This window comes from Dendrobium catenatum, unplaced genomic scaffold (genome assembly GCF_001605985.2).
Source record: "Dendrobium catenatum unplaced genomic scaffold, ASM160598v2 fragScaff_scaffold_698, whole genome shotgun sequence".
NCBI lineage: Eukaryota > Viridiplantae > Streptophyta > Magnoliopsida > Asparagales > Orchidaceae > Dendrobium > Dendrobium catenatum.
In genome coordinates, this window is record NW_021319160.1 from 939,751 (window position 1) to 1,001,292 (window position 61,542).

Genomic DNA, 61,542 nt, shown 5'->3' on the forward strand with positions numbered 1-61,542 from the left:
CCAAATCTTGATTTAGATAATTTCTTTCATGTGGCTTCAACTATCGAGATACATATGCAATCACTCTTTTATTCTGTATTAGAACACATCCCAAACCTTTTAAACATGCATCACTGTAAATCTGAAATCCTTCTGTTCCTGAGGGAAGTGTCAATACTGGTGTTGTAGTTAGATGCTTTTTTAATGGCGGAAAGCTTTTCTTACATTCAGTTGTTCATTCAAATTTTAACTCCTTCCTCAATAGTTTAGACAAAGGCATAGCAATCTGTGAAAATTCTTTAACAAACCTTTTATAATATCCTGCTAGTCCAAAAAAACTACGAACCTCTGTAACATTCTTTGGTGTAGGCCATTCCATAATTGCTTTCACTTTCTGTGGCTTTACTGAAATTTCTTCACCACTAATAATATGCCCCAATAAGAAAATATTTCTTAACCAAAATTCACATTTTAAATATTTTGCATACAATCAATTTTTCCTCAATGTCTCTAAAATTATCTTTAAATGTTTAGCATGCTCATCATTCATCCCCGAGTATATCAGAATGTCATCAATAAAAATAATCACAAACTTATCTATGTATTCTTTGAAAATCCGATTCATCATATCCATAGAGATAGTAGGAGCATTTGTCAACCCAAAAGGCATAACTCTAAACTCAAAGTCGCCATACCTGGTCCCAAAAGCTATCTTACTGACATCTGCTTCTTTAACTCTCACTTGATGATATCCTAATCTTAAATCAATTCTGGAAAATATCGTGGCACCGGCTATCTGATCAAACAAGTCATCTATACGGGGTAGTGGATATTTGTTCTTGATTGTTACTTTGTTCAGCTCTCTATAATCAATGCACATTCTCATGGATCCATCTTTCTTCTTAATAAAAAGTACAGCTGCACTCCAAGGTGAATAGCTAGTTCGGATGAATCCCTTATCCATCAATTCTTTTAACTGCATTTTTTACTCCTGCAATTCCTTTAGGGCCATCCTATAAGGAGATTTGAAATTGCTGATGTTCCTGGTTGTAATTCTATACCAAATTCGACTTCTCTTTCAGGTGGTAATCCAGGTAATTCTTCAGGAAATACATCTAAAAATTCAAAGACAACTGAAACATTCTGCAATGCCTGAACATCTTTATTTAAGACCTCCATTTTGGCTAAGAATACTATATTTACCCATCTTCAATGCACTCACAAGAGAGGAAGTTGTATTCTTCTCACCGGGGAAATTAAATGTCTTCACATTTGGTAAATTAAATTTTATTCTTTTCTTCCAGCATTCAATTGTAGCGAAATGTTTAACTAACCAATTCATTCCCAAGATGATGTCAAACATTTTAATAGGCATTATAATCAATTATGTTGGAAATTTGTAACCCTGAATATTCAAATTTATAAGGCACATCCTATTAGCAGGCAAACTACCCCCCGTTGGCATCTTAATATATAAGGTAGGCATAAAACATGCAGTCTCAAAAGATAAATCGGAATATAATTCTTCAGAAATAAACGAATGGGATGCACCAGAATAAAAAAGAACTCTGCCAAACTTGTTAGAAATCAAAAGTATACCTGTCACCACCTCCTCTGAATCTTTAGCCTCTTGGGGTGTAATAACAAACACTCTAGTCTTCACATGTTGATTGCCTTTAACATATGATGCTTCTCCTTTAAGCTGAACTAGTGGTCTTCCTTGTACTGTTGGCCTTCCTTGAAATTGAGTTTTTCCTGTCTGATTGCCTTCCATATATCTCTTATGTTATGTTTGTTCCTGATACCCCTGATATCCCTGTGGCCTAGCATTGAGTCTTCTCTCTAGAGGGCAGTCTACCTTGCGATGACCTAACTCACCACATTGAAACATCCGCCAGATCCCACCAAATACTGACAAAAATGTCGCTTCCCATACTGCTCACACAGGTTTTTCAAGCTTACTCTGTTTTTGCTTATCTTCCAACTTTGACTTCTTATTTCTGAATCGATCATCCTTTTCAAATATCTTCCTTTTTCTTATTTGTTGTTGCTCCAAACCGTACTTAGAAAAATTCAACTCATTTTCAATCCTCCTGACTCTCTCCACTAAAATTGAAACTTCACTGATATCAAAAGGCGCCAATGCCAGTCGTAGTTGATCCCTCAGGCATCTCAAAAATCTGTAACACTTTTCCTCCTGGTGCTGACATAGTGTGGCGCATAACGGGACAAAGAAGTGAACTCAGCTTCATATTGCATAACTGTCTTGGAACCCTGAGTAAGATTGAAGAATTTGTCTTGCAGAGCTAGTCTGGCTAAAGGAGGAATAAACCAGTCTATGAATACCCTTACAAAATCGTCCCAATGTATACTAGTGATAGGCATTTGTCCAAATTTTTCCTTATGTTGTGCTTGCCACCACCTTTCTGCTTCTCCTTCTAGCACAAATATAACTAATGATACATTTCTGTTTTCAGGACATATCATACCATCTAAAATCTTTCAAATCTTCAACAACCAGTCATCAGCCACTGGTGGATCACTTGTAGCTTTAAATGCTGGCGGTTTAAAAATCTGAAATAATTTTAAATGTCGATCCACTTCACTGTCACCTTCAGATCTAGGTCTACTGCTGGTAGAAGATTTCTCCATAGATGCTATTTTATCTACCACTTGTGAGATCAATTGCACAATATCTTGAAACTCCTTAGACTTATTTCCTTCATGTATTCCTCTTTCCGTATCTAGCCTGGAAGACTGACCAGTCATTCTTTCTGGCAACTCAGACATAATTATTTGTATGCATGTATATAATTCATATAATACATATACTCATATTAATAAACATAAACATTTTAAAGCATTAAAAAAAAGCCTGTTATGCATATGTGCTATTGTACTATAATATTATGCATAATTCCATTAAACCTTGATTCAACCTATAGCTTTGTATATATCATTTTCGTAATATCTCATCCTACTTCATAGTCTAAATCCGATTATGCTTCCATTTGATTTTAATTAGGCTTTGATATCAATTTCTGTCACACCCCAGTTTGGCTCACCCTCTAACATTCAAACTGAAGTATAACAGAGAAGAACTTCAACAGATCAAACTCTACTCTTAATAATAGGAAGCATGTAATATACCTTACCTAACATCAACATAATTAAAACAAAGACATAGCTCTACTAAAACTTTTGAACTTTAGTTACATATCAAAAGGTTTATACAACTATTCTTTAGATCTCCTCTAAGATCTCTTTGTACACCAAAACATATTTACACCAAAAACGGATGGTCACCTCTTTCTCGCCTAGTGCCCTACGAACTCCTTTCCCTTACCTGTAGTATAACAACTGCTGATGAGCTAGGGCTCAATGAAATACACCAGCAATGTAAAATAAATAATAATAACATTGTTTAACAATTTAGAATTTCATAACATAGGTAAAACATATTGAAATTCTATAATGATAGTAAGAAATGCGTAGCATTTCTTTCCCTTTTTGCTGTCTAATTAACAACTTCAAACTAGTCATATGATGTCTATAAGTTTGTGCACCCTTTTTGGTCTTTCAATTCAAGATTGGGTCTAGATTCTCAACTTTTAGAATTGAAGTTGCTCTCTCATTCAAGGTTGGGTTCAAATTCTCAACTTTTAGAATAAGAGAGTATAGGCTTACATCGTTAGGTTTTTTGCCCTTACTGGTGCAGGCTTATCCCCCAACATATGACTTAAAAGCACTTATACTCTCCTTCATTTCAGGTACCTTTTCATAATCATTTCCAACAATTATATAAATTGGAATCAACTACATGTAATTCACATATGAAGCAATTGAACTATTTGAAACACATGCTATCATGGGAAAAAATGCTATTATAAACAAGATAAATATCAATTTGTAATTATATAAACTTTTTATTATTTCTATGTATTATTGAGTACCTCACCTTGTTTGCAATTTGCGCTCTTACAATTCCCTGTCTTCTTTTTCTTCTATATACAACCTCCGTCAAACTTTTTGTCATCCTTTCAAATTCCTTTCTTAACTCTTTTTTTTTCCCTAAATTGGATTCAATAACAACCCATTGAATTTGTCTTCTTACTGCATTCAAAGCTTTTGAGAGTAAGATTTTAGATCTTAAGATTTTATCTGTGCATGAGGATGCTAATATTATATGTGATAAAGTGGTTAGTGATATTAAGAATATTGCAAAAAATGTACTTGGAGTATCAAAGAGAAAAGCTCCTAATAGTAAAAATAGTTGGTAGTAGAATCCAAATGTGCAAGAAAATATTAATAATAAGAAGATTTGTTATAAAATTAGTTTAATTTTAAAAATTCTGATAATTGAGAAAGATATAAAGGTGCTCGTAAGGAATATAAGAAAGCAATATGCGATGCGAAGACCTTAACTTTTAGTGATTTATATAATAGATCAGATACTAAGGAGGGAGAAAGATATATGTATAAGTTAGCCAAACAAAGAGATAGGAGTAGTAAGGATTTAGTTCAAATGAAGTATATAAAGGATGAAGATAAAAAAATACTTTTCTTAGAAGATGATATTCAACAAAGGTGGATGAGATATTTTGCTAGACTTTTTAATGAAAATTGTGAAAAATAAGATTGACTATAGTGCCTTAGCACCCTAAATGAAAATAAAGGTTTATGTTTTTATCGGCGTATTAGTAAAATCGAGGTTAGAGAGGCTTTAAAAAAATGAAGGGTGGAAAAGCTGTTGGACCTGATGATATTCTAATAGAGGTGTGGAAATGCTTAGGAGATGAAGGTATTTCTTGGCTTACTAAACTTTTAATATTATTTTGAAGACTAAAAAGATGCCAGATGAGTGGAGAATGAGTGTGTTAATTCCTATTTTTAAGAATAAAGGTGATGCACGAGATTGTGCGAATTATAGAGGAATTAAGTTAATGTGTCATACTTTAAAACTATGGGAGCGAGTTATGGAGCATAGGTTGCGGCGTGATGCTAATGTTTCTCAAAATCAATTTGGATTCATGCAGGTAGGTTCAAACACAAGGTGGTTTGACCAAAAAAGTTCTTGAAAAGAAAGGAGTTAATAATGCTTATATTCAAATCATTAAAGATATGTATGCAGGAGCGATTACTTGTGTTCAAACACAAGGTGGTTTGACCAAGTATTTCCCTATTTCGGTTGGGTTATATCAAGGATCCGCCTTAAGCCCATATCTTTTTGCTTTAGTCATGGATGTTCCCACTAGACATTTGCAAGAGGATGTACCTTGGTGTATGCTTTTTGCTGATGATATTCTTCTTGTTGATAAGACTAGGGAGGGAGTTGAAAGTAAAGTTGAATTATGGAGGTCAACATTAGAGACTAAAGGTTTCCCCTGAGTAGATCTAAAACAGAATATATGGAGTGTAATTTTAGTAGTAATAGACCTAGTGAGGGGATTGTGACTTTGGGCGATCAAGTCATTAATAAGATTACACGTTTTAGATATCTTGGATCTATTATTCAGAGTGATGGTGAAATAGATGGGGATATTATCAGCAGAATTCAAGTTAGATGGTTGAAGTGGAGGAATACATCCGGCTTGTTGTGTGATAAAAAAGTACCTCTCAAACTTAAGGGAAAATTCTATAAAATGGTAGTGAGGCCTGCAATGCTTTATGGTGCTGAATGTTGGTCATTAAAAGAGAAGCATAATATTAAGTTAATTGTGGCAGAGATGAGGATGCTCAGGTGGATGAGTGGCTTTACCCTTAGAGATAGGACACAAAATGAGTATATACGTGAAAAGGTTGGAGTAGCTCCAGTAGAAGATAAGATTAGAGAGAGTCGCCTTAGATGGTTTGGTCACATAAAACGGCGGCCTTCCAATGACTTGATTAGGAGAGTAGAGGTATTAGATTTGACTTATGTTAAGTAAGGTAGATGCAGACCTAAAAAGACCTGGTTAGAAAATATTAGGAATGACTTTTCTTTATTAGATTTAAACGAGAATTTGACCTTTAATAGGACACAATGAAGAAAAAGGATTCATGTAGCCGACCCCACGTAGTGGGATAAAGGCTTGATGTTGTTGTTATACTACATTCAAAGCTTGTTTTCAGTAATTATGGTCACATTCTAGCAAAATTTAGCAAAGCATTGTGGTCGCATTCTAGCAAAATTTAACAAACTTTGCAACAACTTATCAATTTCAGCAACATTATATCAGCTCTTACTCTTTGTTTTTCCATTGGGTCAGCACAAAACCATAAATAACAACCCTTATCTTGATTGTTTAAGCAAACAACTGCAGTTTAAACAGCAAAAAACACTGATTTTAGTACTTAAATTCAACAACTAACTTGAATTTTCAAAATTTAAGCTAGTAAAATCAATAACCACTGATTTCCTCACGTTTATGTTCTAACTACAACACTTTATAACAGCAGGAAAGCAGCAATTTCTTAATTTCAGAAGTCAGCCGCAACAGCTAGCAACCCAGCAATCCTCCCAGATTTTCCCTCAGCTTGAACTCGAAGAGAACCAGTGACGGGTGAGATAGAATGAGGGAAATGCTTTAGTGCTTAAGTCAAGTTGATATATATAATATTGCTATATTCCACTAGCAATATAATTATATACTATAACTCCACTAATTCCTCTTGCTAGCCGTATGATCGCACTCCCAAACATCAGACCATTGCATGTGGGTTATAGTGGAAATGCTGCAGTGTTTACAAAATATAATAATTGATTTAATTTCTTTGTTATACATTTCATTAAATGATATCAAATTATTAATTAACTATTTTTAAGCTATTAATGAATATACAAATTATATATTGAAATGTTCAGACTTTATAATAGAATTTAATGAAATCAAATTCGGCATTTTCATATGTGGGGGAAAAATAGAGTACGTTTTGGGGCAAATCGTATACTTATTTTGGGGCAAATGGTCCTACTCTTGGAAGTAATTTGGACCTTCTTTGATTTGAATTTTTTTTTTCCTTTATGTAACCTTATGTTGCACCGATACAACTATTTATGAAGGCGTGTTGTATTTGATACATAGATACACGGATACGCCTCCGATACGGCGCCGATACATGTCGGATATGACTTTGCTTTATCCAACTAAATTACTATTTAATTTTTAAAGGACACACGTATTCGATAAGCGTGTTCGTTGAAAAATAAAAAAAGCCAAAAAAAAGACGCGTCGTATTTACTTCCATGGCTGTGAGCGAGGTTCTCTCATTTCCGAGATGGATTTGAGTCTCTTGATGATATGAGAATATTAGAAATTGCTAATCTTTCACTTGATGAAAGACAAACCACTGAAGAAGCTAATCTTATCATTCCTTTTATTGAAAAGTTGAAACTTCATTATGTTATGCTTTTGTTGTTTTACTATACATTTATTACTTACTTTTATTTTGATATTATAAGCTACAATGCTAGAAATGATGTTGCTTTTTTTTTTGTAATTTTAATTATTATGCTTTGATTGCTTTCTTAATTTTTATGCATGATTTATAAATTATAATGCTGTGACCGCGCTGTACCCGTATCCTGTATTTTTAAGAATTGACGTGTCCCGTATCCGTATCGTGTCGTATATGTGCCGCCGTATCCATATCGGTGCAACATAGATGTAACCAAATCTAATCTCCCGGCTGCAAGGGTTATGTGGTACGATATTTGTTGGCTTGCTTAGCACATTTTTCAGTTCATTGCTCAACATTAATTCTCGCCTTCGCATGAATATGCTTTACAAAGTTTGCTTTCTTTTTACCATTTAAATTAAAATCTCCCGTTACAGGAAAAGGAGATAAATCTAATGGAGTTAAGGGATTAAAATCATACACAATTTCAAAAGATGAAAGCTTAGTAGCAGAATGAACAATATGATTATAAGCAAACTCAACATGTGGCAACCATTCTTCCGAAGTTTTAATATTCTTTATAATAATAGCTCCCTACAAAGTAGACAAGACTCTATTTACAATTTCAGTCTGACCATCCATTTGTGTATGACAATTGATAGAGAATGATAGTTTAGTATCTAATTTGCACCATAAAGTTTTTCAAAAATAATTTAAAAATTTGACATTTCTATTCAACACAATAGTCCTAGGCATTTCATATAATCTCACAATTTCACTGAAGAATAAATTAGCAATTTTTGAAGCATTACCAGGTTTATGATAGGGAATAAAATGTATCATTTTAGAAAATCTATCAACTATTACAAATATTGAATCTTTCCCATTTTTAATTCGGGGTGGTCACATAGCACGACGACCTTCCGATGACTCGGTTAAAAAGTAGATGTATTATATTTGACTTATGTTAAGAAAGGTAGAGGTAGACCTAAATAAACTTGGTTATAAATTATTATAAATGTCATTTCTTTATTAGATTTAGATGTGAATTTCACTCTTAACAGACCACAATGGTGAAAAAGGATTCATGTAGCTGACCCCATAGTGGGCTAAAGGCTTGTTGTTATTGTTATAAACCTAATAGAAAATTCATTGATATAACTACCCATGCTTCATGAGGAATAGGTAATGGCATATATAAGCCATGGTTTTGCATTCTAGATTTGGCTTGTTTGCAAGTAACACACTCACTACAAATTTGTGACAAAAAAAGTGTTTGTATAATAGTTGTAGTATTGGTTACCCCAAAGCATGGTTTAAAATTGCGCAATATGAGGCTCGCCTTGAGGCCTGCATTTGCGCAATTCTAGTAAAAAATGCCTCGATGCTTACGCCTCAAAATTTTTTATGAGGCTTGCATCTCAACTTGGTCGAGGCCCGCCTCGCCTCACTGGCATGAGGCTTACGCCTCACGCTATATATATTAAAATTTACATAAATCTTGAAGAAATGCCCGACATTGGACTCTATAGGGGAGGTGGAAAGGGAGAGAGCAGTTCATCATAATGATGATTCAAATGAAGAAACCCTTAGTGATAACAGTGCTGATGATTTATGAGTTCTTATGTGATATGTCATTGCTATTTATTTTTGGAAATTGAAATTATATTTTAATGAAAAGAATACTGAGATTTGGGAAAGATAGAATTTTGAGTTGAACTATATTTCATGTTGTCTTATTATTGAGATATTTTGATTTCACTCCATATCTTATGCTTTTTTATGTTTTTTTTTATGTTTATATTATTCACTCATTAGTATATAAAAAATTTATCATCTTATGTTTACGCAATCTTTTGATTTTGAAGCTTACGCCTCAAAACGCCTTGAGGCTTACGCCTCGCCTCACGAATGAAAAACGCCTCAATACCAGAATACGCAATTTTAAACATTGCCACAAAGTGCCCCATTAACCCCCAATATGTGATTCTCTAATCAGTAATTCTCTTAGAGAACCATTTGGAACACAACTTATTTTCTCAAAACAAAAATACATTAAGTATGCAAAATTTACCACTTACAAGATTGAAATTCTTCACAAAAGTCTAGGTCTTTAGAATATAATTCCTTGACGTATTTAAATCCAAGTAATTTAGAGTCAAGAGGAGAGTATACATGCGTGAGAAAGCGTCGGCTATCACCTTTGTCTCCTTTTATTTGTATAAGATGATATATGGAAAAGGTCTCAATGAATTCCATCCATCGAGTGTCTTTTGTTCAATTTCTACTGTCCCTTGAGTTGCTTGAGCATCTCATGATTATCGTGTATCACTAAATCCTTGGGCTATAAATCTTTTGTTCAATTTCTACTGCCCCTTGAGATGCTTTAGCGACTCATGATTAGCGTGTTTCACAAACTCCGTGGACGATAGATGGTGTTGCCATATCTTTAAGGATCTAACCAAGACATATAATCCCTTGTCATATGTGGAATAATTTAGGGCAGTACCATTTAGCTTTTCACTAAAGTAAGCAATCAGTCACCATTCTTGCATAAGTACAACACCAATACCTATTCTTGAAGCATCACATTCAATTTCAAAATTCTTGTCAAAGTTAGGCAGAAATAATAAAGGAGTACTGAGTTAGTTTTTGTTTAATAAGTGAAAATGATTTTTCTTGTTCTTCACCCCATTTAAATTCAATATTTTTATTGATAACTTTAGTGAGTGGGGAGGCCAAGGTCCTAAAATCTTTCAAAAATATTCTATAAAAACTAGCAAGCCCCTGAAAGCTCCATACCTCATTTACGTTCGTCTGTCTTGACCTCTCGTGGATGGCTGGCATGTTTTCCTCATCCACCTGTATGCCTTGTGAACTAACAACATATCCAAGGAACACAATTCTATTGGTACAAAATGAACATTTTATTAAACTAACATATAGTTCTTTCCTAAGCACTTCCAACGCTAATTTTAAGTGTGTAATATGTTCATCCAATTTTTTACTATATATGAGTATTTCATTAACACTACCGTTGCCAGGTCCCAAGTCCTGGATGAGAAAAGTGGAGGGTTACGTTAGGTAGTCGACAACCAACGTAAAACTTGTCGAATAATAATGACATGAATCATTTAAGAAATTTTGTTAATGCTAGGGTGTCCCCTAGAAGCGACGCACTGTATGACCTGAATACAGTGACGAGTGTGCAAGGGCCGCTGCACCGGCGCCCGGGTGCAGTGTTAAATAGGCAAGGGTTCCCACATCAAGAACGGATGTGGGTAAAGAAACTAGTCAATGATCCTAAAATTAGGATAGGAACTTGGAATATAGGTTCCCTTACAGGAAAATTAATGGAATTAATAGATATTATGATTCATAGGAAGATAAATATTTTGTGCTTCCAGGAAACTAAATGGGTTGGAGAGAAGGCTAAGGAAATTGATAGTTTAATAGAATTAGAGTGAGTGGGCCCTATCCCAGTGAGGCGTACGCCTCACCAGGAATTGCGCAATTGCGCCTCTGAGGCGCGCCTCAGTCCCAGTGAGGCGTACGCCTCTTATAGAGGTGGAATTGCGTAGGTTCCGAGGCGTTTTTGGGAGGAATTGCGCAGAGGCGCGCCTCTAATTGCGCAATTTTAAACAGAGATTTAAACGAGAATTTGACCTTTAATAAAACACAATGGAGAAAAAGGATTCATGTAGCCGACCCCACGTAGTGGGATAAAGACTTGATGTTGTTGTTGTTGTTGTTGTATATGAGCATATCATCAAAGTAACAACAACAAACATTTCACTATAAGCTTGTAAAACATGATTCATTAATCTCATAAAAGTGTTGGGTGTTTTAGTTAAGCCAAAAGGCATAATTAACCATTCATATAACCATGTTTTGTTTTAAAAGCCATTTTTCACCCATCACATTCTTTCATACGAATTTGATGATACCCACTTTTTGAATTGTTTTTGAAAATTAAACACATCATATAATTCATCTAGCATATCATCTAAATGATAAATAGGGTAGAGATACTTCACCATGATGTTATTGATGGCTCGACAGTTACGCACATCATCGACGTCCCATCCTTTTTGGGCACAAGTAACACTGGACATAGGCTCATGCTCTTCTTTACTAAATATTTTTCCATTAGTTCGTTGACCTGTTGTTGAAGTTCTTTGGTTTCTTTTGGGTTGCTCCTATAAGCAGGTCGGTTGGGAAGAGTGGCTCCAGATACAAAGTCAATTTGGTGCTCAATTCCTCGAATTGGTGGTAGGCCATAAGGTGTGTTTTCAGGGAACATGTCTTCATATTCTTGCAAAAGAGAAATAATGCTGCTCGGAAGGCTTCCAGCCAATTCATTAGTGCACAAATAATTTTTTTTATGCATAAGCTATATGAGTAGTTGTCGCAGCTGTCAGGCTTGTTTGATTTCATTTTTATTGGTAATAATGTGATATGAAATAGTTGAATACTTCAAGTAAACCCTAACAAAGATAGGAAAAGTAGCAAAAGATTCACACAAAATCTGGTGGAAAACTCTCCAAATAGTAATTTTATTGCAAAAGAGAGAACTAACGAAAATGACAAAAGCAAAGATATAATTGATCCTCAATTCAAGAGGAGGATTTTTCTCTCCCAATCTCTAATCTAAAGCCCAATACACCATGAAAAAACTCCTACAAGAACACAATAATCAAAACATAACCCTAACCCTAAACTCCCCCTCATACTTATGGCATTCAATTAAAATAAAAAGACCTAATAGCCCTTGCGCCCACTCCTTTGGCCCCCAAATTTGAATTTGAACTCTAGAGGACCCCACCCAATCTCTCTCTCTCTCCCTCTTGCCGCCGCCCCTTCTCCTGTATATGTGAACCTACCCCCTAGAAGGGGTCGGATGTACCGGTCCACTCGGTATCGATCTAACAATATCTCCGTCCCAAAGAATCATCTTATCCTCAAGGTGAAAACATGAAAACTGATGTTTAACTCGCTCATATGGCTCCCATGTGGCGTCGTGATCTGGGAGGTTCTTCCACTTGATCAAAACTTCCTTAGCTCCATATTCTTCTTGGTGATTCCCCATCAGCTCCAAGGGGGTTCCAAAATCACATCTAAATCTTTAGTTACTGTCATTGGTAACTCAGTGCTTGCTGCAGAATCTGCAATGACCCTCCTCAGCTGAGATACATGGAACACCAAGTGTATAGTCGCCATTGGAGGTAGTTTCAGCCAATAAGCCACAACTCCAATCCTCTCCAATATCTTATATGGCCCAAAGTATCTTGGGGCAAGTTTATCATTTCTCCTATTGGCTACTGACCATTGCCCGTAGGGTCGGATCTTCAAGAACACCCCTTCCCCTACCTTGAATTGAATGTCCTTCCTATCATCATTTGCTTGTTTCTTTATAATCTATTGAGCTCTCAACAAATGCCTCTTCAACTCTTCCAATATTCTATCCCTCTCCTCCAAGTACTCATCCACTGAGAAACGGAGTGTTGCTATGCCCAAAGTGCACCAAGTTAGGTGGATCCCTTCCGTACAACAACCTTAAATGGGGTCATCTGAGAAGCAGAGTGAAAAATGTGTTGTACAAATACTCAGGCCATGCTAGCTATTTGGCCCATAAGTTGGGTGTCTTCGACACAAAGCATTTTAAGTAAGTTTCCAAGCTCATGTTGACCACTTCTGTTTGGCCATCCGTTTGTGTGTGGTAGGTAGTGCACCTCTTCAATACATCGTCTGTTTTCTGAACAACTCCCTCCAGAAATGGCTGAGGAATACCTTATCCCTATCAGATATTATAGCCTCTAGTACTCCATGCAATATGACTTCTTCTTTGATGAAGGCTGATGCCATTGTCACTGCGGTGTATGGATATCGTAGGGGAATGAAATGAGCATACTTGCTCAAGCGGTTCACCACCACCAGGATCATTGTGAAGCTTGCTGATCGGGGTAGTCAATCTATGAAATCCATGGACACCTCTTCCCATACCTGACCAGGTAAAGCCAGTGGTTGTAATAATCCTCCTGGATACATTGCCATGTACTTGTTCTTCTGACAGACCTCACACGTGACTACCATCTCCTCCACATCCTTATGCATCGTCTTCTAATATAGCTGTGAAGCTAGTCTCCTATAGGTCTTCTGCACCCCTCAAATGACCCCCAACAGCGCTCCCATGGAACTCTTGGAGCAAGTGTGGAATGTGAACTGATGTCTTAGGCTCACAAACTTCCCATTGTATAGAAGTCTCTCCTCCTCCAAGGAATACCCCGGATGGTTATTCCCTTCCCTCAGCAATTCAATCTTGATCTTTCCCAAACTCACCCGGGCACTCACCTCCTTGATGGCCTCCCAATCTAACATCAATGGAATTGACACTAGTGTCGCCTGTAACTCCCATATACATCTGCTTCCTTGTTCTCCACTCCTGGCCTATATTGGATTTTAAAATCATACCCCAACAATTTAGACAACCACCTCTGATGTTCCTCTATCACCATCCGCTGCTCCAACAAGTTTCAGGCTTTGCTGGTCTGTTTTGATAATGAAATGCCTACCTAGTAGGTGGGGATGCCACTTCTGGATGGCTAATACGATGGCCATCATCAGCTCCCGCTCATAGATTGATTTCAAACTGGCTCTTGTTGTCAACACCTAGCTGAAATAGGCAATAGGTCGATGATTTTGCATGAGCAGTGCCCTCAATCCATACCCTGAAGTATCTGTCTCCACTATGAATACCTGCCTCCCCCCATAAGAATCCGTCCTTCAATTGTTCTGTTAGTGGCCATGCTATGGTGCTGTACCTTTTCACGAACCTTCTGTTAGTTCTAAGAATCTTCTAAACTCTTTCAGATTCTTAGGTAATATCCATCTCAACATAGCCTTAATTTTTTACTGATCTGTTGCCACCCCCTCTTTGGACACAATATGGCCTAAATACTACACTCTAGTTTGGCCAAACAACATTTCTTTAGGTGCTCCCAATACTCTATTCTACTATTAACTAGGATATCGTCAAAGAACACCAAGACAAATTGCCTGAGGTAAGGTCTGAAGATCTTGTTCATGAGAGATTAAAATGTGGCTGGGGCGTTAGTGAGGCCAAAAAGCATCACCAAAAACTCAAAATGCCCCTCATGAGATATGAAAGCAGTCTTGGCCATATCTTCCTTATTCATTTTGATCTGATGACATCGTGATTTCATATTTGTTTTGGTGGAAATAATTGCCCCACTCAACTTATCCAACAGCTCATTTATTACTTGAATATGAAACTTGTCTGGCACTGTTTCCTTGTTTACTGTCCTGTAATCCACACAAATCTCCAACTTTCATCCTTTTTTTTAACCAGTAACACTAGACCAGAAAAAGGGCTCATGCTGGGCCTGATGATTCATGCTTCTAGCATCTTTCTGATCAGCTTCTTAATTTCATCATTTTAAAATTGAGGATAGCAGTAGAGTCTAACGCTGATGGGTGACACAGCTTCCCTCAAGGTGATAGCGTGCTCTTGCTCCCTTGTTGGTGGTGGTAACCCCTGAGGTTGCTAAAAAATCTCGTGTAATTGCTGGATCAATGGCTGTACTAAGAGGGGTGTGTCCCTTTCCTCCTCAAATCTTGCTCCCTCCAGTCTGTGCAACTCCAGAAATCCCTCCCACACCTCTTGTATACTCCTCACCATGATTTTGAGACATATCATGGTTTTGGACAGCACTGCATCTCCCCTTATCATCACCTTCCTCCCATCCAACATAAACTCCATCGTGAGTGCTCCCAAGTTGTCCTTGGTATCTCCTAAGGTCTGCAATCATTTCATTCCTAGGATGACATTAATAATTCCTAACTCCAGTAGAAGAAAATCCCCCCTCACCTGAATCTCTTAGATGATCAACACCACTCTATATAGATCCCCTTGCCCTTCTCCACCTTCCCCGTACCTATCATCACCCCATAATAACCTATGTCCACCAATTTCACTCCCAGTTGGCTGACCACTTGGGTGGAAATGAAATTGTAAGTGGCACAACTGCTAATCAGTATCACCACCTCCATGTACTTTATTTCCCCTCTCACCTTTTTATGGTATAATTCATATTGAATCCTACCACTGTTTAGGGAAATCTCTGCCAGATCCAGATGCTACTTCTCCTCCCCTTCTCCTTCTTCCCCAATCTCACCTTCTCAGTTTCCTCGTCCTCACAGACGATGAGAATCTGAAGAGTTTGGTCCCTACATTTATGCCCTTGGGTATACTTCTCGACACACGTGAAACATAATTCCTTCCCCATCTTTTCTTGCATCTCCTTCTCCGTCAACCTCTTGAAATTTCCCCTACTGCTTCCTCATACAGGCTTCTCTTTGGTGGTTTCACGAAATCCTCATACTCTTAATATCCATTTGAAACAATTTAAAACCGTTAAAACAAGCAAAGACTAATAATACCCTTCTCGCTTCAAATCTGGTTATAGGGGCAAAAGTTTCTTCAAAATCAATTTCTTTTATTTGATTATACCCCTTGGCCATCAATCTTGCCTTATTTCTAACAACAACACCTAAATCATTCATTTTATTTTTTAACATCCACTTAGTTCCAACAACACTTTGATCTTTAGGCATTTCAATCAATTTCCAAATATCATTTCTAACAAATTGATTCAATTTTTCTTGCATGGCAAAAATCCAAAATTCATCAGAAAGTACTTGATTTGTATTAGTGGGTTCAATCATCGATATAAAAGTTGAGTCGTTCACTTCTTTGTTAAGTTTATGCCTAGTTCTAACACCCTCATTTGGTTCACCTAAAATCAATTATTTAGGATGACTTTTAAAAAATTTTTATTCTCTAGGCAAAATATTTTTTGTTTCAACATTCTCTTCTAAATTTGCCTTTTTAATTCTTTGGGAGATATTCAATATGTTCTTCCTTCAACCTTGGTTCTTCCGAAATACCAGATTTATCATGAACTACAAGTGTGGTCTTCTCAATTACCAAAGTTCTTTTGTTAAAAATCCTATAGGATTTGCCAACATTAGAATATCCTAGAAAAATTTTTTCATCATATTTATGATCAAATTTTCTTAAAGGAGTTTTATCATTATTATAAATGAACACCTTACATAAAAAACATGCAAATGTGAAAGATTAGATGTTCTTCCCTTAAAAAGTTCATAGGATGTCTTGTTTAACTTGTATATAATGTTCACCCTATTCAGAACATAACAAGTCTTATTAATCGCTTCAGCCAAAAAATATTCGGGAAGTGAATATTCAGCCAACATGGCTCTAGTGGCTTCTATCAAAGTTCAGTTCTTTCTTTCAACATCCTCATTCTACTGAGGGGTCCTAGGTGCTGAAAGTTATGATCAATTTCTTGCTCTCTATAAATTTTTTAAAATTTTTCATTTTTAAACTCTCATCCATTATCACTTTGAATTGATAAAATTTGACATCCTAGCTTTCTCTAAATCTAAGTAGAAAAATTTTTAAATTCATCAAATGATTCACTCTTATGAGATAAGAATTTGACCCAAGTGAATCTTGAAAAATCATCAACGATTATATTCCCAAAAACTTTTCTCCTAGACTTATAATACTATCCGGCCCAAAAAGATCCATGTGAAAGGACTTCACTTGTTTTTCTAATTGACATGCATCACACAGGTGATCCTTAGTGAAGTCTAGTTCGGGTATCCCTCTAACCAACTCTTTTTGGGTAATCTTCCTAAAATTTTTCATGCTTGCATGAGAAAGTCTTCTATGCCATAATTATGATTCATTAGTGATTGTTTTGAGATAAAAAGTATTAGAAGATTTAACAAAGTTTAAATCAAGCATATATACATTATTTACCCTATTTTCATACAACACATTAATTTCATTTTGGCATATAATGCAGCTTGTAGGAAAAAATTTAACACTATAACCCGTATTACAAAGCTGATTAATACTCAATAAGTTATGCTTTAAGTTTTCAACTAATAACACATTCTCAATAAAGAAATTATTCTTGTTTCCAATCATACCTGTACCTGCCACTTTCCTTGTGGTATTATCTCTCAGTGACACTTTGCCTCAATTCCTGGCTTCCAGTGATATGAATTGAGTTGTATCTCCAGTCATATGCTTCTAACATCTGTTGTCCAGGTACCAAATGCTCTCACAAGGACTTGTATGAGAGCGTTTCTATAAAATTATCAAACGTTAGACTTAAGAACCGAAATGAATTTGGATTCACCTCTTGGAAATGATAATCTGGATGCATGCTTGGTATGCTGTGATTTATACATCTTAGGTCTTCACACTAGATGTGTTTTACTATGAATCATGCAAGTGTGAGAGATATAACCAATCATTCCACATGAAAAATATTTAACACCAGGAAAAGGATTTACCAATCTATGTGCATTATAATGTCTTTTCTTAGGTTTTGAAAATTTAGGCTTCTGATCGGGATTGGAATATTGTTCAAGTGTATGGGGCGTCTTGTTTTCCTCAAGAGTTTTCTATTTCTCTTTAAGATATGAGTTTACATTTTCCAAAACAACTTTGTAAACTCTTAACTCATGTTCTCTTCGATTTGTTTCATTCATAAACATCTTTTATTCATTTTCAAGATCAATATTAGATATTTTCAATAAATCATGTTTCTTGTTCAAATCATTAAATTCATTCAATAATGTCACGTGGTTGCTATCAATAGATTAATGATCATTTCTAAGGATTTCATGCTCTTTTTGTAAATTTAAATATTCTATGTTCAATTGGCATGCAATTTATTGAGTTTCTTATATGCAGTATGTATTTTCTCAGTAATTTCAAATAATTCTTCATATAATAAATCACATACATCCTCTTAATCTGACTGATCAAGCTTGTCTGCCATCAAGCACAAGTTTGCGACTTCATCTTCTACTTCTGTTTATGAGGAATCTGAAGCTGTGTCTACCTAGAAAGCTCTTTGCAGTCTTTTCTTATCCTTCCTAACATTGGTTTTCTCCTCATCTTTCTCCTTGCTAGAATTTGCTTTGAGATTCGGGCAGTCAGATTTAATATCATTAGAAACTTTTGCATTCTTGTGAAACTTACCCTTATTTCACTGCTGACGTCTCCGTTACTTTCTTCTTAGGAAACTTTTGAATTGCCTCGTCATGAGTGCAATATCTTCTTCATCCTCTGATTGTGACTGATCACTTTTTGAGTTATCCACTTTCAACGTGATATTTTTCTCCTTCTGCTTGTCACCTGCATCTGCCTTTGTGTCACTCCTTGCTCGTAAATAATTAATGATCCAAGCAGATTGTCAATAGAATAAATAGTTAAGATCTTTTGACACAATTATGACAGTTATCTTTGCATCATAAGCAGTAGGAAAATAATGTAGAATTTTATTAAGTTTTTCTGAATTCTTTAGTTCCCTACCCAAAAAAATGTTATGAGGTGACTATTTGTGTAAAATAAGTATACGTGCTAGTGAATGATTCATTCGGTTTCATGAGAAAAAATTCGTAGTCGTGTAATAAAATGTTTAATCTAGATTGTTTCATTTCATTAGTTCCTTCATACGTTATGCAAAGTCTATCACAAATTTCTTTTCTAGTTTTACAGGTTGAAACACGCATATAGTCCTCAGATTTCAAGGCACAAGAAAAGCTGTTTAAACATTTTACGTTCAACTGAGCTAGTTCTTTTTCCTCTACAGTCCAATCAGTAAAAAGTGTCTTAGTCCTAATGTCATCAATAAGTTTAGTGGGTATAGTGTAACCTTCATGTATTAAAATCCACATGCGATAGTCAAGTGATTGCAGAAAAGTAGACATACGAGTATTCCAAAAGTCGAAAGAAATGTTATCAAACAACGGTGATCTAGTGATCGAATATCTTTTAGGAGTGTTACAGTTTCTAAAAGTAGCCATGATCGTTTTCAAAAAGTTGTCTAAACCTTAATTTTTGAAATAGGTTCTGATACCACTTGAAAGTTTGAGTAGGTTGTTAGACCTAATAGAACCGTCCCAAGGCTAACCAAGAGGGGGGTGGGTGAGTGAATTGATTAATTAAAAATTCTCTTAGAAATTTAGAAAATCGATTTAAGATATTTGACACATCGATAGATTCTCTCAAAAAAATTTCAACCACTATAATTAAACATGCGAAAAATAAAAAAAGTTGTAAAAATAAAGGAACAGAAGAACACTAAATTTTGTAGTGATTCAGTCCAAATAGGCCTACGTCCACTCCCTGAAGACTTCTTCAGTTATTGCACTAAATCAAAGTGACTCTTCTTTTGCATCCACAATAAAGGCGGAGAAGTGTACCAACGTCCTTTCTCACCCTCCTGGTGATGATAGAGTATCAATGTCCTTTTTCATCCTCCTGGTGATGACAGAGTACTATGATATTTTTTGAAAATTTTCTCTCAAGAGCCTTCAAGGAAGTAAGGAGAAACTTGAAGAACAAACAGAGATCCTTACCTCTAAGTAATCTTGTGAATCCCCTCACAATTTTCTCTCAAAAGATCTCTCAATCTTCACTCCTAAAAACACTCTCCCATACTCTCCTTATCCACTCTACATAGAAATTCGCATCAAGATTCTCAAAAGATTGGATTGTCAGTTTTTAGGATCTTTATATATGAAAGCAAAGCAAAATTGTTCAGAAAATTGAAAATTCAAGTTAAACTTACTCAGATCGTACAGTATGATCACACTTCGTCTGCACGATCAGTTTAAAAATCCATGTACGGTCCTGTACGAACTTGATTTCGTTCTCTGTCAGTCGTATGTGTGAGCTGACATCGTACTGCACGAACAGTTCAAAACTAAATAAAGTTTGTCCGGTACGATTCTGTACGATCCCAATTCATACACTGTGAATCATTTGTACGAACCTTACATCGTACAATACGAACTATTTAAACAAATCATGCTTCATTTGGTACGAATGTGAACGATCCCATTTCATACTCTATGAGTCGTCTTTACGAACCTAAAATCGTACAGTACGATCAGTTAAAAAACTGAAGAGATTGTTTGGGACAAACTGGTACGCGCCCATTTTGTACTATAGGAGTCGTCTGTACGAACTCCACTTCGTACAATACGATCAGTTCAAAAAATGATGAGTTTGTTTCGGGCAAACTGGTACGTACCCATTTCGTACTCTATTAGTCGTCTATATGAAAACATTATCGTATAGTACAAACAATACAAAAAAATTTTTCGGGCATGATTTGCTTAACCCAGTTTTTGAGGAACTATTATGATAAATCATCCAGTACGATTAGAAAATGGTATAGTACATTTAGTTTTAAAATTTAAAGTTTTGACACTCCCCCAATATGTGTGTGCATGGTTATCCAATTACAATCACACTCTCTCAGACTCAAGAAAAATAAAAAAATTACAGACTCCTTACATGAAACCCTAGTCTAATCTATCTTGAAGTTTTCGACACTCTAGAGTATGATTTTCCTGAAATGTTAGTACACACAAACGAGACAAAGAAAATATATCCAATGTATGCTAGGAGAAACAGTAATCATAACAATAATATTTTGGTATCATCAAAAACTCATGATATAAAACTTAATCTTGAAATTTAAGTTGCAACACCTGCTATTGGACATTTGGTTGCTAAAAGAGTGGTCGTTTTGTATGAGCCTCTTGAATTGTTGCTATTGGCTCTCCTCTCATGATACCTTCGATTTTCCACCAATTGTGCTAACTCCATTGCCTCTCCTAAGTTACGGGGCCTTAATAATTTTATTGCAAATCTGATATCTGATTTGAGCCCTTTCAGAAAGTTCCTCTCCAATGCAGTCTTCGGGAATCACTCAACTCTACTGACCATATGCTCAAACTGCCCTCGGTAATCTGCCACTAATCCGTCCTGCACCAATGCAAAGAACTGTTCATAGAAATCTCATCCCCTATCGGTTTGGAATTGTTCTAATAAAAATTCCTTGAATTCTCTCCAACTCCGGATGGGTCTCCTCTGGTCCCTCCACTGGTACCACGACAGTGCCTTCCCCTCCAAACATAAGTCTGCTACGGTCAACTTCTCTTCCTCTATCAGCCCATTGACGATGAAGTACCCCTTCACGTTGTAAATCCACCCATGTGCGTCCTCCCCTTAAAAAATGGGTATCTTCAGCTTCCTCACCTTATGATCTCCCCCGTTTCTTCTTATTCCTCCATAATTCCCTCTCCCATGTCCCCCGTGCCCCCCCCCCCCCAAAAAAAAAAAGTCCCCTGATTTGCCCTTTTACGTTCATACACAAACCCTTCTTCACTTTCCCCCCTTTTTCCTTCAAAATCAGCACCCCTTCTCTCGTATTCCCCTTATTTTCTTTCCCAACCAGCACCCCTTAAGTCTTGCCCCCCCATACTCATGCCTTCCTCCACGCCTTCCACCTTGTTCCTCCATGATTTCCACTTCATCGTCCCAACTATGACAATCAGAATTTGTCGTTTTCCCCACCGGTTCTTTTGCCTCCGATGCCTCTGTTTGAATTTTATTCTCCAATAACTTTTTTATCATCGCATGAAGATTAGGAACTTTTTATTCGATGGATGAGATTCGATCTTCCATCGTAGCTTTTATTTGGCTCATATTTCCTTCCAAGTGTTCCTCAAATGCGTCTACCTTCTTGACCTCCATAAAAAAATTCTGGGGTTCGCTGGAAAAATCAGCAAAAGTTCCTTCCTCTGGATATAATTTTGCCGTTAAAATTTCAAAAAATCAGCCCCCGATGGTCCCATGACTTGCTCTGATACCAATTTGATAGGATAGCATATACTTGAATACTTAAAGTAAATCCTAACAAAGATAGAGAAAAACAACAAACGATTCACACAAAATCTGGTGAAAACTCTCCAAACAGTAAGTTTAAAGAGAGATCTAACAGAAACAATGAAAGAAAAAATACAATTGATCCTCAATTTGAGAGGAGGTTCATTCTCTCCCAATGTCTAGACGAATCTAGAGCCCAAGACTCCAAGAAATAACTCCCATAAGAACTCAATAATCAAAACATAATCCTAACTCTAATCTCCCCCTCATACTTAAAGCATACAATTAAAACCAAAAGACCTAATAGCCCTTGCCGCCCCCTCCTTTGGCCCCTAAGTTTGAATTTGAAACTCTAGTGGATCCCACACAATCTCTTTCTGTCCCTCTTGCCGCCGTCCCAACTCCTGTATATGTGAACCAGCCCCTTAGAAGGGGCCGACTGAACTGGTCCACTAGGGACCAATCTAACATAATGCATGATTTTTCTTTCTATTTTTGTTTTAAATCTCATGTGAATTCTCTTTTTGCTATCATGTTCTTGTTTTAATCTCAATTGGTCCTCACAAACTTGTTGGGGAGTTAATGCACGAGTAATAGGTCGTTGGTTAATCACAAATGAATATTTAATAGAGAAACCATTATATAAAATCTTCTTATCAAATTGCTAAGGATGACCTAGTAGTATATGGCTATATGCTCTGCTTGCATAGGAGTATCACATAAAACTTCATCTTCATAATTTTCAATTTTAAAAGAAATTAATAGTTGTTTATTTACCTTTACTTCTCCACTATCATTTAACCATTGTAATTTATTTGGTTTAGGATGTTCAAGTGTGGATAACCCTAATTTTCATTCATCTTCTCTTCGATTCCAAAGACAGAGTGGGAGCTCTTATGCTCGTATGTACGCCCAGGCAAGGAGAAGAGCATGAAAATTAGAGTGGAGATGAACCCGACAGATAATAAATTCACTTTCCCTATTGTCTCCCCACCCGACAGATAATAGTTCAACACAGCCTTCATTGATTATATAGTCTTCATCGTTATGCTTTGACCCCACAATGTTTGAAGCTAATTCCTCTTAAAGTTTTGACCAAATGGAGGACTCTATGGTACACCAATAGAGGAGATCTTCAAAATATGAAACCTTATTGTCTCTTAAATGAGAAAAAAATATTTAAAATTGTCTTGGTTTGTGTAGGCTTAATTGAAAGGAGAGTAAAGATGAATCATCTCGTAGTAAGACCAAAAGGAGATCCTAATTTTTGGGCATGGGATGAAGCACACTCCATATTTATATTATGGTTGTGGAATTCCACAACTCCAGAAATCATTGATAATTTTATGTTCCTCTCTATTACAAATGACATATTGGATGCCGTAAGACACATTCTCAAAAGGTCGAGATGCTGCCAAAATATTTAAAATTAAGATCAAGGTGGGAAATACAAAACAAGCAAGCAGGATTGTGATGGAATACACCACTCCTTCAATGCTTGTGGCAAGAACTTGATTACTACAGATATATAAAAACCAAGTGTCCAAATGATGTGCTATCCTAAAAAACTTAATTGAGAAAGATATCATATGACTTTTTTGCTGGATTAAGTGTGGAGTTTGATAAGGTTAAAGTTCAAATTCTTAGCAAGAGGAGTCACCTTCGTTGAATGAGATCATTTCTCTCATTTGTGTTGAGGAAAGTCGATGAGGGGTAATGATGCAGCCAATGTTTGTTGAATGTTCAAAATAACTATTGTTGAATGAGACCACCTTCGTTGAACCAAAGAGGCGCAATGGAAGAAAAAAATTAAGGATTCCTCAAAACCAAGATGCAAGAACTTCTTTTGGTGTATCTATTGCAAGAATTCAAGACACAAATGAGACATTCTGGAAGTTACATAGAAAGCTTTCAAGGAGTGGAATCAAAGAAGAGGACAAAAGGGGACATCACGCAAGGTAACGCTGCAACAAGTCAGCCCAATCTAGAAATATTGCTAACTTTAGAGAACTCAACAAAGAAGATATTAATAAGCTAAAATAATTATTGGTATCCCTTGAAGAGCTGAACAAATTCACTTTTATCAATAATGACTACTTTATGTTATCCCTATTTAATAAAAAATCTACTATTTGGCTTCATTATTTTAGATTAGGACATTTATATTTCAAAGACTTAAAAATAAGTATGCAAAATTTTTTTATAACTTGGAAAATGAATCTTTTCATTTTGTGAGTTAGCCAATCATAAACGAGTTTCTTTTTCAAACAAAAATGAGAGATGTCATACCATCTTCTACCTTATTCATAGTGATATTTATGGACCCTAAAAAATCCCTAACATCTTAGGGGGCTGATTGTTTGTATCATTTATTGATAACTGCACTCGGTCTTTTGAATCATTCTCCTCAAAAATAAATCCGAGGTTAGCACTATCCTCTATTTTTCACATCATGATCCAAAACTAATTCATGATAAAAATAAGGATATTTTGTTCCGACAATACCAAAGATTATTTTAACTAAACCTTATGTTCCTACTTTCAAAATGAAGGTATCTTATGAGTCTTTATCTATGATGCACGGACACGGACACGGCGACACGGACACGACACGACACGGACATGGCAATTTTTAAAAATATAGAACACGGGTGCGGCATGGACACAGCATAATAATTTTTTAATATAATATATAGAAATTAAGGTGATATTATAGTAAAAATGACAAGCAATAATAAATCAATTTCATGATAACTTGTTTAGCTTATAACATAAAGATGTTTAGTACGAAATGTCTAGTACACATTTTTATTCCATGACCATAAATTTTAAGTAGATGTGCCTTCACCCTATAATAAGATCTTTTGTAGGTGCCACCACAATAATTGCATTTGAATGACACATTCCTTCCTTCAAAGGTTTTTCCTAACTTTGTAACATGAATCCATAAAGGCTTGTCAGTTTTTACAGATGGCTCTTTTGAACCTTCACCTAATCTACTCCTGCCAGCAGGAGAGCTCTTTTTGCTAACAAACCAATCATACATATGAATATATCAAATTAAATTGATATGAAGTGAAATCAAAATATCCCAATAATAAGACAACATGAATACAACAATATACCGGTCTGCTGGGGGTTCTGCCACCGGAACAAAATTTTATTGTAAGAGTAATTTTGAAGTTCTGCTTGTTTTTAAAGTTCATAAGTTGTTTGTATGGGAAGATACCGAGTGGCACCGAGCATGTACCTAGTAGTACTGAGCAGGTACCTAGCGGTACTGAGCAGTACCGAGCATGTACCTAGCGGTACCGAGCATGTACTGAGCGGTACCGAGCATGTACTGAGTGGTACCGAGCATGTACTGAGCGGTATCGAGCATGTACTGAGCGGTACCGAGCATGTACCTAGCGATACCGAGCATGTACCCAGGGCTTCTCGTTCGCGGAAAAGGCTAAATAGAACGGACGATTTTATCATTTAATAACCGGACACGCGTGTCCGACTTGCATGTCTGATTTTAATTTTAATTTTTTAAATTGCGACATTCCAATGCCGTGTCGGACACGCGTCCATGTTGTGTCCGTGCCCAACGCGTGTCCGACACTGCATACCCTCTTTAAGCGGAGCGTCGGTACATCCTAGGTCGCATTCACTCCCCACAAAAAAAGTTATTGAAAGAAAAAATGACCACATTCTTGCCTCCACCCATGCACTTCAATTCCATCAGAATGTACACAAATCCTACTGTGGGGAAGCCCTTTTAACTGTCACATATCTTATAAACTGACTACATTAAAAACTTTCGATCTATAAATATCAACATTTTAAAAGGCGAAATCGGGAATCGAGGCGTTTTAGCTAAGCGAGGCGAGGCGTAAGCCTCGAGGCGGATCGAGGCGTAAGCCTAAAAAATGATAAAAATAAAGTAATTAACAGTGCCGTGCATGTACCGCTCGGGACCGAGCATGTACCGCTCGACACCATTTGGCTCGCTGGCTTTGAAGGTAACTTTCTCCCTTTCGAGGCGCTGCCTCGATGCGCCTCGGCGCCTCACGTATTGAGGCGTACGCCTCCGTGGAAAAGGCGTAAGCCTTGCCCAGACGTTCGAGGCTTAGGCCTCAGTTTGCCCGACCTCCGCCTCGATTCGAGGCGCGCCTCAAGGCGGACGCCTCGAACGCCTTTTTAATCGATTAAATATCAATGAATATTCTATCTACTTTTTACCCTGAATTTCAAACCCATAACAACCCCACACACAGATTCTTTTGGTGCACTGCCTATGCTCACATTCTTAACCAAAATAGAGGAAAATTGGATCTCCACGAGCCCTCAAATGTTGCTTTGTCATATATTCATCCAACCAAAGAGGTTAAAAGTGTTATCACCTTCCCATAATGAAAACCCTTGTATTTGTTGACGTTACTTTTGATGAACAACAATTTATTTCACCAAACATCATCTTTATGAGGAGATTAAAATTGAGAAAGATGAGGAAAGTAAGCTTGCCCCTCTTGACCATCTAGCTCCACCTAAATCTGAAATCAAAGTTTGAGAAACTGAGGACAAAGCTATTATGGATAACAAGAGATTTGAAAAACTATATGATAGGCATACAAATCGAAACTATGCTTCAGAGTAGATCCAAGAATCTGAACCGTCTCCTGAAATTGAGGTAAATAGAAGTTCACCAAAAAAAATCTGCTGTTTACCCCTTAACCAACTTTGTATCATTCCATAACTTCCGACTTCCTCACAAAAAATTTTCCTTCATACTAAATGATATTCTTATTGCTAATAAAATTTATGATATTTTATCTAATTTACAATTAAAGATGAAATGCAGGCCCTAGAGAAAAATAATACCTAATAGATCACCGACTTTCCAGTAGGAAAAAGTCTAGTTGGCTGCAAATGGATGTTCTCTATGAAATATAAGGCTGATGCTACACTGGAAAGATATAAGGAAAGACTGGTAGCGAAAGGGTACACTTAGACATACATCATTGACTACTAGGAAACTTTTGCACCTATGAACACTGTAAGAATCTTGCCCTCACTAGCTGCTAATTATAACTAACATCTGGAACAACTGGATGTAAAAAATGTATTCCTATACATGAACTTAGAGGAATAAATGTTTATGGAGATTTCACCGTGATTCAAGGAAAAATCTTATGGTGACAAAGTGTTTAGGTTAGAAAAGACTTTATATGGACTAAAGCAGCCACTTAGAGCTTGGTTTAAAAGATTCTCAAAAGTAATGCTACTTAATGGATAGCGACATAGCCAAGGGACCAGACATTATTCTTCAAGCACTCAAACTCAGAGGTAGTGACAGTTTTATTAGTTTATGTGGATGATATCATGATGCAAGCAAAAAATTAGAAAAACTCTAATTTTTTGCAAACAAGAGACAAAACCTTCATAGGAAATAGAAGTTACACAAAATACTAAAAATTCGACAAATAAGATAAATTACAACTTTTATAAAAGAAAAAGGACTCTTACAAACTTTGACACTTACAAACGCAAACATAAACAACACCTAAAGAAGCTTTGCCAATCATCGAGAAGAAGGATACAAGTGGTGTTGAACTTGCGGATAGAAGAAGTAGATTAGAAGCTGGGACGAAATGGTGGAGAAGCTCGCAAGCTTTCCTAGAAGAAGAGGAAGAGGTGAAACAAGCTCTCAAGCTTTTCCACGACGAAACCCGCAGGTTTAGGCTCCAAAAATTACATCATAACACTCTTTTTTTAAGACAAAGCACCTAATATTTATAGGAGAGAAAGGGGAGCCAAACAGCCAACATCCACCTCCAACCGAACCAATCAGGTAAGGGGAAGAGGAAGGGCAACAATTATCACAAAACATCCCAAAAATCAGCACTGAAACCGGGTAGGAGAAGCTACGGGAACACAGCGAGGGAGGGAAAACCGAAGAGCTAACATAGAAACCGGGCTGGAGAAGTCACGGGAATGCAGCTAGAGGGAAAACCGAAAAGGCAATCAGCACTCAGCATTAATTCACGGGAACAACACAAAGAAGAAACTGAGGAGACACAAGAAGGGGAAGAAATAAGCTCCACTTAATGAGCTAAAACAGCAGCTCAAACATTAATTTGAATAAAACAAAGCATTTCCCAAAAACACAGCTCAAAACCAAGCAGCTAAGCCCAACCCGAGAGCAACTAGCAACCAGCAACCCAAAGACCAAAGCAAATTTTTGAATCTCCCTTGCCTACATCATATCATCTTAACTAAAAATGATGAAAAGGAGAAGGTGATTCTAAGGAAATGTATTGCCAAGGAATTTGAGATCAAAGAAGGCTAGAGGAGTGGCCTCTACACCATTACGAGGAGCTAAAGGATGGTGAAGGCATCTCTTCCATGTAGGAGGGTAGGAGGGAGGCGTCCCTGCCGTGTTGGAAAGCAAGGAGTTTAGGCTTTTTGGGAGAGAGCTTGTAAAGGTCATTCGCAACCTGGTAACGTAGAAGGGCGTCTCTATCTTGTTGAGGGCAAATTAAATGTTTGCTAGTGAAATTCCCAAGTAGGAGGAATTTGGGGAGTGGACTTGGGTCAAGTTGACCGAATCATTATGAAAATCTTGGTTTGCATTTATTTTACTTTTCTGCATTTTTATTTCTTATAGTTTTTATATTGCATAGATCAATTATTCAAAAAATTATTGTGATTGCACCTATGGAAACATTATAAAAATAAATCTTCATAATATTTTTCTACATAATAAAATATTTTTCTTTAATTCTTTCTTTTAAATTTCTTTTTAAGTAATTGCAATTGCTCTAAAAAAATAGTTATCTAAAATTTTATTATTATTTTCAAATATAAAAAAAACATTTTTCATTATTCTAAAAAATATTTTTAGTACTTCAAATCATTAAAGATATGTATGTAGGAGCTATTACTTGTGTTCAAACACAAGGTGGTTTGACCAAGTATTTTCCTATTTCGGTTGGATTACATCAAAGATCGTCCTTAAGCCCATATCTTTTTGTTTTAGTCATGGATGTTCTCATTAGACATTTGCAAGAGGATGTACCTTGGTTTATGCTTTTTGTTGATGATATTCTTCTTGTTGATAAAACTAGAGAGATTTGAAGGTAAACTTGAATTATGGAGATCAACCTTAGAGTCTAAAGGTTTTCGCTTGAGTAGATCTAAAATTGAATATATGGAGTATAATTTTAGTAGTAATAGACCTAGTGAGTGGATTGTGACTTTGGGCGATCAAGTCATTAATAAGAGTACACATTTTAGATATATCAGATCTATTATTTGGAGTGATGGTGAAATAGATGGGGATATTATCAGTAGAATTCAAGTTGGATTGTTGGAATGGAGGAATGCATCAGGCTTGTGATAGGAAATACTTGAGTTTGCAAGTAATTCTATCATATTTACTTGAGTTCGCAAGCAACCCTAGCAATAATTGGTTCAGAACAGCGAGAAAAAACAAGATAAACTGGACAAATCAAACCTGAAAAGATAAGATTGCAGTAGTGGAAACAAAGCAAAGCAAAACTCAAAGCAACATACAATGGATCCTCAATTCAAGAGGAGGATCGTCTCTCTCAATTCTTTAAACAAAAGAGTCTAGAGCTTAAGTTGCCAAGAAACCCAAATTCTAATCAATCAAAACATAATCCCCCATAATCCTCTCATGCTCTTTAATAAAAAAGCTTTCCTAATCAATTTCCCTCCCAAGCCCTAGCCGATCCCTCCTTTTCAATTTAAATTCAAGTAGACAAGTGGGGCCCACCCTTTGGGCAGACAAAACCAAGGGAAGCGGACTGTTTCCGCGTCCTGTAGAAAAGCTGAGCGGGCCCTTGGGTTGGCTGGGCTGGTTTAGGGTGAACTGGCCTAACAGCTTGTTTTTTTTGAAGTGCAACAATAATTATTGCATTAACTAAAAAAAGAAACTCAAATACATCCTAGGGACTAATCCCAACTAGTTCCTCCTTTAACAAATTAATAAGAGGAACCTTATAAGGCTAATATCTTCCCAAATGAATCACTAAAGATAGCATAGTTAGTATAAAGATCTGCTAACTTATTGCTATTCCTATAAACACAATTGAAAATAACATTATTGAACTCTTTTAGAAAAACAAATTTTCCCATCACTTGACCTCCTTTTCTGAAAGCTTGTCGAAGAAACTGAGTAACATTTGAATTATCAAAGATGATCCCCTTGTACTGCAACATCCAATCTTTGACAACCTCTTGTAACAAATGAATTGATGAGAGCTCCAGCTGGGAGATATCCCGATGAACGCACTTTTTCCCAAAAGCCATCAGGAATTTACCGTGGTTATCTCAGAATACTCCTCCAATATCAGCCTTGTAAAAAGTAAGTAATGAGGCATGTACATTCACTTTGATCCAGTTGGGTGGAGGAGGGTGCCAACAATTTAATAGTCTAGACGACTGATTAACACCCTAGTGGCCCGAGCTTATATTGTCATAAGAAGAAGAAAACGAAGACCAAGATACAGCTTGAACATCGATCAACTTAGAACTTTCTATATGACCTTCTTGTATGAATTTATTCCTTGATTTCCATGATAAATAAGCAGAATTACAGAACAGTTTAGCTAAGAAAATATTACGACTTGAGTTTCTGTTTAACCATTTACAACAATCTTCAAAGTTTATAAATGTTGGTATTTGAAATCCCCAACTGTTTATCAAACCAATAATTTCCATCAGCTTTCCACAAGTACTTGTTACATGATCTATATCTTCCACCGCATTACATCCTCTTGGACATGCCAAATTCTCTTGCATCCTTCTGCAATACAGGAAATGATTTGTAGGAATCGCATTGCTGTACAAATGCCATCAGAATACCTCCACTTTTGGCATCAATTTAACTTTCTTAATCCATTTCCAGTAAGTCATGCTATATTGATTTTGCAAGACAGTTTCCGTGACTAAATAGGATAAAGATTTTCTAGAATGCATATGAATGAGTTCTATTCCATCTTGCTCCAAATTCGGCATAATTTGAATTTGAGAAATTACATTCACAAGTTCATTTCCAAACAGATTATGAAGTTTAGCCAAATTCCATGTTCCGTCCAACGTAAGCTTATCAACTGTCAGAATTCATTTCCTGAGATAGCCACAAATGTAGGCCACCTATTGATACATTTATCCCAAATCCATATATTATTGAAGACATTGATAGACCTGCCATCAACAATATTCCATCTTACAATTATTTTAAGACATTTGGAGTCGCCATTAATGATCTTCCAGGATGCAAAACTTCCCTTCCTAGATCCAGCTTCCACAAACCGAGCACCGTATTTAGGTTCAAGGACTTTATGGAGCAAAGAGTTTTTGTTTTGAATAAATCTCCACGCCATCTTGGTCCTTAAATGACCCACTTTGCTAACACATGAGTGTAATCCACGTCCTCCCCATTCAATTGATTTGCACAACACCTCCCAACCAACATAATGAAGACACAATCTTCCATCCCGTTTATTCAAAATAAAACTTCTACATAACTTATCAATCATCTTTAGAACACTTTTGGGATTAAGAGAGTGTAGAGTGGAAATTCGGATAAGATAACAGAACTGTTTTTACCAAAGTGAACTTTCCTGCTAAAGATAAGAACTTACTTCCCAAAATATTCAGCATCTTTAAAGCTTTGTCCACCATGCTTTGGAAATCGGATCCAACCAATCTTCTCAACACCACTTTAACTCCAAGATAAACTCTTTCACTTCTTTGAACCCCATAATACGAGTTATAGCTTTCTTCCTTCTCCTCTTAACAAAAATTTGCCAAACATAGTTACAGATTTATTCACATTTATCTTTTGCCCTGTCCACTTACAAAAATGTGATAGAATACCTTTGATGTCCTTCACCATTTTAATGCTAGCTTCAGAAAAGATGATCATATCATCGGCATACAATAAATGAGAGATTCTTGGACAGTTAGGACAATTACAAATACTAATGGAATTACCTCTTTGATAAAATACTTTTGAAAGAAGTTGAGAGCAAAGAATGAAAAGGTAAGGTGATAAAGGACAACCTTGACTGAATCCACTCTTGTCGTTGATCCATGTAGAGGAATTATCATTAATTAACAAAGAGAACTTTGAATTCTCTACACATTCCATAATAAGTTTTGAAAAACTTCAAGGAAATCCAAAGTACTCTAAAACCTTTCTCAAAGTAGCCCAATACATACAATCGTAAGCTTGTTCCATATAAATTTTGAAAGAGACTAATCCCTTTGAAGCTTTAGAAAATCTGAATTTGTGAAACATTTCTTGAGCAACCAGCACATGTTATGACATCGATCTCCCTTTAAGAAATGCCGCTTGTTCATTTGAAATCAATTTTGGCAAAATAATTACCAACCTATTCAAAATCACCTTGGTCACCACCTTGTACACGGTTTTGCATAAGCTGATAGGTCTATAACTCGCTGGATTTAATAGGTTGAGTACTTTCGGAATGAGTATAATCTGAGTTTCCTTCCATTCCATATTCATTTTACCCAATTCAAAGAACTGAAAAACTGCATTCTAGAGATTTGTCTTGACAATTTCCCAATAGGATTTGAGAAATGAGTAAGTTACTCCATCTAATCCCGGTGCAATGTTCCCAGCATATTGAAAAACAACTCCCTCCACTTCATCCCAAGAAACTGCTCTGTTCAGCCACATTCTATCGGAGTCATCCAGAGAATATAAAGGAGTTGGCCATCCTTCAAGAACACAACTTCTATCCTTCCATTTCCCATTGAAAAACCGTATAAAAATATCTTCAATCTGATTTTGGTCTTCCACCAATGATCCATTGTCATCCTGCACCTTGAATATCCAGTTAGAATTTTTTCTAGCACTTGTAAAAGATTGAAAAAACTTAGAATTAGAGTCTCCATCCATCATCCATTTGACCTTATCACGTTGCCTTCACCAAGTGTTCAATCTAGCTAAAGTAGCATTTAATTTCGATATCTTCACCTTGAGCTGCCACCTCTCATCATCCGAAAGAAATCCTCCATCTGATTCCTTCAATTGTTATTCTAGAATCTCTTTTAAAAGACAATCTTTTAAGAGAGAAAAGTTCTTCAACTTGGACTTAAAAAAAGTAAAGACTTCAAAGCTGTTCTACATTTTGTATTCAGAATTTTAGAGCAATTCCCCTTAACCTTCTTGCTCCAAACATTTTTTATTATACCAAAAGATGCTGGAAAGGAAGCCCAAGCTTCTTCAAATTTAATAATCCTCTTATTCACAGGTTTCATCTCTATAAGATTCAATAACACCGAACAATGGTCCGAAGCTATTCTTGCAAGACGCCTAGCCACCAATCTATGATAGGAATTTATAGCAGTTGGATTCAAAAAACACCTATCCAATCTTTCTAGAATTCGAGCTCCACCAGTCTTGTTGTTACACCAAGTGAATCTGGGTCCAAAAAACCCAATTTCATGAAGATCATTGTTGATTACAAAGGATTTCATATCCTTTGACCCTTGAGAGAAAATAAACCGATTGCCACCTCTTTTATCTTCTTTAAATAATAAACAATTAAAATCACCCCCTACAACCATAGGAACATCTTTAGATGAGAAAGCTTCCAAATTTCTCCACAACTCTCTCCTCTTGTGGACATCTTTACTTCCATATATAGCTGAAACCCTCCAAGAGTCTCTGTTAGCCAACTTGAGGTTTGCCAGTTACAACTTGATAAGAGGCATTTAAAACAGAGAAGGAAACCATAGAAAATTTCCACAGTACAAGAATACCTCCAGACAAACCATCAGATGGAACATGATAGTAGTCCCAATCCACACCAATCAATGCATCAGGTTCCCTTCTATTCAATGAAGATAACTTGGTTTCTAATAAACCAACAAACAAAACTCCATGCTCCCTAACAAACTCTTTCAGATAGAGAGAAGCTTGCTTCTTCCTAGCTCCTCTATAGTTCCAAAATACTATCGAAGCCATTAATTATTGAAAAGGGAAGGAGTCCCCACCTTATCATTCATCTCCCAATCCATCTTTCTATTCCTAAGAGAAGACTTTATAAGCCCCAATCCTCTAAGTTCTTTAGTAAGTTTCTTTTTAACACAAGGAATTCTCATCTTTCTTTTCAGATTCCAAATTCATACCACATACGCCATCTGGAGAAGCTACATTTTCTTCTCCTTTATCAAGCAATAGAGAGATCACCACATTTTCCTTCTCCTGCAAGATCTCACCTTCTTCTTACTCGCTTAACACATTAAACTTATTCAAGTTAGAAGGAATGTTAAGATTTTTAGAAACCATACCAGATTCCAAAACAGAAATCTGAGCCTGTTCTGGGCCATTGATCGAGGCTTCAGCAGATTCCTTTGAGGGGGAAATTACAACTTCAACAGCACCAACTACCACAGTTTGCGCATCCACCACAGTTTGTTCATACATCACCATTGGTTTCTTCACCTCACTACAGAAGGTTTGGGAACATCCATAACAGTTGATTCTTTCTCCATTCTCACTGTTTTCTTCATTATGTTGAGACTAGAATCACGCATCAATGGTCTCCAAGTACCATTATTGGCCTAACATCTTGTTGTGTGATAAAAAAGTCCCCCTCAAACTTAAGGGAAAATTTTATAAGTTGATAGTGAGACCTACAATGCTTTATGGTGCTCATGTTATTATAAGCGTGCTATCAGAGCAAAGAAATTTAATGCATTAGCCTTTTGTATCTATTGCCTGTAAAGTGCAAGATCGTTGCAAAGTGCACACGTTATGACAATTATCGTGTCACTTCATAGCATTGTGCACTTGGCCACAACACACAACAAAATTCAAGTTCATATTTCATGGTTCAATTCAACATCTATTGTAATAACTACGGCAAGAATATCTGCTTCTGCTGATTGGTTCTCTTAATCATTGACTCATTGCTCGTTGGTTCTCAGTCTCTCATGCTAGAGCTAGTTGCTGCTTGGTGGTTCTTCTCTTCACTCTTTATTGCCTGTGATTTTTCTTATATGCTTCTCGTTGGTTCTTACTATTGGCATTGCTAGCTTCATGCACACGTTCTTCTAGAGAATTCTTATCAGTGTATCCAACTACATGCTTCTCTATTCCTTGCCATCACAAGCTTTACATTTCTTCTACCTCTTGTTCTCTAAATGGCCTCTTAATTTCATTAATATTTTTATTATAATTATTCTATCATCTTTTCATTCTTTACACACTCAATTTTCTTTTAAATAGTTGAAAATCAATAATTATATTTTCTATAAATTATTACGTGGTTTAATTTATATTTACTTCTAGTTAGTAAAAGCTGCTTTGGACATTGAAGCAAAAAAGAAACCATTGCAGATTGCCTTGCACCTTTGATGGGGACATCAGTTCGTGGAAGATTTATCAGAGGCGTGGTCGCGGATCTATGGCCACGATCGAGTCCTTGTACTTTTGAGTTATTTTCTTATTTATGAATTTTTCTATTTTCAGTGTCATGTATTTGTTTTCCAGTTGTACCCTTTTAGTGGGAGATGTCGTATGTAAGCCCGAAGGGTAATTGTGTTTTTTATTTTCATGAGTCCCATGTACTTGGCTATTTATAGCCCCATGTTTTTATTTTGAGGGTAATGAATGATTATTATGAAATTTTCTTACACTTGTGTTTGAGAGTGTTTGAGAGTTCTTGGAGAGATCTTTGGAGAGATCCATAGGAGAGGGAGATTGGCGCAATACCCACCAACCTAGATAAGTCGAGTTCGTGGTTCCTTTCTTGTATATCTTTTTCTTTCTTCCTTTCTCCTCCACCTCACCTAGCAGCCGGTTTCCCCACCTCACCCGAGCCCCCCTCCTCCTCTCAATCCCACGGTCCAACCCCTTACCCGAACCCCCAATGCCACCGGTCCCAATTCTCTAGCCGCCAGCCTCCATCCCCTCCCTCCATTGCTCCACCTTGCCAATTGGGATTGACATCATTGGGACTGATTTGAAATTCAAATTCAAGCAATTAGAATTTTAAAATCTTTCCTAAGTTATTCAATCTATTTTTGGAAATTTTCTAAACTTAAACTATTTGAAATTTAAATTCAAATAGGAGTTAAGTAATGCTTTCCTAAAATCCAAAATTTAATTTAAGCAAGCTTGGACACTTGGCATTAAACCCCAAGCCCATGGATGCAGCCGACCTCCCCTCTATCCTAGCCTATTAATGTTCTCCTATGATGCACCGACACGGCACTTAAAGAGGGTATGCAGTGTCGGACACGTGTCGAACACGGACACGGACACGCGTCGGACACAGCATGGACATGTGTCCGAAACGACATTGGAGTGTCGCAATTTCAAAAATTAAATTTAAAATCAGACACGCGTGTCCGGTTATTAAATGAGGTATCACTAGGTACATGCTCGATATCGCTAGATACATGCTTGGTACCGCTCAGTACATGTTCGATACTACTCAGTACATGCTCGGTATCGCTCAGTACATGCTATGTACCGCTCAGTACATGCTCGGTACCGCTCAGTACATGCTCGGTACCGCTCAGTACATGCTCGGTACTGCTCAATATATGCTCGGTATAGCTTGGTACATGCTCGGTACCGCTCAGTACCGCTAGGTACATGCTCGGTATTGTTAGGTACATGCTCGGTACTGCTAGGTACATGCTCGGTAATGCTAGGTACATGCTCGGTACCACTCGGTATCTTTCCATACAAACAACTTACGAACTTTAAAAACAAGTAGAACTTCAAAATTACTTTTACTATAAAATTTTGTTCCGGGGGGCAGCGCCCCCTTGGACCCCCGGCAGACCGGTATATTGTTGTATTCATGTGTCTTATTATTGAGATATTTTGATTTCACTTCATATCAATTTAATTTGATGTATTCATATGTGTGATTGGTTTGTTAGCAAAATGAGCTCTGCTGCTAGCGAGGGTGGATTAGGTGAAGGTTCAAAAGAGCCATCTGTCAACGCCGTGTCTGTGTCCTATATTTTTTAAAAAATTTTATATATTATATTAAAAAATTATTATGCCGTGTCCACGCTACACTCGTGTCCTATATTTTTAAAAATTGTCGTGTCTGTGTCATGTCGTGTCCGTGTCGCCGTGTCCGTGTCAGTGCATCATAGATGCTCCCTTAATTATTTCCTAAACTCAAGTCTTCCTTTAGGAAATAATTCCAAATCCTATTTCCCCCTTAGCCGAACTTTCCAAATCCCCTAATTCCTCAAATCATTTCCTAAATCAAATAATTGATTTAGGAAAATTAATTCCCCACCCCCAATCGTCCCGCCGCCCCCTCTTTATCTAACCACCTCTCTCTCTCAAATCTCTCTCTCCCTACACTTAATTCCTCCACCAGATTTGAAGGATTGGATTCTCCTCCTAGAATTTCAATCCTTGATTTTCTAAAATATGAAATTTCACTTCAGATTTTTGGAAAGGAACTCGTTCTTAGCCTCTTCCCGATTTTCCCTTGGAGAGAAACTTCTTTCTCTCCCGAAGAGCCAAGAGGGCAAATATTCCTTGGAGGACTTGCGAACTAGCACCTATGAATGGTGGATCCGGAAACTGAATACGGCTTAACCTTCGACGAGGACGACTTCAGTGATATTCTCCAGTCAACCTTCTTCGACGTGAATACAAGGGTTGAAACCGTCGAGGACTACTTAGAGAGTATTCTGGACACCTTAGTGGAGGCAATCGACGAGCACTTTGAAGGCGTCGAGTTGAGGTTCTCCACCGCTCCTTGACGAGAGGTTCTCTTTTCCCCTTTCAATATATTTCTTTAATCTAACTCTCTATTATGCTTGATTGTAGTCACGAAGGACGACTCCCTCTGCTACTGCTAAGCTTAGTAAACGTAGGGTTTTGAGCGTGCCTTTATGTTTACTAATTTTCATTGTTAGATTAGGGATTGTATTGACACTACTACTTCGGCATCAAGTGATTTACTAATTGATTTTGAAAGTTTTTCCAACTCTCTGGTTATGTAATTTAGCCTAAGCGGGTGTGACCTCTTTCTTGTTTTATTTGTTGTTTTAGAATGCTATTGGTTTCTTCTTTGTTATTCTAATCAAGAGTTTTGCAAATCTTTACATGACATTGAATTCGTACGTAGTCCTGCATCATCTGGTATTGGAGCATGGTTTGCTCTTGCATGTTTTAGGATTCCTAGTAGTTTCCTTTTCTGCATTTTAATCTTTCCTCAGTGTCATTTAGAAAACTGCTAGGTTGCTGTCCTATTAGTTTTTACTATCATTTTGCATCATATCATTGTATTTTACTCATATTAATTGCTGCCCGTTACATCCTAGTCTTGTTAGGTGTCCCGTAGTAATTTCGAATGGACCCGGAACAACTAGGGAGGACCTTAGACTTGTTGGTAGGACAAATGAACGACATTAGCCAGCAACTTAAAGAAAACCAAGTGGATCTAGCTGAGCTTCGTAGGAACACCATTGAGAGATTTGATACACTTGAGCGAGATCACCCTACTCCCTACACCCCATCTAGACCACCTTCTATGTATGGGGATGAAACCTACCCAGATGAGAGGCAGCATTGTACCAATCATCGAGCTCCGTATCACGGACATGACCCACGTCATGATCCAGATTTGGATGAGAGGCAACACTGTGCCAATCATCGAGCACCTTACCATGGACATGACCCACGTCATGATCCTGATGCACCTCTTATGAAAAATATTAAGGTTGATGCTCCTACCTTTGATGACACACTCGATCCCCAGTTCTTCCTGGACTGGGTCAAAGTTATGGATAGTTTCTTTAAGTGGTATGACATATCTGAGGCTTGGAAGGTCAGCTTTGCGGAGATGAAGCTCATGGGTAGGGCGAGTCAGTTCTGGGCCAATTTAGAGAGTCTTAGAAAAGCTAGGAATGATTACCCCATTGTTGATTGACCATCCATGAAGCAGGAACTCAAGCAGAAGTACTTCCCTTCGTCGTAATTCCCCCGACTATTGGACAGGTGGAATAGGCTGACTCAAGGCAACAAACCTGATGTAAGCAAAAAAATATAGGGGGACCCTGATTTTTTTGCTTAACAAAATAAAGAGACTACTGGGTAATAGAAGAGACAAATAACACAAATAAAGACACAAATAATATCATTTGATAAAAACTATTACAACTTGGACACTTACAAACTTGACTTAAACAAGACACCCTAAACTTGCTTCACTTACGGATGGAGTGGCACTTGCGGAGAGACGAAAGATGTTAGAAGCCAAGACGAAGGTTGGAAAGAGCTCGCAAGATTTCCGGAGGGGATGAGAAAGAAGGTGGACAAAGCTCGCAAGCTTTTCCAATGAAACCCGTAGGTTCACATTTCCAAAAATCACATCATATAACTTATCTAAAACAACCACAAACAACTCCTATTTATAGGCACAAAAGAAGGAATACAAACAGCCACCTAAAAGCAATATTTAAAGCCATTAAAGTAGGGAAATAGAAGGCCATAAATCACTAAGAAGAAGATCAAAAGACTGCAGGAATTCTGTAGGAAGATTGCATAGAAAACAGTGGAAAGTCTCATGGAAATCCTCCCAAACAGCCAGCAAACCAGTCCCCAAAAAGTTGTCCAAATTCTGTCCATAAACAGCCCTAAAATACTAGCTTTTATTACAGAAACTGTAGCAGAAACAACAACTAGAAAATAAGGATTTTAATAGCCAGCAAGAACCCAACGGGTTACTAGGCAGTAGAGAGCCAACGGGACTTCAGCAGCCATCAGGGAAATCAATAGTCATTCTCGAAAACCCAAGGGACAAGCACATACATCACCCAGCACAGGAAACAGGGCATTAATTCCACGGGAAAAGCCCCCCAGCTGCTTCAAGAAAATAGCCCAGACAGGGAACCAAGGAGCCAGCTGCAGGAAACCAAGAGCCAACTGTGGGAACCAAGGAGCCAAGGCACGGGAACCCAAGAGCCAAGCATGGGAAACGAATAGACAAAGGGGGGAAGGAGCCAAGGCACGAGAATCCAAGCGCCAAGCACGGGAAACGAATAGACAAAAGGGGGAAGGAGAATAGACAAGATCAAATAAATAATGAGCTAATTTTTAGCTCCATAAATGAATTAAAAATCAGCTCATAATGAGGTAACCTTCCACTTGACATTAATGAGCTGGAGAAGTCAAAAATAAATTTTTTTGGGTTTGATTTGACCCCCCCTTGTCTACATCAAAACCAGTGAAGGAGTACATTGCCTCTTTCGATGACTTCTTGATTCGTTGCAAAGGGGAGACCTCTACCACCCCCGCGTAGATCTTATCTATATTTCGTATTGGGTTGCGAGAGGATCTTCACAATGAGTTGTTTGCTCGAAACGTCACTACACTGGAGAATGCCTACAACTTAGTGCTTGATCTAGAGGAAGTGCTTGATCTAGAGGAGACTCGTTCACAGCACTCGAGTCGTTCGCATGACTCTAGACCCTCTTATAGATCAGCTGGTAGTTCCACCCCACACACTTCTACTACCCGACCCACTCCTGGGAACATGACCTGACCACCCCCGGGTCCCACTGCACCTAGATCTGACTTTATAAACAAAACTCCCACCTCGGATACCCCTCGGTCTAGTCCCGGGACCAAGTGTTTTCGACGCCAGGGGTATGGGCATATCTCTTCTCAGTGCTCCAGCCCTTATAAAGTCTCGATCATTGAGGAGATTATTAAGGACGATCTCGAGCCTGAGGTTGATCAGATCCACCAAGTCGAGGAAGAAGGCGAATGCTTCGAGGATGACGACACTGCGGTCCTCTATTGCCTTCATAAATTTGATACCTATCTCATCTGCGTGGTGAGATGCGCGCTATCCCACCCGACACCCACGGATGACTGGCGTATGACCTCAATTTTCCACACCTACACCAAGATCAAAGATAAGAACTGCAAATTCATCGTGGATAGCGGTAGCTGTATAAATGCTGTTTCCTCTAGCATGGTATCCCAGTTAGGTCTGTCTGCCGTTCCTCACCCCAACCCGTATAGGCAGCGTGGGTCAACTCCACTACCTTGGAGTTGAAAGAGCGAAGCCACGTACCCATCTTCTTTGCCACCTATAAGGAGAATGTCTGGTGTGATGTGTTGACGATGAATGTTGGACAAATCTTGTTAGGTCGTCCCTGTATCTACGATAACGATGTTCATATTTTTGGTCATTCAAACACCTGCGTGTTCGAACATGCGGGCAAAAAGATTAAGCTTTTGCCATCGCAGCCCCGGGTGACGGATGACATGAAATCCAACCCAATCAAATCTAAGAAAGGAGTGAACCTTGTCACTACCAAGGTTCTAACTGCTGAGATTGCTCAAGGTGCCCCTCTTTACGCCTTAGTAGGCCGTGAGATTCCCACCGAATTTGATGAGCCCATTCCTCAGGAAGTGCAGCCTATTTTGCGGCAGTATGCTGATGTCTTTCCTGGTGATCTTCCAGATCAGTTACCACCACTTAGAGATATTCAGCATGCCATACACTTCGTCCTTGGAGCCTCCCTCTCGAACCTGCCACACTATCGCATGAACCCCACGGAACATGCCAAGCTTAAGAAGCAGGTTGAGGAGTTACTGCAGCGATGTTTCATTAAGGAGAGTCTTAGTCCCTGCGCGGTGCCGGCCCTTCTCACCCCGAAGAAGGACGGATCGTGGAGAATGTGTGTTAATAGCCGTGCTATTAACAGGATCACTGTCAAATATCTATTCCCTATTCCGAGGCTTGATGATATGCTCGATATGATGACGGGTGTCACTCTATTCTCCAAAATTAATCTCAAAAGTGGGTACCACCAGATCCGGATCCGACCTGGAGATGAGTGAAAAACTGCCTTCAAGACTAAGGATTGTCTCTATGAGTGGTTAGTCATGCCTTTTGGGCTAAGTAATGCCCCTAGTTCCTTTATGAGGATCATGACTCAAGTGCTGCGTTCGTTTATGGGAAAGTTTGTCGTCTACTTTGACGACATTCTTATCTACATTCAGTAAATTAATCAGCACTTAGACCACTTAAGAAAAGTTTGTGAGGTCTTAAGGAAGGAGGAACTGTATGCCAATCCTAAGAAATGCACCTTCCTTATAGATCGCGTCATTTTTCTGGGCTTTATCGTTTCAGCCCAAGGGGTTTCCGCAGACCCCGAGAAGGGGAGGGCCATTGTGGAGTTGCCTATCCCTCAAAACATCTGGGAAGTCTATCCCTCAAAACATCTGGGAAGTCTGCATCTTTCACGGATTAGCCACATTCTATAAGAGATTCATTCGGAACTTCAGCACCATCGTATCTCCCATCACTGATTGCCTAAAGAAGGGTTGATTTCCACTGGACCCCGGCCGCCACCAGAGCTTTTGATGAGATCAAGAAGAAAATGGTGGAAGCCCCAGTGATGAGACTTCTTAATTTCTCCAAAGTCTTCGAAGTGAATTGCGACGCTTCGGGGGTCGGAATTGGAGGAGTCCTCTCCCAGGAAGGTCACCCAGTAGCTTACTTCAGTGAAAAGCTTAATGATATTCGGAAGCGATATTCCATATATGACAAAGAGTTTTACACTGTGATCCAATCTCTTTGTTATTGGTGACTCTACTTGCTCCCGCAAGAGTTCGTCATCTTCTCGGATCACGAAGCTCTGCGTTACATCAACTCCCAAAATAAGTTAAATGTACGCCATGAGTATACATTCAGGAGTATACATATATCCTTAGGAATAAGGCGGGAGTTGAAAACAAAGTTGCCGATGCTCTTAGTCGGGAATCGAGGCGTTTTTTTTAAGCGAGGCGAGGCGTAAGCCTCAAAACGATTAAAATAAATTAATTTAAAATTATAAATAATGATAAAAAATAACAAAATATTATGTCAACTATGAATTTGAAGATTTGTTTAAAGATAATATTACTGGAATACAAGATTTAAAATAAACTCACTTAAAAATAGAACATCCCCATAGGATCAAGACCTAAAGCAGGCTCATCATCACTTTGATTGTCTTCAAAAGAATCTTCATAATTAATGTCAAAGTCATCCTCAAACTCTTCTTCATCTATAATATTTTTTTCTTTATGTCCTATATCAGTTAATATTTCATTAGCTCTAAAATGAAATAATAGTAACATACAAAATAATTTCTTATATTTAAGAATACCTTTAAATTTTTTTGAAGCTCTAATCTCACTTTGTTTTTTTCTTTTATATACTTGGGTAGTTGCTTTATTGTCTTCTTCATTGACATGACTTTCTCCTTCTGCAATCAACTTCAGATACATCAGCATTCTTAGGAGTAACCCATTAATTATCAGATTGTAACTCATCAACAAGCAAAGGGTCAATTTCATTCTCAATATTTCTTTGATTTTGCAATTTGAGATGTCTATCTTTCAGTTTTTTGTTAAATATAACATAAACTAGTTTGTTCGTTCTATCTGCCGCCAATCGATTTCTTCTCTTTGTATGAATTTGATTGAAAGTACTCCAATTACGCTCTCATGCAGAAGCCGAACATGTTAGGCTAAGAACTTTAACTGCAAAAGCATTCAATTCAGGAACATCATCTCCAAACTGAGCCCACCAACATTCTACATGAAGACAAACATAGTATTTTTTAAATATTGGTTGAAGTAGAAGACTTGAATATAAATATTAACATTAAAATTATAAATACTCAAACTATAAACATACCAAGAGATTGTGTTTTATAGCATGCTTGTGCTGCTCTAAATCCAAACATTTCCTTCTTCAAATGAAAATCCTCAAGTTGAAATTAACTTTGATGTAGTCTTCTTTAGAAATGAGTCTGTCCATACATGCATACAAACCAGTTTTCACCTCTTTGTCAACATGAAAATTCTTATCATAATGAAATAGGGGATTTAAATAGTACGCAGCAGCATATAAGTGTTGGTGTAATTGTCGATCCCACTTTTCATCTATAATATCCCATTTTTTTTTGTAGGCACTTTCTTGACCGCCCAATTCTTTTGCAATGTCTTTTTTAGTCATATTCATTGCTTCATAAATAAATCCCATAACCGTGGTCCTCTCACCATCAACCATTCTAAGCACCTTTACTAATGGTCCTGTTGTCTTCAAAGCATAATTTGTATTGCGCCAAAATGAATCGTCTTTCATAACAATCTTTTTACTTGTTTTCCTTCTTGTTTTTTGGCCCATTAACTTTTATCACACTCTTCAGAAGCAAACATTGATTCCAAAGATTGTCTTAACTCCTTGAATCTCTGCAATCTTAAATATGCAGTAGCAAATCTTGTAACAACAAATCTAATAATTTTCTTGTCAGTGAATTTTCTCATCAAGCTGAGTACCCAAGAATATTTGTATATAAACTTACTAACGAATTTGGCCTTCAATATGGCTGATTTACGTTGAGGCAACTGTCCCAACCTCTCAAGCATCAAGTCAATACAATGTGCAGCACAAGGAGTCCAGTAAAGGTGAGGCCTCCTCTCCATTAACATTCTTCCTGCAGCTTTTTATGCACTTGCATTATCAGTAACAACCTGTACTACTAAGGCATCTCCCACTTCCTCCACAACTTCATCCAACATTTCAAACAATAATTGTGCATCCTTTACAAAGCTTGAAGCATCTACTGATTTGAGAAAAACTGTTCCATATCGATTGTTGACCAAGAAATTAATAATACTTCTATGTCGAATATCTAACCAACTATCTAACATTATTGTCACTCCTGTCTCAATCCAAGTCTTCTTAACATCATCCACCATTTTTGAAGTTGTCTTAACCTCTTCATTCAGCATCCAAGTCCTCAGCTCACACATGCTTGGAAGTTGTAATCCTCTTCCATAGCTTCCAACAGATCGTAACATATTGATCCACGACGGACTCCTAACAACATTAAATGGAATCCCATTTTCATAGATGAATCTGGCGATATCCAAACAAACTATGTTCCTGAGTTCTTTTGTAGTTGTAGGAGGCTGAATATCCTGAGTATTTATGTTTTCATTATTATTAATATTTAGCATAAATCTATCCATGGGCCCCCGACTGCATCGGTCAGAAGAAACTAGATGGCTTCCAGTACTGGAACCTTCATGCTGTGATCCATAGTAAGAAGAGTTTCTTATCATCTCTTCCATATTTCTTTGTGTGACCTCCTTTGTGGTGGCAAACTTCTTTAAATAATTTGTACATTCATTTTTCACTTCATCAGGAACTTTTGAACATGGTCCCACATTGACATGAGTGCAGGCTAGATGATCCTTCAATCTCTTGACGCCATCAGTTATGCGTTTCTCACAGAAATTACATTTCATGTAAACATATCCCTTCTTTGCACCTTCGCCTGACATTACAACTTGAGTTCCATACTTTCACGCAGGATCTTTCCTTCTTTTGCCACTAGTCATACTAACAATAGGACATATTTTAACAATTATTTGTACTACCAATAATAAAACAACATGAATACAAAAATATACCAGTATGCCGGGGGTCTAAGGGGGCGCTGCCCCCTGGTAGGGTTCGACCTGTACCGCCAGGGTACAAAATTATATTATAAGAGTAATTTTGAAATTCTGCTTGTTATATATGCTCAATACCGAGCGTACCAAGCATGCACCGCTCAGTACCGAGCATGCACCGCTCGGTACCGAGCATGTACTGAGCGGTACCGAGCATGTACCTGCTCGGTACCCAGCATGTACTGAGCGGACGAATGAAGAAAGCCGAATCAGGAGTTATTCAAGCTTTCATAACTGCATGTCAAAGTCAAGGCCACAACACCGCATACTTGCTCTTCCGACCTAACCGATGCCTGAACGTTTCCTTCACTCACAACTTCAGCTTCGTTTCTTTCCCTGCGTCGTCTCCTTCCGACTTCGTCTCCTACACTCACGGCTTCGTCTCCTTCCCTCACGGCTTCGTTTCTTTCCCTCACGACTTCGCCTCTAGTTTGCCTTTCAATTCTCACAGGAAGCCCTAATCCTATACGCGAATACACGAACACGAATAGGCTGCGTTGTATTTTAATATATACCGAAGAAAAAATTTCGAGGCGGTGCCTCATACTGCCTCGAGGCGTTACGCTCTAATTCGTACACCTCGTGCGAAAAAATCGTAGGCTTCGCTGGATGGTTCGAGGCATAAGTCCCGATACGCATGACTTCCGCCTCGACTTGAGGCGCGACTCAATGCGAATGCCTCGTCCACTTTTTTAATGGTTGATCATTGGGGCTGATTTGAAATTCAAATTCAAGCAATTAGAATTTTAAAATCTTTCCTAAGTTTGTCAATCTATTTTTGAAAAGTTTCTAAACTTAAACGGTTTGAAATTTAAATTCAAATAGGAGTTAAGTAATGCTTTCTTAAAATCCAAAATTTAATTTAAGCAAGCTTGGACACTTGGCATTAAACCCCAAGCCCATGGATGCTGCTAGCCTCCCCTCTCTCCTAGCCCATTAATGCTCCCTTAATTATTTCCTAAACTCAATTCTTCCTTTAGGAAATAATTCCAAATCCTATTTCCCCCTTCTTGGCCGAATTTTCCAAATCCCCTAATTCCTCAAATCATTTCCTAAATTAAATAATTGATTTAGGAAAATTAATTCCCCGCCCCCTATCATCCCGCCGCCCCCTCTCTATCTAACCGCCTCTCTCTCTCAAATCTCTCTCTCTCTCTCTCCCTACACTTAATTCCTCCACCGGATTTGAAGGATTGGATTCCCCTCCTAGAATTTCAATCCTTGATTTTTTAAAATATGAAATTTCACTTCAGATTTTTGGAAAGGAACTCGTTCTTAGCCTCTTCTCGATTTTCCCTTGGAGAGAAACTTCTTTCTCTCCCGAAGAGTCAAGAGGGCAAATAATCCTTGGAGGACTTGTTAACTAGCACCTATGAATGGCGGATCCAGAAACTGAATACGGCTTAACCTTCGACGAGGACGGCTTCACTGATATTTTCCAGTCAACCTTCTTCGACGTGAATACAGGGGTTGATCATACCGTCAAGGACTATCTAGAGCGTATTTTGGACACTTTAGTGGAGGCAATCGACGAGCACTTTCAAGGCGTCGAGTGGAGGATCTCCACCGCTCCTTGACGAGAGGTTCTCTTTTCCCCTTTCAATATATTTCTTTATTCTAACTCTCTCTTGTGTTTGATTGTAGTCATGAAGGACGACTCCCCCTGCTACTGCTAAGCTTAGTAGCTTAGTAAACGTAGGGTTTTGAGCGTGCCTTTATGCTTACTAATTTTTATTGTTAGATTAGGGATTGTATTGACACTACTACTTCGGCATCAAGTGATTTACTAATTGATTTTGAAAGTTTTTCTAACTTTCTGGTTATGTAATTTAGGGTTTAGGGTTTAGGGTTTAGGGTGATTAGAATAACAAAGAAGAAACCATTAGCATTCGTACGTAGTCCTGCATCAACCTTGTTCTTTGAAAACAATTCCCGAAATTAGATCACCCGTATGTATAGGTTTTCAATTGATGAAATGTGCTTGATTTAATTTATGGCTCAGTTTTCATGATCAAGATAGATTTAAAAAATTGTTATCACTATATAATTAGGTATTAGTGAAAATTTTCTTTTGAAGCACTGGATGTCTTGAATGAATGGTTAATCATGCATTTTGGTCTTTTTAATTCTCCTATTATATTTTGTGAAATTGATAAATAATGTTTTAAGATTATTCATAGTAATTTTTTTGTTGTGTATTTTGATGAGATTAGACATTTGAAGTACTTGAGACTTATTTTGAGTACTTCAAGATCTGAAAAACTGCTTATATTGTTTAAGGAGTAATTTATCATATAAAATGTATTTTGTTTTTGTTTTATCCGATATTCTAATGAGCTTCAACTTAATTCTGAAAAATCAAAGCAATAATTGATTGATCTACGTATATTGGATTTTTTTATGTTAGAAGTTTTATTGGATCGACCACTTTTTTTATGATATTCATTAAAATATTCAGTATCATTATAGCTTCTATCATTGACATATTGAAAAGGAACTTCAACTGCAAATGCTAATAAATATTTTGCTCAAAGAAAAGTTTTAATTATATCATCTAAGACTTCTAAGTTTTTGAGGTTACTTATGATGCTTTGGCATACGTATATGTTGTGTTTTTATTTAGGAAAATCATTCAATTATACTATCTAGTGAAAAATTTAACGAGGCTTCACAATTTTATGCTACTTATTACATAAAACTTTATGTTATTATTCAATCTTTAAAACATTGGAGACAGTTTGTTACATAATGAATTTATGTTGAAGTTTAATTATGATGCATTTGAAATTAAAAAATGTATTCTTATTTAAATTTCAATTGGAACGAACTTGGGAAATAGAGTAGTACCTTTGACCATAGGATGAATTTCTGGTCACATAGCTTCTTAATGACATTGATCCCCAAAAAGCTTGAAAAGTCATTGAAAGTTAAGTGAACTTGAGTAACAATTTTGTATTAAATACAAAACTAGGGAATAAGTTCAGGCTTTTAACGTGATTTTATTTTAGTATTAAATATGCTTCAAAAGCTTTTTGATACCTAAACTTAACACTAGAAGATTTGGACCCATGCTTAACTTTAATTTAGCACCAGTACATAGGTTATATTTGATACACATGCTTAACCCAAATAGATTTGTGCTGTTAAAATAACTCGATTCCATGATAGCAAATTAACTGTAATTAACGAATATCTGAAGCAATTTCAAACTAGACGGCTTAAATGTACTTTTCTGCATTGCCATGATAAAAAGCAAACACCAACTGCGTTCAATGAACACGTTGAATATTTTTCCCCTTTTTGTCTTCGATAGATTTTATAGCTTGTTTGTTAACTAGGGGTTTCAAGTTATCATTAGCAAGAAAATGGTTATTAAAATGGCAGTAAAGAGAGCTTTTAATCTGTTTGATGTTTTGTAGCGACAAGCTGCAAATAATATCGTATGGTTTAGTATTGTTGCTGATAACATATTGGGGTACTATTTAGGTTGTATATACAAGTGTTCTTGGATTTTGTTTTCTGAACATACTTTAATTTTTCTTGAACAAGGTTTCAGGAATTATGTATTCACGAACAATCATTTGTATTAAAGCATTTAGAACTTGATATTAGTAGTAGAATCTTACCCTAAAAGTTATATTAGCATTTCTGTAAAAATGTTTTTCATTTCTTTGCAATCAATAGGTAGCTACGGATGTTGACATTGATGAAGTAGCTCGCAGAACAGAAGGTTACAGTGGTGATGATCTGACTAATGTATGCCGGGATGCTTCTCTAAATGGTATGAGGAGGAAAATTGCAGGAAAGACGAGGGATGAGATTAAGAACATGTCAAAGGATGAAATCTCTAAGGATCCTGTGGCCATGTGTGATTTTGACGAAGCTCTTACCAAGGTTCAGAGAAGTGTATCTGCTGTTGATATTGAGCGACATGAGAAATGGTTTTCTGAGTTTGGCTCGGCATGATAATCAGATTAAAATGACTAACTTTGTTCATATAGTCACGATCTTGTCAAAGATCTGCATTGCAACTTTTAGTTAAACCATGTTTCTTTTTTTCCTTACTGGAATGCTTGTGAAGCAGCCCTGTGGCAGTACATCCTTGCATCAGTTGTGAGCATGATTCTGTACATGGATCAACATGTAAGGGCTTCTTAAAGAGCAAAGAACATAAACTGTTTGATCGGCATATAGGTTTGGCAGAATTTGTAAAGACCAACAAGTGTTCATTTTGTTTTTAATTACGTTAGATGATGAAAGAAAAGCTGGTTTTAGTTATGATTTAATGTGATTTTTTAGCTACTCAACGATTTTGGATGTAATTCTAATAGAGCAAACGGTATTGGGTTGGAATTCATTTTCTTCTCTTGTGAAACTATTCGGAATTTCTGCATTGACGGCAACTATTCATTTGTTTTTTTTTTTTAAATATATTCTAGATTTGAAATGCCATTTCTGAAGTATTGGTTGCCTACTCTCAATTAATATTTGTTGCTGTGCATTTGCGTTACGTATCAACATGAAACGCCTCATATTTCATTTATGCATTGAAGAATAATGCTTTACTATCCAAATAATTGTACAAAATCAAGTTCTTTGAACCTTCTAGGCAGTCGTTTTATTAATACATGTATACTCGTATGTCTTCGTAGGTATTTTTTAGGTAATTTGGCACATGTTAGGAACTCATACTTTGAGAGGCTTATTAGATAAACTAGCCCGGATGATGCCCGCTGCTCTTCCCAAAGAATTAACAAGCTAATTGCTCGAGCTTACTAATCAGCTTATTACATGCTAAGTCAACAACTCAGCATCCGTCGTGCAGTCGCTCTCTCTAGAGGGAGCACTTTAATCAGATGCAATTGCGGTAAAAGCAATCATTCAAAGAGAATTCAACTCGCCTTACTTTGATTGGTTAACCATTAAGCATGCCTTGTCCACCATCATAGGTCACTCGCTTTTTCTCTTAGGTGGTTCAAGGCTCAACACAAGTTGCCAACATCTTCCAAAATATATGACCATCACCTCTTCGAAACTCGCTTGCAAGCATGCCCTAACCTATTGGGCATTACTATGATCACCCAGAGATAGATTAATGGAACTCGGATCCCTTGATTTCCCTAGCCAATGAGTGGGCGACAAGTGTTTGCTTAGTGTATAGTATTATGTCGGTGATGTGTGTAGTGTTGTGTGTTTTTTTTTTAATGTTTAATTGTTCTTATAGCTCTCATAACTCTATAAATAAGCGATCATAAGAAATAGGGTAGAGGACTTTTGATTGATATAGTGAATATTATGCCAATTTAAGATATATACAACTTAAATAATTATGTATCATTTCCTTTATTCTTTCCTCCCTTCATTTTCACAGGTCCTAGTTCACCAGGTTTGGACTACTAATAGGCTTAATAACTTTCACATACACATTTGGATCCCACATTCTCTCAGGTGTAGCGAGTATGAATCGTTGCACTAAATAAATAGACAAGACCATAAAGATGAATAAATATAACAAGAGCCTTTCATGAATGTGGAGAACACTGACCAAACCACTCACCAAGAAATATATGAATTGGAATAAACAGTATTGAAGACAATTCAAAATGGCTTGGGTGGGCTCCAATGATGAATGCAAAGAGATAACACCCTTGAAGGGTCGCCTAACTCAGCAATCTATTGAAGGAAACCAGAAGATTGAGCCCTGATGTTAACACCATTCCTGAACTCACTCATAAGTTGACTTATGACAAAGACTACAAATTGCTGAACATGCAAGTTAGAAGAGCTAAGCTTGAATTCACCAAGATCAAGGTGATTGTGAGGCTAGGCTGCCTCTCAAGCTCAAGGTACCACAGTTAGAGTCATATCAAGGCAAGACATATCCCACCATGTGACTACATTTTACTCAATGACCTCATTGCTAGACATTGACAACGCCCTCAAAAGTCACATCGTCTTCACGACACTTAAGGATTCAACACTCATGTATTTCCCTCATCTATCTTTGGGGGTGTTCACTTCTTTTGCTGGCTTAAAAAAAAAGTAATAGAGTTCACCAATGCTCAGTAGCCACATAAGAGCTTGCAAGCTTTACTAAAGATGAGGCAGGCATCAGGGGACTTGCCAAAAAGCTTCATATTGATGTTCCAAAGTAAGATGTTGGAAGTGAAGAATCTAGAGATTTTAGTCACCCAAGTCACATTGACCCAATAACTTAGAGGCATTTTCTTAACTTGTAGTTGCCAAAGAAACTTGCAGAGTTATTGGAGCTAGCAAACAACCAAATGAATGTTGAAGAGAATAATAGAGTGATTTAGTCCTGTTCAGCCAGTCACCCTTACAGATTTGCTTCCTAGAGAGGGTAACAAAGACCTTATTGGATAGGAGGGACATGAGATCAAATTTTCCAAGAGGCCACTATCGACCTCATCATCCTTGGGTGCCCTTGCAATCAATATTGCTAAGGATAGTATGGCCACCTACGCCAAGGGTGGAATTGTCACAAGCCAACCCAACAGGACATGTCATATTGTTTTGACTTATAACAAGCAAATTTGATGATCTAGTTATTGAAAATGCTTCAAATTTCTTCTTCCAATTTAAATTGCAAAATAAACAAAGAGCATCTCTATTGATTTTATTTTTTTTATTATACCTTGACCATAGAAATCAATTTGCTTGTTAATTTTCTCACATCATATGCCATAATACTATTAGTTACTTTCCTATAGTATAGATTCAGATGAACATCAACATCATCAGTAAATAGTATCTTCTTGAAATCAAATACCCACTTCCTCAAAGAAGATTTATGAAATATACTATTTATATCTAACATATGCTCAAGTAATAATAACTTGTAAGAAGAAATTCAAATCCTCGCACTAATCTTAAAATGCCCAATGTACATTGGACTTATGCCACTGATTCTCCCAAAGATACTGACACCTCTCATATGGCTGATTTTGACAAAAATAAAATTGCCAACCTGAAATTCCACTAGCTATGTTTTTTATCTAAATACTTCTTATGCTTTCTATGTGTTGATGTCAACCTTTCCCTGATCAAATGGATATTTGTTGAGTCATCCATAAAAGTGAAAGTTCGTTAGGGATGTTAAGCCCTTAAGAGCTAGCCGAGGGGGGGGGGGGGGGTGAATTGGTATTTAAAAAAAATTTTCTTTAGGTAAAACACAAAATTAAAACCAAAAACACAACAGAAATCAGAATGCAAAAATAAATAAACACAAAAGAAAAACAAAGAAAGATCACACAAGATTTATAGTGGTTCGGTCAAACTTTGACCTACGTCCACTCCTCGGAGACACCCTCCAAGTATTGCACTAACTAAGTGTCTCTCCTTTAGCTCCCACAGATAGGCGGAGAAGCCTTTACAATAGACTCCTTTTACTAACCCAGATGCGACAGAGAACCGACTCCTTTTTCTTCCTCCTGAAGCGGGTAGAGAACTTAGACCTTTTCCTGAAGTAGACCTCCCAAGAACCTCCCAAGGACGAAGGACAAAGAACGGAGACGATGACTTGGAACCTTGCTTGGAGCAACCTTTATGAACCCTCTCACAAACTCCCCCTCACAAGTTCCCCTCTCTCTCTCTCTCTCCCAAGGCTCTCTCAGGTCAAGACAGCAGTACTAAAGGTCTTAAGCATGAGAAAATTCAGGTCCTTTAAATAGATTTTTAAGAATCGACAATATCTTCCTAGTCGATCAGTACAAAGTAAGCTCAATTAACTGGGGCAATTTGGGATGATCAGAAGAAAATTGGTTTTATCGTCCAGGCCGATACAATATAGTCATGGACGATTAGTTCAAATCCGAGTACAATTATCCTGAACATCGCCCTGAATAGAGTCTGGCCGATGTCAATCATCCAGGACATCGTCCCGGCCAATTCTACGATCGGCCCGGCCGATGTGATCGTATCAATCGGCCTTAATTGCTTTCCATAATTGCTAGATTAATTTAGGCATAATTGTGCTGTATTGTCCTGGCCGATGTTGAGTTCGTCCTGGCCAATGTTTTAAAATAAAAATAACTAAATGTATCATGACAGTTGATTTTTTTTTTTTGAGTCTATCGTCCTAGCCAATACAAGGATCATCCAGGATGATTTGCTTAATGACGGCTGCTTAAGCAGGATGCCCTAATTAGGATTTATATTTTTAGTTGGATCGGCCTGACCGATATGAACATCATCTAGGCCGATGTACTCAAAACAGAAAAACTCAGAAAATCTCTCAAGTGTGTGTGTACAAGGTTACTTAGCATCAGGAACCACTTTATAATTGACCCAAGAAAGGAAAAAATACGGACTTGACTCAACCTAAATCTCCCCGATCTTGAGCTGGCTTGAGTTGTATTCGATCTTGTGGTCCTGAAAAATTAGTAGGCACGACAGTTGTAGAAAAACATGAATGTTTGCTATCATCAAAAGACTAATCCATAATCTTAGATTTATAACAATCTTCCCCTTTTTGATGATGGCAAACACAAACAAAGAATTCCAAGTTGTTATGGCAGTTAAAAAAAATAGTGTGACAAAAAAGCAGTTTTCTAAGTTCTAGAATTCAAAGTACAAGATACATCAGACTACTCCCCCTTTTGACATCACAAAAAGGAGTGGGAAACTAGAAGCAAACTAAAGCAACTAAAACTAAAAGAGAAACAAAATACAGAAAAACAAACTAGAGAAAAAAAAATACAAAGAAAATCAGAGAAATGAGGGCCCCTGATCATCAAACGGAGGTGGTGGTGGTGGTGGCTGCTGAAAGTAACTAGAAAGCGTAGCAAACTGTGCCCAAACCAGGCCATGTCCTGGTTATGCTGCTGCTGCTGGTGTACAACATAGGCATCAAAACAGGTCTCCCACTGATCAAATCTCTCCACCAACAAATCCAACTAAGAGTGTTGGCGGAGAGGAACAGGTTCATGAACAGGAGCGGGAGCGGGAGCCTCCTCCTCCTCGGCCCCCTGAGCTTCCCCATCCCCTGGGTGTAGGAAAGTACTGTGAAAGGCATTGAAGGAACTATTTGAGTAGAAGGGTGGCGGATGGTTGGGAGGAGCAGGATATTGAAGGTTGTATTTTGATTATAGAACATATGCAATGATATGTCCTAGAGCAAGATTGGGCTTTCTTCTATGACCTGGATCTTGAATGGTAGTCAAATGCTCGATGTAGCGAAAGATCAAGTCTGTGGCATTGAATTCTCTATGGGCCAAAATGTAAAAGGTAGTAAGTGAAAGAAGTAGAATGATGTGGACTCGGTCGCCGGCTTTGGGAATCACAGAGGTGCGAAGGATGTGCTGGATCATCCTAGCATCTTTAAGTAAAGAGCTAGTCTCTCCATTATGAAAGGGTGCGTTGGTGTGGTGAAGAAAGTGATTTACAGTGGACCAGTCAAAGTCAGGATCAGAGACAAGGGTATGCAGCTTATCCCCAGTGGTGGACAGCTGCAACAATTCAGCACAATCCTGATATGTGATCTCGACAGGACATCGATTCACATAAGAGGTGAGAGCAGTGTAGGAAGAATTTATGCGGAGGTTTGAGTAAAATTTAAAAAGAAGTTTAGAACTAAAAGGGACTACTTGGGTGAGAATAAAGCAAAGAGAAGTGTGAGTGAAAAGATCCAGTACTGAATAAGAGAGATAGGCTGGATTGATTGTTCGGTAGAGAGTAATGCCGCACACTTTGTAACGATGGTAGGCAGCCTGATCGTCTGCCTCTAAAAAATGAGGGTCCAACGTGCCCCTCGAGGAGCTGCCAGATGTCTGACGAGCACGCTTTCTGCCAGCCATTTAAAAGAAAAATGCAAGGAAATAGTAAGCAACTGCAAGTAGAAAGCCAAAGAAAAGGTGTGAAGAAAAAATGGCTGAATTCAGGCTCTATTTAAAGAATATGCCAGATCATCTAGGCCGATCGCAGGATCGTCCAGGATGATCCGGTGTAATTATTGTGAACAACCCGATTAGTCAAAAAGGCAGTTCGATTGTCTGAGACGATCATATATCATCCAGGACGATCAGACAAAGGTGATCATCCCGAGGAGTCAGACCGGACGACCGTTGAAAAAGCAGATCGTGCAGGCCAATTAGTTGGATCATTCAGAATGATGCTCAATAATGGATCATACCGGCCAAATTTAAAATATTTTAAATCATGCGCCACATGTTTTGTCAAGGACGAATAGTGGATCGTCCAGGATGATTGTCCAAAATGGATCATCTTGGAAGATTTTAAAGATTTTAAACATAATGACACGTGTATCGTCCAGGACGAACAGGTGTATCGACTGGGATGATAACTAATTAATGCATCATCCAGGATGAAAAAAGGTATTGGCCAAGACGATCAAGATGATTGCAGCATAGGTCTGTTATATTGTCCAAGACGATAAAGGATCAGCCAGGATGATGAGAGCAGAAAAGTAAGAATATTCAGCAGATGGAATTTTTGAAGTATGAAAAGCTGATCTTTTAGGAAGATATAAATATCAACCAGGATGATGTGACAAAAAATTTCAAATCAAAGGAGGGATGTAGATGATCAGAGAAGGCTCAAAAACAACAAGATCAATAAAAAATAACAACGATAAAACAAAAGAAAAAAAAGTTTTTTTTTTAATTAGCAAGGCATACATATGATAAATGCTCCAAATAATTAAATTTTAAAGATTTGTAAGATCAATGAGTTAACAAAGCCGAAATCTGAAAATGGTAAAATATCCGATCTTGTTAACCCTAGCTTAGACTTCTTTCAGGGCAATATCGTCTTTTGAAAACAAAAGACCTAACTCAGAATAAATATATTGGAAAGAAAAAAAGATCCGTTCAAAACTTACTCCAAAGAAAATATCTTATAGAATAATATACCAAAGCAATTTGTCTCAATCATGGAATTTGAAATCAAGCATTTGAAAATATCAAGTAACCCATGAATTCTTCTAAAATTTTAAAAGTTTGAAAGAGGGGTAAGCTTGTCTTTTGTGGCCACATTTTATGCCTCTTGTCAATTTGAATGGCGCTCTTTGCACCTATTTTGATTTTTGATACACTTTTATGTATATATTTTTTCAATTTGGTGTCATTGCAGATCTTTTTGTTTTTGGCATCATTGGACTTTTTATTTTTGGTTCTTGCAAGCTAGATCCCTTTTTCAATAATTCTTAAAATATATTTAGTTGTGAGTAGATCTTTCAGATATTAGAGAAGAGAAACCCACTCTTTAATATAAGGAAGAATAGACCAAAAAGCAGACTTTAGCAATTATATGATAAATTCAATGACAATATTACAATTTACTTGAAAGATATATAAAAGCTTTGAATATTATAAATATAAGATAAACTACTGTAGCAAGGTAGAAAGATCTTAATTTTAAGAACCAGTTGTTAATTTGAGATAGACTTTTATTCAGAAAAGAAAATTATACCACTTAAAGAGGTTAGAGGGAGGGAAACCATCAACGGTGTTTCTACCTTTAACTGATTTAGAGATGTTAAAACATTAACTATAAATCTCCAAAAAATAAAAATAAGGAGAAAATATCAATTCAACGATGATCTAAAAAGAAAAGTGCTAATGCAACAAAAGTAAAAATGACAAAAAGTAGAGAAAGAAACAAACTAAATAAAAAGTAAAGAATTGATCAGAAAATCACGTAACTCAGATTTAATTAAGCAGTAGAAATAAGCAATTAGGAGTCATGAGCCTCTGCAGTCCTAAGTACCATAAGCTCTCACGAGGTCTTTGGTGAGAGCACACCTGCAAAATCATTAAATGTTAGATTTAGGAACCCAAACAGGTTTAGGTTCCTTCTTATGAAAAGAAGAATGTGATGCATGAGTGTTATGCGGTGAATTATGCAATTTGGGTCTCCATACCCAATGTGTACTACGGTGAACAGTACAAGTATGTGCTATGTGTCTTAACATGCCGCATGAAAACATCTCACTCCAGGAAAATGATTTCTTTATCGGTTTGGGTTATAATGCCTATTCCTAGTTATTGGCTTTGGATCAAATGTGGGTGTCATCTAATTTTTCTTACATGCATCCAATTTTGTTTTAAACCTTAAGTGAGAATTTTCTAAATCAATTTCCAAACAGTGCTTTTTATGCTCATATTCTTTAGTAGAAGCTTTAAAATCAAATTCAAGCGAGGTGTAGGAAGCTTTCAAAGAATCATGCTCAATTATTAAATCAGAATGCTTTTTATTTAAATAATCAAATTCTTCAAGTAGAGACATGTGATTGCTATCATTTTGAAAGTGATATTTTCTCAAAATTTCATGCTCTTTTTATAAATACAAAAACTCCAATTTCAAACTAGCGTGAGTTTTCTTAAGTTTTCTATATGATGCATGGATTTTCTCACATATTTCAAGCAATTGGTCATAGGTTGGTTGGCATACCTCTTCTTGGTCAGATTGTTCAAAATCATCAGCCATTAAGCACAGTTTGTTGTCTCCTTTTCAGGTTTAGTCTCAGATGAGTCAGATGCAGACTCCGCACAAAAAGCTTTTTGGGCTCGCTTCTTATCCTTTCTGAACTTAGGTTTCTCTTCATTCTTTTCTTTGCTTGAGTGATCCTGAAGTGTAGGACAGTCAGCTCTGACATGTCTAGGCTTCATGCATTCAAAACAAATAACATCAGAAGAACCTTTAAAATTTTTGTTATCCTTACCTTTTCTCCAATTCTGATGATGCTTACGACTCTTCCTTAGAAAGTTTTTGAATTGCCTAGTGATGAAGGCAACTTCTTCACTTTCAGACCCGAAAGAATTTGAGTTTGTTTCATTGGCCTTCAGTGCTATGGTTTTCTCCGTCTTTTTCTCACCTGCATCAAGATTTCTTTGGTTCACCCCTTGTTTGTAAGCAATGAGTGAACCAAATAAGTTATCGATCAAATATGTATTTAATCTTTAGATTCAAATATTGCAGTAATTTTTTCATCAAAAGAGGAAGGCAAACATCGTAAAATTTTGTTTATTTTTTATAGTTAATAAGTTCTCTTCCTAAGGCATACAAAGAAGTAACAATCTGAGTAAATCTCGTATACATATCAAAAATTGATTCATGAGGTTTCATATGAAAAAGTTCGTAATCATGCAAGAGAATATTCAAACAGGATTACTTGACTTCATTAGTTTCTTCATAGGTGATACATAATTTATCTCAAATTTCTTTACCAGTAGTGCAAGTGGAAACATGCATGTAATCTTCCGATTTCAAAGCACAGAAAAAATAGTTCAAACATTTGGCATTTATTGTGCTAAATCCCTATCATCTAGAATCCTTTTAGTAAAAGGAAGTAGAACAGTAACGCCATTCAATTTTCCAATTGGAGGTGTATAACCATCCTTAACAAGCATCCACATGCGATAATCATTTGCTTGTAAAAACGTAGACATGCGAGTTTTCCAAAAGTCAAAAGGAATGTTATCAAACAAAGGTTGTCGGGTAATAGAATACCCTTTCGTAGTATTACGATTTCCATTATTAGACATAGATTAAAATTTAAAAAGTTTTTAAACTTAGTTTTTATGAATCCTGCTCTAATACCACTTCAGAGTTCATTAGGGATGTTAAGCCCTTAAGAACTAACCCGAGGATAACCAAGAGGGGGGGGGGGGGGGAATTGGTATTTTTAAAAATTTTCTTTAGGTAAAGAACAAAATTAAAACAAAAAACACCACAGAAATCAGAGTGCAAAAATAAATAAATATACCTCTCTCTCTCTCTCTCTCTCTCCCTCTCCCAAGGCTCTCTCAGGTCAAGACAGCAAGCACTCAGTGTCTTAAGCATGAGAAAATTTGGGTCCTTTAAATATATTCTTAAGAACCGACATTATCGTCTAGGATGATATGAATATCATCCTGGCCGATCAGTATAAAGTAAGCTCAATCAGCCGGAGCGATTTGGGACTATCAGAAGAAAATTGGTTTTATCATCCAGGCCGATACAATATCATCGTGGCCAATTAGTTTAAATCCGAGTATAAATATCCTAAACATCGCCCTGAATAGAGTCTGGAAGATTTTAATCATCCAGGACATCATCCCGGTCGATTCTGCGATCGGCCCGGCCGATGTGATTGTATCAATCAGCCTTATTTGCTTTCCATAATTGCCAGATTAATTTAGGCATAATTGTGCTATATCGTTCAGGCCAATGTTGAGTTCATCCTGGTCGATGTTTTAAAATAAAGAATACCTAAATTGATCATGATAGCTGATTCTTTCTAATTTGAGCCAATCGTCCTGGCCGATACAAGGACCGTCCAGGACGATTTGCTTAATGACGGATGCTTAACCAGAATGCCCTAATTAGGGTTTGTATTTTTAGTTGGATGTCTCGGCCGATATGAATATCATCCAGGCCGATGTACTCAAAATAGAAAAACTCATAAAACCCCTCAATTGTGTGTGTGTGTGAAAGGTTACTTAGCATTAGGAACCACTTTTACAATTGACTCAAGAAAGGTAAAAATATAGACTTGACTCAACCTATATCTCCCCGATCTTTAGCTGGCTTGAGTTGCATTCGATCTTGTGGTCCAAAAAAATTAGTAGGCAAGGCAATCGTAGAAAAACATGAATGTTTGCTATCATCAAAAGTCTAATACATAATCTGAGATTCGCAACAAAAAGTTGCCCTATGACTTCCCTATTTCCTACCCATGTTAAAGTCAAATGAGTCATGCACTTCCTATTATATAGAGCATTGTAATGAGCCATACCTATATTGGATTGATAATTATTATTATATGCAAACTCTATCAGTAGGATATAATTCTCCTAGTTACCCCCAAAATTTAGAACACATAGTGTCAAAAGTTCCTGTGACATCTGAATAGTCCTTTTAGATTGTCCATCTATCTGTGGTTGAAAAGTAGTACTAAAGTATAATTTTATGCCCAGTCCTTGCTAAATTGCTCTCCATAATCCAGAGGTAAAATGACCATCATAATTAGAAATAATCACCTTTAGAATACTTTGTAATCTGATAATATCTCTAACATATATCTGTGCTAATATGTTAACTAAATTTATCTATTAGATTAGAATGAAATACGTTAGATTCTTCAATTGATCAATAACAACTCAGATATCATCCCATCATTGTATCAACTTGTTAAAACCCATATTAATAAATCCATAGTTCTTCCCTTTTCCATACTAAAATGGGTAATGGCTGTAGAAAACTTCATGATTTTTTATTTTGTTGTTTCACTAATTCATAGGCATCACATTTTGATACAAAATCTATTACTTCCTTTTTAATTCAAGCCACCAAAATATATCTTTCAAATTGCTATACATTTTACTACTTTGTGAATAAATAGTGTAGCCTGAATAGGGAGTCTTGTGTAGAATCTCTTACTTTAGAGATCCCAAAATAGGAGCCCATAATCTATTATTGTAGAAGATAATACCATAATCAGATACTCGTAGTTCAAATTTAATACATGATCTAGTCTGATCAATCAATTTTGAATATTTTGCATCTCACTTATGGGCTTCCTGAATCTTTTCTTATAAAGAAGGTTGAATGTGATCATCTGAGTTAATATTGAAAGTTTATTAGGGATGTTAAGCCCTTAAGAACTAGCCCGAGGCTAGCCAAGAGGGGGGGGGGGTGAATTGATATTTTAAAAATTCTTTAAGCAAAGTACAACAATTATAAACCAAAATCACCATAGAAATCAAAGTGCGGAAAAATAAATAAACACGAAAGCAGTAGAAATAGATTACAGAGATTTATAATGATTCAGTCAACTTGACCTACGTCCACTCCATGGAGGAGC

At 37.1% G+C, this 61,542-nt stretch overlaps 1 long non-coding RNA gene and 1 pseudogene across 1 annotated transcript; one reads left to right on the forward strand and one right to left on the reverse strand.

Annotated features, from left to right (window-relative positions):
- The first annotated feature begins 6,071 nt into the window (after nt 1-6,071).
- On the forward strand, nt 6,072-50,114 carry LOC114579897. The gene is made up of 2 exons (XR_003701138.1): nt 6,072-6,521; nt 49,404-50,114. It is a non-coding gene; the product is annotated as an uncharacterized LOC114579897 (long non-coding RNA).
- Nucleotides 39,481-47,297, reverse strand: LOC110093035 (annotated as a pseudogene).
- Nucleotides 50,115-61,542: the final 11,428 nt, after the last annotated feature.